This window comes from Arachis hypogaea, chromosome 5, assembly GCF_003086295.3.
Source record: "Arachis hypogaea cultivar Tifrunner chromosome 5, arahy.Tifrunner.gnm2.J5K5, whole genome shotgun sequence".
In the NCBI taxonomy this organism is placed as follows: Eukaryota; Viridiplantae; Streptophyta; class Magnoliopsida; order Fabales; family Fabaceae; genus Arachis; species Arachis hypogaea.
Genome location: NC_092040.1, coordinates 99,500,989 through 99,573,077, shown reverse-complemented (window position 1 = coordinate 99,573,077; position 72,089 = coordinate 99,500,989). Strand labels below are relative to the sequence as shown.

The 72,089-nt window shown below is 32.4% G+C and overlaps 4 protein-coding genes across 7 annotated transcripts; 1 reads left to right on the top strand and 3 right to left on the bottom strand.

The window, feature by feature from the left end:
• Positions 1-12,764: 12,764 nt before the first annotated feature.
• On the bottom strand, positions 12,765-16,330 carry LOC112802223 (NAC domain-containing protein 55). The gene is made up of 3 exons (XM_025845329.3): positions 15,989-16,330; positions 14,774-15,036; positions 12,765-13,656 (listed from the first exon to the last, which is right to left on the bottom strand). The coding sequence occupies exons 1-3, from the start codon at positions 16,140-16,142 to the stop codon at positions 12,982-12,984; spliced, it is 1,092 nt and encodes a 363-aa protein (XP_025701114.1). The 5' UTR covers positions 16,143-16,330; the 3' UTR covers positions 12,765-12,981.
• A 6,067-nt stretch (positions 16,331-22,397) lies between these two features.
• LOC112803851 (uncharacterized mitochondrial protein AtMg00820-like) lies at positions 22,398-22,793 on the bottom strand. The gene is made up of 2 exons (XM_025847308.1): positions 22,755-22,793; positions 22,398-22,685 (listed from the first exon to the last, which is right to left on the bottom strand). Exons 1-2 carry the CDS (start codon positions 22,791-22,793, stop codon positions 22,398-22,400), a joined length of 327 nt encoding a protein of 108 aa, XP_025703093.1.
• A 6,821-nt stretch (positions 22,794-29,614) lies between these two features.
• LOC112802222 (uncharacterized) lies at positions 29,615-33,612 on the top strand. 2 transcript variants are annotated; one of them, XM_025845325.2, is made up of 6 exons: positions 29,615-29,858; positions 29,931-30,364; positions 30,463-30,870; positions 31,329-31,715; positions 32,145-32,359; positions 32,823-33,612. In XM_025845325.2, the coding sequence occupies exons 1-6, from the start codon at positions 29,710-29,712 to the stop codon at positions 33,075-33,077; spliced, it is 1,848 nt and encodes a 615-aa protein (XP_025701110.1). In that variant the 5' UTR covers positions 29,615-29,709; the 3' UTR covers positions 33,078-33,612. The 2 variants fall into 2 exon arrangements, with proteins under 2 accessions (XP_025701110.1, XP_025701112.1); XM_025845327.2 differs by having other exon boundaries at positions 29,628-29,858; positions 30,466-30,870.
• Positions 33,613-36,061: 2,449 nt separating this feature from the next.
• LOC112802220 (midasin) lies at positions 36,062-71,704 on the bottom strand. Of its 3 annotated transcripts, none has more exons than XM_025845323.3 (63): positions 71,581-71,704; positions 71,368-71,493; positions 69,569-71,287; positions 68,493-68,560; positions 68,208-68,403; positions 68,005-68,109; positions 67,496-67,801; positions 66,342-66,535; positions 66,167-66,257; positions 65,879-66,029; positions 65,001-65,074; positions 63,549-63,696; positions 62,730-62,828; positions 62,188-62,288; positions 61,974-62,063; positions 61,810-61,875; positions 61,439-61,603; positions 60,954-61,161; positions 59,933-60,825; positions 58,019-59,524; positions 57,765-57,933; positions 57,448-57,513; positions 56,757-56,845; positions 56,411-56,662; positions 56,177-56,312; positions 55,992-56,077; positions 55,811-55,905; positions 54,233-54,374; positions 54,037-54,126; positions 52,956-53,079; positions 52,625-52,779; positions 52,358-52,471; positions 50,884-51,033; positions 50,041-50,220; positions 49,753-49,941; positions 49,545-49,646; positions 49,230-49,454; positions 48,937-49,059; positions 48,766-48,847; positions 48,555-48,685; positions 48,293-48,457; positions 47,606-47,681; positions 47,412-47,524; positions 45,289-45,353; positions 45,070-45,183; positions 44,750-44,818; positions 44,498-44,654; positions 43,332-43,492; positions 43,157-43,254; positions 42,674-42,900; positions 42,313-42,558; positions 41,502-41,723; positions 41,264-41,422; positions 40,492-40,716; positions 40,102-40,410; positions 39,879-40,025; positions 39,460-39,666; positions 37,643-39,358; positions 37,265-37,546; positions 36,983-37,162; positions 36,790-36,888; positions 36,580-36,705; positions 36,062-36,441 (listed from the first exon to the last, which is right to left on the bottom strand). In XM_025845323.3, the coding sequence occupies exons 2-63, from the start codon at positions 71,488-71,490 to the stop codon at positions 36,412-36,414; spliced, it is 14,196 nt and encodes a 4,731-aa protein (XP_025701108.3). In that variant the 5' UTR covers positions 71,491-71,493; positions 71,581-71,704; the 3' UTR covers positions 36,062-36,411. The 3 variants fall into 3 exon arrangements, with proteins under 3 accessions (XP_025701108.3, XP_072093689.1, XP_072093690.1); XM_072237588.1 differs by having other exon boundaries at positions 50,884-50,910; XM_072237589.1 differs by lacking the exons at positions 49,230-49,454; positions 49,545-49,646.
• Between the last annotated feature and the right edge of the window lie 385 nt (positions 71,705-72,089).

Sequence of the window (72,089 nt, the reverse complement as noted above, 5' to 3'; positions counted from 1 at the left end):
TTAATGATGTTTTCTCATGAAACTAATTTGGAGACTTGAAATTGATTCGAACAGTGTGAGGCTAAAATTTTTAGTCACAAATACATCAAAGAAAGATAAAACACTAGAAGAGTTTAAAGCAAACAAGCTGACTCTCCACTTTAGAAAGAATTGGTGAAATTATGGCCTATAGTGACACAGAATTGCAGCAAAATGATAGGAAATTGAGAGCAAACATCATTTTGGTTTGATAACTGAGTTCTGAAAGAAGGATACTGCTACGAGAAAGTAGTCAACAATATACAACAAATTCATCTGGAAGAAACTGTAGCAGATTATATTGATGATGATGGGGGATGGGATATACAAAGGATGGAGAATAAGCTACCGAGTTTGATTATAAACAAGATTAGACTATTCCTCCACCAAGATAGAACACAAAATATTCTTTTAGATGAAAACATGATGCGTGAGCATCTTTCCTATCTTTTCCTAGTGAATTTACATCTAATTTGTTGAGTTTAATAAAGAATTAATTCTTTTAGCCAATATGGATGCTACTTTGAGTCTTTTGCAATTTTGTTTATTTTAGGTAGCATTCGACTGGATTTGATGGAGTTTCTGCAGCTCAAGAATAAAAAAAGATGGCAGCGAAGAGCGACGCGTACGCGTGATTTTGGAGCTTTCCATGGCGACACGTGCGCGTGACTGACGCGTACGCGTGATTTGAAGAATTGCACAGCGACGCGTGCGCATGACCGACGCGTCCGCGTGACCGACGTGTCCGAGTGACTTGCGAAAAAGACCATCGATGCGTACGCGTGACATGCGCGACGTGCAGAGAAAGCAGAAAATGCTGGGGGATGATTTCTGGACCCCATTTTAGCATCCAAGTTAGGCGCGGATCCAGTGAAGTCAAGTGGTTCCCACGTTACAAGACGCGGAGTAGTTAGTTAATTCTGATTTAAATTCAAATTTGATTTTAAAATAGGAAAATATATTATCTTAATTTTAAAAATTAGATTTTAAATTAATTAGGATTAGTTATAAAAAGGAGAGACTTCTCTTCTATTAGGTACATTCCATTAGGGAGATTCCATAAGGGGGATTCCATTAGGAAATTCTACACAAATTTACATTTCGCATTCCATGAGCAACTAATCCTCCATTGTTAAGGTTAGGAGCTCTGTCTATTTGTATGGATTGATTTTATTGCTTTTTCTATTTTAATTCATGTGTGGATTTGTAATTTAAGAATTGTTTTCACTCTTTATCTTATGAATTTGGGTGGAACGGAAGTATGACCCTCTTTCTATTTGAGTTCTTGTAAAACTTGGAAAAGCTCTTTACTTGAACAACAGCTTGAAAATAATTTCTCCTAAATTTTAATTATTTGGATTTAACAGGATACGTGACATATAATCCTCTTATTCTTGGGTAATTAGAATTTTTGTGGCATATAAACTGGAATTTGAACTTCACCTTCTAATTGGAATTAATTGACCAAGGAATTGGCAGTTAATGAATTTTAGAGGAGGCTAGAAAGGTCTAAGGAATTAGAGTCTAGCCACATATAATTTGCCATAAATTTAATCCTAAATGATTAAAATAGTTAGTAAGAAAAGTTAATCCGGAAAAAAATAGATAACTCTGAAGTCTTAATAGTTTTCTCCATATTTTATTCCCAACATATTTATTTGTCTATCTTTTTTATATTCTGAGTTCGAATTTAAACCTTTTGAATATCTCAAAACTTTTTTCTGCTTGCCTAACTAAACTTATCACTCAATAACTGTTGCTTAATCCATCAATTCTCGTGGGATCAACCCTTACTCACGTAAGGTATTACTTGGTACGACCCGGTGCACTTGCCGGTTAGTTTGTGGGTTGTAAAATACCACACCAAAATACAATACTAGAGGAGAAATGATCGTAGCATCAGCATACCAAGTACAAACAAAAGATCGATAGAAGGAAGAAAGAGGCATATGGAAGGCCATTTGGACCTGGAAAGGGATGGAAAGAACCAAAACCTTTATGTGGAAACTATCCCATGGAAAATTCTAATAGCGAAAAAGAAAAGTAGACTGATGGGAGCACATCTAACATGCCACCATTGTCAAAGGTAAAAGAAAACCATAATACATGCGATGAAGAACTGCCCAAAGACTGCTAGAATATTGATACAAATTATACATCTAGCAGCAACGACGATGTTCTTTGGCACAGAATTGTTTAATTGGATAAAGTTGAATTTGGAAAACTCTTTGGGGATTTCTTCCACTTTTTCTTGGAGGGATGAATTCTTTATGATATGTTAGTGGATTTGGAATTAGAGGAATAAGGAAGTTTTATTTTCCCATTCCAGAGGTCCACTAACTCCGTCAAAATAATTAGAAATAATATAACAAATTATCAGGTAGCTTGTATTAGAAAGAGGAGCGGGAGAGAAAGACCACTCCCGAAAAGAGAGGAAATAGTGTAAAATTCACTTTATAGAGGCTCCTAAGCTAAATACCGACGGGATGGTTAAGTTGAAGAATAGTGAAGTTGGCTGTGGAAAATTGTTACGATATTTTCACCCAAACAAAGGTAACTAACGTGATATTCTCGCCCAACCAATTCACTTCTATTAAACCCGTCTCAGCAACGGAGACCAATACATCAATGGCAATCTAAAACAAGTCATTGTTACTCAGTTATCAAACAAAGACAAGATATTCTCGCTCTACTATTACATCCCTAACAAACATAAGGGATACCAACATACCAACGGCAACTATTGCCTAAATTAAATATCAATCTATCAATTACTCAGATATCTATTAAGTCGAATTCAAATAGTCCAAACCAAATCAATCTCACCAACACTACCCTCATCAACAAATAGTTAACCCCGAATCCTCACATTCTCACTTACCCAATTATAATAGCCGCGATCCTCAACTTTATATTTCTCCTTACCTACAATTCTTTTAGAAAAGTGAAAAGAAGAAGAAACAGTGGCAGTGACACAAACTAACCACTTTTACTCATGACTTTAAGACTCCAAAATGTTTCAATAGGAAAGCAATGCCACATTTAATGAAACTATTCAGTTCCATGAAAAATCCTAATCGTTGCATCTATTAAATCAACAGTTCAAAATTACATTGAAAAAATCAAAGATACGATCAATGACAAGACTACTACACTTTTTAATACACGTAACTTCAAATCACATCTAAAATTCAAATTATTTTATTCCTTATTTTAATAAAGTAAGTTGATTTGGGGGCTTCGTATCTATAACTTAGACCGCCGAGTTATAACTAAAAAAGCTCAACTTGTTTTTATCAAAATATAGCCAGGTTAAATTTGGGGGCTGTGATATGGTCGCTATAACTCATCCTTAATACTATAACTCGACAGTATACCTTATATGGCCGTTATAACTCGTCCTTAATACTATAACTCGGCATCATACGTTATAGATCAATAACGAGCACCAAAAGGAACATTGTAATGCCCTGATATGCTATTACTCTCCATTAATACAAATTATTGAGAGTATAACTGTCGATGCTTCATCCCAAAATATAAAAAGAAAGTAAAACATTTATTTAATTCATTGTATTTTTTGCAAAGCTTATTATTCACTTATTGATTTGAGCGTTTAAGTACCTTTTGTAGGTACCCACTTTTTTGTCGACATATAATTCATTCCGACAGAAAATTTACAGATACTCGTTAGCAGATAAATTATACAGTAGCCAACCTTTATAAAAACAGTTATCATTGTATATATAGATATATACATACATACATATGTAGTGTGCAACAGTTTTAATTATAATGTCTCCTATATATTTTGTTTGTCTAAAAGTGGCACTCATATATAAATTAGAGATATACGTAGAATACAGAGAAATATTCGTTGTAAAAGAAAAGACCCACATAATTTTTTCCCACATAATTTGATATATGTATAGGAGCAACCGAGCAAGTACCTCGACTAAAATCTCCTATACATGTATGCACCAATTTAACCCTTAAATCGTCTTCCGTATATCAATACTTTATCTATCCTCTCATTACGTTCACTAAGATTAATTTAGTATTATTAGTTCAAAATTAATTAGCGTCACTTATATAGGATTTGATGCGTTTGACATCTCATGATGCCTGCATAATAGATGCGGTAATAATAAAAAAATAATATCTAAAATTATTTTATATAATATAATCTCTATAATTTTATATATATATAATATTTATAATATAATTATATATTTATTATATTTAAAATTATATAATTATTTTAATAATAATTAATAAACATTAAATAAAATAATTTTAGATTATTTAGACTAATTTTTATTATTTTTCAAACGTTATTATAATAGACGCATCTCCTTGCACTAATTAATGTGATTTTTAAAAATCATAATTACATTTTTTAAATATATAAGTGCTATATTTTTTCCAGTTTAATAATAAAAACGTTTGGTTCAATAAATAATATATCAATTATACTAAGTATATACTAAAATTAATCATTAAAATTAATTATTAATATAAAATATATATTAAAAATAAATTAAATAAATGAGGAGTGCTAGAAGACCAGTAACTTTTATATTTTGTAATCATTAATTGACCATCAATAATTTTTTAATAGTGTGAAATTATATCCAATAATAGAAAATCACTTTTTTTTAGTTAAGTGCTAATCACAAAACACAAAAGTTATTGACTCCTAATTTTTTTTAAATAATACATATTTATATATAAATATATCATAACTGATTTTAGTAATTAATTTTTGATAATCTATTTATTATTAAAGTTCATAAAATTGAACTATATTGTTTACTCCATTGTTTAATAATAAGCGATAGACCAAATAATTAACTATTTGCTGGATTAGCTATACATTTTGTCTACGTTGGAAACATCAAAACAAAATACTATTACTTTTGTTAATTGGTCTAACCCTAAAATTTATATATGCATTATTTGGCCTTCATTATGTATGGCATAATAGTCTGAAATCTGAATCTAAATCTGGTTCTAGAGCTGTGTATTCTGAGCATGCATGCATGTCGGCATGTGCATGTATTTATCTCCAAACCAATAACTACACTTTCCTTATTATTCATTCAAAATATTGAAAGAAACATTTGTAGATGCATCCCATTTTCCCACACCATCTGAAAATGGGTTGTATGTATGGTGCTCATCAATATAAAGTCTCTGCTCATTTTCAAATCAACTTAATTAATTCAATCCTTGCAGCCTTATATTAATACCACCCCATCTACCTATAACTGAGGGAATATCTATTATTTATTCTCTACTTGTGCATCCTAATAATTAACCAACGTCCTCGTCATCTTCATCCATTTAAATCTTGAGTGTTTTAAATCAAATTGGATTGTTTAAGTGTTTAATTCATTCGTCTATTTAAATAAGTATTGGAGATTTCGAATTTTATTTTGTATATATAATAATTTTATTATTGGTCAGCGACAGTCGATAAACGATTCAGATCCACGACGGATTAATCCTTAACTTGTCAAACTGAAAAATGCGAGCAACCAAAAAAATATGAGTAAAGTGTTTTAATTAGCTGATTGGTAATTCATTACTACTTCTTTTAGAAAATTATAAGTTGCATATTTAATTTATCTTTCCATAATTAATAATCTTGTTAAATAGATCAACCATAATAATGTGCTTGAGTAGTTAATTAATTAATTATGGTTCTCTTTTGATAAATAAAATTAAAATTTAATTTTGATACATTGTAAATATAATATAAAAGATAAAATTTTATACATATATTTAATAATGTATTATTAAATTAATAAAAATAACTAAATTTTATATTTGTTGTAAAAATATTTATCCAAAAAAATAAATAATATAATTGAATAATGATATCAAAAATTTTATACTGGTCAATACATAAAATTAAACTCATAGTTATCCCCATAATTCTTCTTTAATTTACACAAATCTATAAAGTAGAATAAATAAATAAATAAATAAAATTGATTAGCACCCTTCTCTAATGATGCATGCTCACATCAATCTCCACCACTGTTATGTTTTTTTTTTTCCAATCACTGTTATGTTTATGGAGGAATGGAGTCACATTTTACAAAACAATTAGGTAATGAGCACAGCGTGAGAATTACAATAATATATAACATCCATAAGACTACTTATCACAAGAATAATAGCTAAGAGGATTAAATAAGATTTTGGGGTGCTTGACTTTAATTTGAAAAATGCATAAAATATATATAAATGTGTTAAATATATAACTATTTGTGTTTTTTTTATCAATCTAAATTTTTGGATCACAAGAATAATAGCTAAGAGGATTAAATAAGATTTTGGGTGCTTGACTTTAATTTGAAAAATGCATAAAAAATATATAAATGTATTAAATATATAATTATTTGTGTGTCTTTTTTTATCAGTCTAATTTAAAAAAAAAATAATTTTATAACATAATATTAAAGTATCTATAATTTAAAGATTTAAAATTCAATTCTTACTTATTTAAATATAGTATCATCGTATCACTAGTAACACAATAGAAGAAAAAAGAAAGATGAAAGGGAAAAATCCTAATAAAATTTGTGATGAAAAGAGAAGAAGAAGAGGGTGAGATAGAGAGGAGGAGCAGTATGACAGTGATAGTTATGAGAGAGAGAGAATGCATGTGGTGGAAGTAAAAATAGATGTTGTAAATAAAAAGAAGAGAGATAATAAAAATACCTATGATAAAAGTTAAATTAATAATTCTATAAAAAAGTTAATAGTTGATTATATAAATTAATTGTTGAGTAAATATTTAATTCAATTTGTTAAACGGACTATATCTTTAAAAAGTTATTTTGTTAATCAAATCTTTTATAATTTATTTTATTAAAATTAAAATCTTTCAGTGTTCAGAATATCTCTTTACTCCAAAGTAAATGTGCAGTTAGTCAATTATTGTATAATATATATATGTGTGTGCAAATAGCAATATTTAGCTTTTAATGTGAAAATTAAAGTTTCATATGAAATGATAGTAGTAATATATAGTAATCAGCATCAGAGCGGAAATAACTTTTCAAATTGAGGTCACATGCGCGTGAACTCCAACTAAATGGCTTCATCAATGTAATAGGCTGCAACAGAGGCTTCTTTGACCAAGGAAAAATGCAAGCAGTGAATTTGTTGCCAAGTTTGAATGGTCGAACAAACTTAAAATGCCAAAGGATTCACACATTTTAAACTATCGAAACAAATAATGAAAGTAATGAAGAATTGAAGAGAAAGAAGGGGAAGAAGGAAGGATTTATTCAGTTCTGAGATTAGCCGGGGGGCAAATATATTATCCCCTGGATAAAATACTGAATTTCATGAAAGCAGCGTTCCTAACAACTTGGTCATCGCTACTATTAAAAGTACGAATAAAAATTAAATTTTAAATTTTAGATAATATACTATTTATTTTTAAAATCGAAAACTAAAACTAAATTCAATTTTGTTGTCATTCGGTATTGTATTTAGAAATTGTAAATTTATTTTTAATTACTTATTATTTATTAGTGACCGTTAGCTTGTCGATAATCAATTTAAATTTAACAAAAATAAAAAATAAATAAATTATATTACCAATTTTACATTTTTATATAATTAAAAATAAGTTTTAACAGTAAAATATTTATCAACTGCGTGGTTATAGATAAATTTATTGCGTTGATAATATGATACGTATCAATTAACGCTAATATTTACTAACAGTTGGCCATCGATGACTCACTATTCACTGATTTTTTGCCAATATTTATCTAATAGTAACATGAAATTCCAAAACTTGCATATCCTCCAATTCTAAGATAGCATGAAAGATGGAATCCTAAACGAATATTGTGGTAGTATTGTGTTGATCGAGTTCAGTCTCACGACGGTATCTGAAAGTTATATTAAAGATTTAAAGTAGTTTCTAGAGTTAATAGTTATTCAATTTTATTTTTAAAGTTGTACTCCGGAATATAATAATTTTTCAGACAGTTTTCGTCCATTATTGGCCATAAAAAACTGAGATGGACTCATTCCTGACACGTTGATACTGTGATGGCTAACTGATGTAATGAAGGAAATTCTTTTTTTGCAATTTAATTCATTTTTTTCCTTTTAAAACTCTAATCTCCAAATTATGTTCGCTATCTGCAAATCTTCCATTCCCTTCTTTTTTGTTGAAAACTCAAAGCAGGCTCCATTATTAGCCTCGACTGATCCTACCTCATCAACTATTTCCCGCATGGTATTATCCACAATTTGAGAGTTGTTTCGACTCTTCTTTGCTGGTCCTAGCCGGAAAAGGAGGATGGAGATCGTTGCTTGCTGTAGCTTCTAAGAGAGGTTTCGTTTCTTTGATGAAGAGGGCGAAAGGGTGGTAGTGGCAGCACCCGAACTCGCACCCGCACCCGCACCCGCACCCATATGTTGGTTGTTGTTGTTCTATCATGGCAAGTATTATGGTTGAGTTATTGAAGGAGAAAATGAGTGTTCTCGGCCTTTTTTCTTTTGTGCTCTTTGTCGTGCCACTGATGATAAGATCCATAGTAGAATGATTGTCACTAAAATCAAGTGGTATCTGCAGGATTTCTCTAAGGGATGGTAGGAATACCTTACGCTTATGTTTAATCAATTTATGATGCGTACTCAAGATAGTTTTGATTGTTGTTATATTACAAGTAGTTTCACTATATATGTTGTATTACTCCATTATTAATACAGTAGCTACCATCATAATTTATGAGTTTTAGTTTCATTTTTGTGTCTTAAATCTCCTTTTCTAATTCTATTTTTTACATTGGTGCATGAGAAAACTCTCATGCTTCCAAGTTTTTACTCTATCTCAATTGCTGTTATGGTATTAGATATTTGGAGGACTGCCTCTATAATATCTAGAAATGGATATAGGTACTACATCTCATTTAGAATGCTCATACAAAATACATAACTATTTTCTTACTAACTCATAAAACTCAGTCACTACAAGCATTGAAAAATTATAAAGTGTTTATAGAAATTCAATCAAGATTAAAGATTAGGGGAATGTTAGGTAAACAATAATCATCTTGAACAACATGGATAATTACCAATCAAATAAAAACACACTACATCTCTAAATTAACCATCTAAATTTTAATATTAAAATAACCATCCGTACACCTAGTGAAATGAACATCCGATATATCTATTATTCACATTGTTTAATATTTTCATTGTCTATCTATACTTTTTCTAAAGATTAAGACTTTGCAAACTGATAGAGGTATGAAATTCATGTCACACTCTTTCACTCAATTTTTTACTGAACATGGTATTATGAATCTCTTGTCCCTACACACATCAACAATAAGGTAGTGTAGAGAGAAGATATAGGCATATAATTGAAGTAGAATTGTCACTTTTGACTACTGCTGCATTACCAATGTTATTTTGGAAAGACTCCTTTACATCAGCATTATATATCATCAATAGATTACCAAGTTCTGCATTAGAAAATAAATCACTTTTTGAAACTTTATTTGAAAAATTACTAGATTATAAGAACTTTAAAATATTTGGATATATTTATTTTTCTTATTTAAGATCTTCTAATAAAGTAAAATTTGCTTTCAAATCAGAAAAGTACTTATTTCTTGGTTATGATAGTAGCTACAAGGGTTATAAGTGCATGACTAAAGATGAAAAAATTCACTATTCGAGACATGTGATATTTGATGAAACTGAATTTTTTTACAATTCTCTACTTCATGGTAAAAATATAGTAGTGAACCAGGATACAGTTAAAGATCTGTCAATTTTTACATTCAACATTTCACCCCAAGACTCCTAATCCTCCCCAAACTCTACCTTTTCCAGATATCTCAGATTCTCTCTCATCGACTACTTGCCTTGATACTCAAATTACTGAGCATACTCTTTCTAGTACTAGCCTTAATAAGAATTCTTTCATCCCAATTTTAGGCCTTGAAATTTGTCTACCTTTTAAAAATGCTACAAACACTAGTTCTACTACATCTTCTAATACTCACAATATGTTCACAAGATCAAAAACAAAAAATAATAGACCTCAAACATTAGCTATAACTTCAGCAGAACCTTATGATTTGATTAACAATACCCTAAAAAATGTTAAACAATCCTTTTAGTGTTTACACTGAAAAAATGCAATGGATGCTGAAATTCAGGCTTTAGTAAGATGTAATACTTCGGATTTAGTTGACCACCAAAGTATAAAATTGTTATTGATTCTAAATGGGTATTTGCTATAAAAAGAGATCCGTTAGACAACATCATCAAGTACAGAGTCAGGTTGGTTGCGAAAGATTTTTTGCAAGGTGACGGCATATATTACAACCAAATATATAGTTCAGTTGTGAGACCTACTACTGTGAGAATTATAATTACTATAACTCTATCACCTGGATGGACACTTAGGCAATTTAATTTTGATAATGTCTGCCTGAATGGCATTCTTGAAGAAGAGGTATACACGTCTCCACCAGCAGGTTATCAATTTGAAAATACATCATAGGTTTGTAAGTTGAACGAAGCAATCTATGGATTGAAGCAAGCTCCAAGAGCTTGGTTCAATACACTGACTGCTATATTATTACAGTTTGGTTTCACCAGAATCAGAAGTGATATTTCATTATTTGTTAAACACATTAGTACATTTACCATCTTTCTCTTAACCTATGTAAATGACATTGTTGTCACTGGAAGTGACACTGGTGAAATAGACAAACTTATTTTTTATCTCAATAAAATTTTTCTGCTTAAAGATCTTGAAAATTTCAATTATTTTCTTGGGTTAGAATTTTCTTATTTAACAGATGAATCTATTATAGTTTCTCAACAAAAGTATGCTCGAGATCTGTTACGAAAAGACAAAATAGACACTGCAAATTCAATGCCTATCCCTATGGTCTCAGCCTTGAAGCTTACATCAAATGGTGCTGAGCATTTTCAAGATCCAAAATTGTATAGAGAGATTGTTGGATCACTTCAGTATTTAACTATTTTAAGACCAGATATTACTTTCTCTATGAACAAGGTCTCTCAATACATGCACTCTCCAACAATTGAGCACTGAAAAGCTGTCAAACGCATTTTCAGATATATTGCAGGTACAATATTATCAGACATTAAATTTAAAAAATGTGCTGACTTAAAATTACTTGCATTTGCAGATGCAGACTAGGCAAGGGATTTGGAGAACAGAAAATCGATTACTAGCTATTGTGTATACTTAAGAAACAATTTGGTATCATGGAGAAGCAATAAGCAAGCCAAAGTTAGTCGCAGTAGCACTGAGGTAGAGTATAGAATCATGACAGCATCTTAGTCAGCACTAGCTTAGTGTCTATACAACAGCTTCTAAAGGAACTTCGAATTCCATAACCAATGGCACCTACTATTTAATGTGATAATCAAAGTGCTTGCTCATTAGCAGCTAATCCAATCCTTCATACTAGGTATAAACACATGAAAATTAACCTTCAATGCCTAAAAGAGATGGTGAAACAAAAGCAATTCTATATCCTCCATATACCTTCTATAGATTAGATTGAGAATATTTTTACCAAACTCCTCCCATCACCTCTATTTACAAATTTTAAGACAAATTTAGAGTGATTTTTCAACCCACTACTAAGTTTGAGAGAGTTGTGAATGAATATAAGTAAATTAGTTAGTCTCTATTAATTTTAATTGTTATTACACTATAAATAGTTTCACTATATATATTGTATTATTCCATTACCCAGTACAATAACTACAATCACAATATATAAGTTTTAATTTCACTTCTATGTCTCAAATCTCCTTTAGTTCTATTTTCTGCATCAGTGTATGAGAATACTCTCATACTTCTAATTCTTTAATATTTTTTATAGAGTAACACCTAAGTTTTTTAATAATTTTTATTCAAAACATTATGTATTTTTCATCAAATAATAATTTTTTAATAAATTTTTTTTGCTATTTTTAAATATAGTCTTTTCGGTTACAAATTCTCTTTCAGACAAAAAAAAAAAAAAAGCTAAAACACGACCACCGAATTTGACCCCAGAAAAGGGCAAAACCCAGCCAGCAAATTCTAATAGGCCATAGGTGTGCATTTCACCAACTATACCCGTTCTTATGCATTTCACGCATATATTACTGCCATTTGCAAATTTAATTTTTCAGTAACTTCACAGACTATTTTATCTTTTTATTTTTTTAAAAAACCCTCATTGCTATCACATAAATTAAAGATATCATATAGATAATTTTCTTAAATTAGTTATGAAAATATAGTTGCAAAAGTTTAAATGGTTAAAAAAATTGTACATAAATAATTATAATTTAATATATTTTTTAATGCAAGAGTTCTTTTAATTTATTAATTTATTTTATGCTGATCTTTTTATTCTTTTAGATAAAAGAATTAAATTTAGGTTTTTTAATTATACATTTTTATACTATGTAATAAAATTGTTTATCTCAATTTTAAGGCCATAAAAGGAGACACATACATAATATGCCTAACCTTTGCTTTAAAATAGGAGAAATAAAAACGGTTATTTTATAGAAAATTCTTGAGTGATTGACAAAGATCTAAACTTCCCTAATTTTACACCTAATTACAACAACTGATTATTATCACTATTCACATCATCAACATTAAGGTTGGTTGACTTTTTATTTATTACCGAAGGGCAAAGAAAGGACACATACATAACTACTAATAATTAATTAGGAAACTATCCTTATGTTTATTACAATTTTGAAAATGTTACAATTTTTTCATGTAGGAATCAGAGCGTTACATGGACATATATATTAATATAATAATAATTCACAAGAACTTTTACAAGATGAGATGGATGTTAGCTATCTAGCAAGCTAGAGCTTCATATACATTATTATATGCTTTTCAATTCATTCATCAATTTACCAAAGGGAGTCCAAATTGAATGGTTGCTCCTGTTGTTGTTGTTGTTGTTGCTGATGTGGCATACATTCCAAAACTTTTGATGAAGAAGAAGAAGCATTGATGAGATTTGAAGAAGTTGTTATTAGGTCATCATTATTATTGGTTCCAATAACTTGTTGATGAGGAACTACTAGTCCTTGATGATGAGGCATAATATATGATGATGGTGCAAATGTGGATGCAACTTCTCTTTGTTGATAATTATTCCTAAGCTGCAATGCCTTGAGAATCAAGGAATTCATTGATGAAATACTTGGATTCAACAACCCTACTGAAGGCCATGGAACATTATTAATATTATGATCACTTGATGGTGGCCAATTCATTGCTAAGTTCATGTTTGTGTTAACATTATTATTGTTATTATTATTGGTTAGGTCATGGTGATGATGAATGTGTTGTCCTGAAATAAGAATGTTGTTAGGGAATAAAGCACTTGAGGATGATGATGAAGAATTATTATTATTATTAATGTTGGTGTTTAGATTTGGAAGCTCAATAACATCACCAAATTCATTGACCAAAGAGGTTGTGTCATCACATGGGGATTCAGGTTGGGAGGATGATGTTTGTTGCGGCGGTTTTTTCGCTGCTATGCTCTTTTGGAATACCCTGCACACTACCCATTCATCCTACAATAACCATAATTAAATTTATATTAAAAAATAGTAAATTAATTCATTTCAGAAGACATATCTATTCACATATGTATGAATAGTTGCCTATGATACTATAAACTTTCATAATTAACGATGGAAAGAAATTAAACCAGAAGTGTTTATGTGTCGGTTAAGTAGATCCAACCTTAAAAGACAGCAGGTTTATTTTGACCTAACCCAAAAGCAACCTGAATAAATTGGATTAAACCAGGTCGATTCGACGTAGAATTAATATATACAAATTTATAAATTTTATATATTAAAATAATAAAATTTTATTTTAAAAAATTAAATTTAACAAACATTATATTATATTTATATTAAAATAAATTATTTTAAAACAAAAATAATATCGTATAATATAAAAAATATTAATTAAAATATAAAAGTATAATATCACATTATTAATTTCACTCTAAAATATAAATTTTATTGTAAAAAATAACGTGGACACCTAAAATATAAGTCGAACCTAATCCAAAAATAATGTTGAGTAGAAATTACAAATCTAAACCCAATAAAATATACCTCAAATCCAGACTGGATCTTGAACACCCCTATTATTAACTATGAATATTAACTTTTTTATAAATATTTTTGTAAAATTATAACTATTTTCCTACTATGGACACTTTTATTCAATTTTTTTTTGTGATTTTTAGATTTTTTTTTTCTGTACCTAAACTCAAACTTGGCATTAATGATTAATAGAAAAAAAATCTGCTGCTCTAACCATACCATATTTTGGTAGAATATATATTAAAATTGTCACAATTCAACTTTAAAATTATCACTATCTGTCGTTATTTATATAGTGGCAGCTAATATAAATTAATTCTTTTAAAATTATTTTTTATTTTAAATTCTAAAGTTAAATCCTCAACTCTAAATCCTCAAAAATTAAATGAATGTCAAATAATAGTTTTACAAAAATAAGTTAAAATTATCTGATTAAAAATTAAATTTTTATATTAATTTAAAAAAAAGAACATAATTCTCTGTATGTAACTAAGAAAATCTAATTAATTAATATAGTGTTTGTGAATTGCTTGTGATGAGTGATAATAAATTAATAACATATAATTATTACCTTAGTTCTAAAGGGATTCTTGTTCTCAAGTCTATATTCATGCATGACCCAATTACTTTTCTCACCCCTTGGAGCCCTACCCTTATAAAAGACTAGGGTTTTCTTCATTCCAACCAAAACCCCACCACGAAATATCTCTTTGTCTTTGCCTGTGGTCTTCCAATACCCTGATTCTGTTGCCCTATTTGTTCTTAGTCCTGTTGGATACTTTCTATCTCTTAAACTGAAGAAGTACCATTCCTTCTCACCCATGCTTGCCTTACCTGTTCCAACACAATCATAATCATTTATTTATTTATTTTGGTTCACCAAATTAAGAGAGTGGTATGGTACACCAATATATATTAACTAATACTTTTACTACCATTTAAAAGGTAAATAGTTGAGTTATTTATATATATGAGTATGACTAATAAATTAGTTAGTACTATATGCGCGTATGCACATTGGGAAATGTTGTTATTTAGTTATTAATTATTATTTATTATTATTTCATGGATTATGAAGCATATATATATATATGCGCAGCAAAAGTAGAACGGGTCAAAACACAAAACTATATGCATAGTGTAAAAATTAAAGAAATAATTTTCTTAGTTGATTTATGAAACTCATCAGATCAAAGCTGTGTTTTCTTTTTAATCAATTACAATATATATTATAGAGAGACAAATTGAAAAGATCACCATGCATGGATCTTATTAACTCTTATATATGGTTGAAAATTTACTTCTGCTCATCAATGTTTTCTATTTTCCTAATTTCATAATTCAATTTGTTCCTATATATATTTTCAAAAATTTGGAGTCTTTTCGATACAATCAATGGCAAGTTAAAAGCTTTGGTTCAATGATTAAACTTAAAATCTATAAGCCTTTATTTGCAAATTAAATCAATTGTAAAAATAATCCTTAGAACAAAAAAAAAAAAAAACAAATAAAGCTAGTTTAATTTTCTCAAGAAAGAGAGTACTAGTCCATTATTATGTATACATAGAAGAAAGTGAAAATTTATGTGCACTTTGTGAAGTTGATAGTTGAGAGTTATTAGATAATAATTATTTAGTCAAACTTATTAAATCATTTAACGACTCACACTTATCAATTTCACGTAAAATTAACTGCATCTGAGTTTTCTTCGTTATAGAAGAAAAAATAAATAAAATAAAAAATAAATTGAAATTAGTTAAAGCACTATATGTGTGTGTATACATACCTGGAAGGTCCCAAGGCTCAGACTTGTTAAGATCAACAACAGCAATAGCTTTAGAAGTGAATCCATTTTCAGAGACTTTTCTTGTAAGATAATATGTTATAAGCTCTTCATCTGTTGGGTGGAATCTGAATCCAGGAGGTAGATTCTCTTCCATCAATTACTCTTCCTATGAAGAACCCTAAAACCCCTTTGATGATGAGCTTAATTAATTTCAGTTTACCAAGCTATGATGTGAAGAATCCTCATCAATTATAACATGACCAAGATGAGGTTCTTAAATGGTTCTCCACTTTATGGTTTTATAACTCCTCACAACTTCAACAAGAAGAATCCTCATATTAGATATCATAGTTAAATGCATATATCTAACCCTTTGACAAATATGGTACCCTACATCAACAAAACTATACATTTAAATTAAATAAATATATTATATTAATTATATGATGAGGTTAATTAATTAATTAATTGGAATTGACCAAATTGCCACGAGGGTTTTGGTATTTTTACTAGACAAAATGAAGTATATATAACCAGCGACCTTGACTATATCAATGTGATGTGTCATGTGTCATATTCAAAATGAATCAGGCTTATGAAAAGTGAAGAGATTAATAAAATGAAAAAATAAGTATTTAATTATTTTTGAATTAAAATAATAAAATTTATATACGATAAAAATTATAAATTTAATGATAATTAATCTTTTATTTTATTATTTTATTAATTTTTTATTTCAAAAGAGCTAAATTCTTCAATAATAAATATATATTTAAAGAGAGAATAATATGTGAAAATTAATATGATTTTTATTTAAATTTAATTTTAATATATTATTAGTTTATAATAATTTTACGTATGTATTTAATTATGTATCATCATGTCAATGAAAATAACTATTTTTATATTAATTGTGTGAATAATAATTTAAAAGAAATGATATAATTACACGGTGGTGTAAAACAACATACTAAATTTTTTATTATTTTTTTAAACTAATTAATTTGAAAAGTAATTAATATTATGTTTGCACGAGGGGGTTGAGTCTATGTTAAACCATACTAGTTTTATTTTTATTATTATTATTATTATTATTATTTTGCATGTTTTCTTCTTCTAATAAGATGTATCCTGTCCAACCACCTCACCCATTTCTACCCACCAAAACCTTTCACGTTAGTCCAATGAGAACATGACTTATTGTAACCATATTCTCTTAAATTCATTTTTAATTACTCACACTTGTATTAATCTATTAATTATATATTATCTACGCCACTGCCGTCTTTTTCTCTCCCTCAAATAATTCTGTATATTTCAAATTAATTCGTAATTAAATTATATATAATCATTTAACTGATCAGACTTCTACCATCACATACAGCTTAGTTCTTTTGCAGTACATTTTCTAGTCATGTAGCAGGTAACATTGTCTTTAAATAATATAATAAATTATATGCATGTAGCAATTTCATAGTTTGTAGTGAAAAAATATATATTTATGGTATGATTTGTTATTGATTATTAGTAGGAAAAAAGTTTAATACTACCATTATTCAATCACATACATTTATCTATAAAACTAACCATATATAGTTAATAAATAACAATACATTTTATAGTGTTGTATATATAATGAGAAATTTTTGGAAGCCAATAATTTTTAGTATTTTTAATTATTATTTGATCATTATAAATATTAAATTATTTTTAATAAATAAAATTTATTAATTTATGAGTACAAATTACAAACTCTAAAAATTAATGTAAATGTAAATTATATTAAAATTCTGATAAATATAAGTGTAAATTATATATTTTTTATATATAAAATTTTTATAAATATGGGTGTAAATTATTGTTGGTCAAGTGCTAACAAAAAATGATAATATTTACTGTCGTATAGCATTGTTTATATATAATTATATATGCTAATAATATTTTTAGTATAAAAAATGTGAATTTAATTTCAATATAACTAAGGAGTGTTGGAGAGCTAATAATGTTATTACTGGTGGTTAAAATGGTGACCAACCAAGAAGACCGTATATACATGAGGGTAAACCTTTCTGTTAGGAACCCTTTATATATAACTCTCATAATAATTATTCAAGTGTTAATTAATTCATCAATTAATCTTCAAAGTATCATTCATAAATGTCAATCCTAACAAGAACTTTGTGAATCTTGCATATATATCTTCTTGTTTCCTCACTACTATAGTGTATAGCCTAGGATTTCTAGAAGAAAGCAAAAAAGTCCCAATAATTAATTATTCTAACATTTTTAATTTGCCAATTGAAAACTGAATTATAGGTGTCACGAAATCACTTAATAGAAAAAGTCAATATAAGTAGTCATATTTTTAACATTTTTTTAAAGTAAGTCTCTTTTTTTAGTTTATTTAATTTTTGTATATTTATTTTTTTTAATTTGTCTTTTCTTTTTTTATTTTTAGGACTCACTAAAAATTAAATTTTTTATTTTTTTGATGACTTAAAATTTTTATACGATATTATAAAATTATTCATCTCAAAAATTTAAACTAATAAGAAAAAACAACTTAAACAGTTATATTTCTAACCATATGTATATACACAAAACAAAGTCAATAAATAAATACAAGATCAACGTAAGCTAATTGTGTTAAATTAAAGAGCACATGTGAGATGAATGTGTGTTGATGCAAAATAATTAAGATTTCAACATCTGTCGTTTCGTATCATTCCATTAACCTACTCATCTATCTCCTTCTTTTCTGTCCGACCTACAAATTCAACAATGCCTACACAATAAAATAGCCTTCTAAATTACTCTTTTTCTTCATTTATCCATGCATGTATTTATATTTATGTCTATATATATCTACTATATAATTGAGATATCAAAGAGAGACAGTAGATTTTTTTTTTAAAAAAAATATGCATTATCATTTATAATTCATGATTTTTCGGTTTTTAGTATAATGTATTTTTATCGTTTTAGCCAAAACAAAATTTATTATTATTCACATTTGATATACATAAAAAATTAAAGGTAGATTAATACTATCATGAATTTACTTTTTTAAAAAAAATTAAAAAATAAATACATGAATAATTATATATATTTTTATATATTAGTATATAATGAAAGTTAATAGTTAAATTTGTTTTTATTTCATTTAATTTTTTTAATTAGAGATGTTTGTATAAAACCAACTAGTAATCATTGGATTGAATAGTACTATAAAATTTTGCATTAATCTGGTATCGTTTGACAAATACTGTATATACATTTAAATTAACTTAGTATGTGGTTCTTTATTAGTGTAAGATATCAAAATTCTTTAGAGAAGAGGATGAGAATACACCAGTAGAGAAAAAAAAAAGGGAGAGAGATCTAAAATTTTTTTTTCATAGAATGTAAATTGAGAGAAATAATTTTATTAGTTGATTATTATATTGACTCTTATTCTTATATAACAATTTTTACAGTAACTACTAACAATCATTAACTATTTTCATAACTAACTAACCAATTCTACCAACCCAGCTTACTAGTTCAATTGGTATTTATTATTGACATCTTTCTTCAAATTGAAGAAGGTTGTGAAACCAATCTTAGTTTGGACCTGAGGCATATATAAATGCATCATGAGATAGAGGCTTTGTAAGGACATCGACAATTTGATCAAAAGAGGGAATATGCACAATATATGCCTGCTTTTGAACAATCCGATCCCGAACAAAATGCAGGTCAATTTCAAAGTGTTTTGACCTGCTGTGAAATATTAGATTTCTACTCATTAGTATGCTGCTCTGATTGTCACAGTACAGTGTAAGTGTTGGGCTTTGAGGAAGGTGCATTTCAGAGAGCAGTTTCTGCAACCACATGGTATCTGTCATAGCATTAGCTAGAGCCCTGAATTCCGCTTCAGCACTGGACTTGGACACTGAGACTCGTTTTCGGCTAGACCAAGAGATGATATTCAATCCTAGGAATACACAGTAACCCGTAGTAGATTTGCGATCAACGAGATCAGTGGCCCAATCTGAGTCACAAAACGCTAAAATCCTGAAGTCCCCACTCTTATGGAACTCAAACCCCATGTCTACCGTGCCTGCCAAATAGCGCAGAATGTGCTTCACAGTTTTTCAATGTTGTTCTAAGGGAGAATGCAGAAACTGTGAGACTTTGTTCATAGCGTATGCAATGTCTGGCCTTGTTATGGTGGCGTATTACAAACTACCAACCACCGATCGATATAGAGTTGGCCTATCAAATACTGCTCCAGATCACGCGTCAAGCCGAAGACCACTTATCATAGGGGTAAGCGTATCGCAAGCATCAGCCATATCAGCCCTCTTGAGCAAGTCCTTTACATACTTTGTTTGTTTCAGCACTAAAGGACCAACGACTGTTCTCTCAGCCTCAATACACAAAAAAAGCTCATTTCTCCCAAGTCCTTAAGCGTAAAGACCTCATTCAAATCAACAATATGCTTGGTTACCTCATTTGCAGCAGTGCTGGTCATTAGAATATCATCGACATACGCCAAGAGATAAATAGTAGAGAGGAAGCTGTGCTTGGCAAATAAGCAGGGGTCAAAGGTAGTATTAATGAACTCAACACTCTCAAGAGTACTTTTTAGCTTGAGGAACCATATATGTGGAGCCTGCCTGAGGCCGTATAGTGCTTTCTCTAGCTTACACACTAAATTAGTGCCAAAATTATAGCCGTCAGGCTGCACCATGTACATATTTTCAGAAAAATCGCCGTTGAGAAAATCGTTGTTAAAATCAAACTGACGAATTCACCACTATCTCGACAAAGCAACTGCCATGACAACACAGACTGTCATAGGTTTAGCCACCAGACTGAATACTTCCCCATAATTAATGCCTTTCCTTTGATGAAAGCCTTTTGCCACCAGCCGCGCCTTGTACTTCTGGATACTTCTATCCGGCTGCCTTTTGATGCGGAATACACATCGACATGTAATTGGATTTGCTGCTGTGGAGGGATCTACAAGCTTCCAAGTTTTGCACTAAATCAAGGAAGCATACTCTTCGTCTATAGCCGCCTTCCACTGTGATGAGGTAAGAGCCTGAGCAACGAAAGAGAACTCCACTTGTATGAGATCAGGTGAGGAGGAGCAAAGCTAGAAAGAGTATACCTTGGGATTGAAAATACCCGTCTGACTTCTAGTTGCCATAGGGTGAGTGCGCCCAACCTTTACTTTAAGCTAAAAAACAACACATGATGATTGTTCAGTTAATCCTGCATTATTCAAGGAAAACTCAAAAGTAAAGTTAGAGATGCAAGTGTCAGCAGTGAATGGGCAAGAATCAGTACAAATAAGATTGGCAAATGGCTCAATTATGGTTGGTGGAAAGGTTGAGGTTGACTCGGATGGAACTAGAATTGGAGGAGGAGATATAATAGTGGCTGACTCTAGAACTCTCCCTTGACGAGTGGACAAATTAAATTGAAAAGGTGTGGACTCACAGAAACTTGATGAGGGTACCGTTGTAGCTAGGGGATCTGTTGAGGGTATTAGTATTGTGGGTGCAGGCGTACTAGGGTGTGACTCATGAGAAATTTTGAGAGGTATTAGTGGATGGCGCACATGAATAGGGATAGTGATAAGCTTGGTTGTATAAGGAACTGACGCCTTTAGATTTGAGTCCTTGTTAAAAAATAGCAACTAATAAGAAAATTTATATTCGTCAAAGACTACATGCCTTGTAACATAGAATTTTTCAGATGGACAAAGACACTTGTACCCTTTGTGGTGTGGTGAGTAACCTAAAAGTAGACACTTGTGAATCTTAAAGTCAAATTTGATGGTTGGTAGGGGCGGAGCTGAGGAAAGCATGAACATCTGAAGATTTTAAGAAACATATAGTCTGGAGCTCTATTGTTCAAGAGTTCATAGGGTGATATGTACTGTGCATCAGCCATATCAGCCCTCTTGAGCAAGTCCTTTACATACTTTGTTTGTTTCAGCACTAAAGGACCAACGACTGTTCTCTCAGCCTCAATACACAAAAAAGCTCATTTCTCCCAAGTCCTTAAGCGTAAAGACCTCATTCAAATCAACAATATGCTTGGTTACCTCATTTGCAGCAGTGCTGGTCATTAGAATATCATCGACATACGCCAAGAGATAAATAGTAGAGAGGGAGCTGTGGTTGGCAAATAAGCAGGGGTCAAAGGTAGTATTGATGAACTCAACACTCTCAAGAGTACTTTTTAGCTTGAGGAACCATACATGTGGAGCCTGCTTGAGGCCGTATAGTGCTTTCTCTAGCTTACACACTAAATTAGTGCCAAAATTATAGCCGTCAGGCTGCACCATGTACATATTTTCTGACAAATCACCGTTGAGAAAATCGTTGTTAAAATCAAACTGACGAATTCACCGCTATCTCGACAAAGCAACTGCCATGACAACACAGACTGTCATAGGTTTAGCCACCAGACTGAATACTTCCCCATAATTAACGCCTTTCCTTTGATGAAAGCCTTTTGTCACCAGTCGCGCCTTGTACTTCTGGATACTTCTATCCGGCTGCCTTTTGATGCGGAATACCCATCGACATGTAATTGGATTTGCTGCTGTGGAGGGATCTACAAGCTTCCAAGTTTTGCACTTCATCAAGGAAGCATACTCTTCGTCTATAGCCGCCTTCCACTGTGATGAGGTGAGAGCCTGAGCAACGAAAGAGAACTCCACTTGTATGAGATCAGGTGAGGAGGAGCAAAGCTAGAAAGAGTATACCTTGGGATTGAAAATACCCGTCTGACTTCTAGTTGCCATAGGGTGAGTGCGCCCAACCTTTACTTTAGGCTAAAAAACAACATATGATAATTGTTCAGTTAATCCTGCATTACTCAAGGAAAACTCAAAAGTAAAGTTAGATATGCAAGTGTCAGCAGTGAATGGGCAAAAATCAATACAAATAAGATTGGCAAATGGCTCAATTATGGTTGGTGGAAAGGTTGAGGTTGACTCGGATGGAACTATAATTGGAGGAGGAGATATAATAGTGGTTGACTCTAGAACTCTCCCTTGACGAGTGGACAAATTAAATTGAAAAGGTGAGGACTCACAGAAACTTGATGAGGGTACCGTTGTGGCTGGGGGATCTGTTGAGGGTATTAGTATTGTGGGTGCAGGCGTACTAGGGTGTGACTCATGAGAAATTTTGAGAGGTATTAGTGGATGGCGCACATGAATAGGGATAGTGATAAGCTTGGTTGTATGAGAAACTGACGCCTTTAGATTTGAGTCCTTGTTAAAAAAATAGCAACTAATAAGGAAATTCATATTCGTCAAAGACTACATGCCTTGTAACATAGAATTTTTCAGATGGACAAAGATATTTGTACCCTTTGTGGTGTGGTGAGTAACCTAAAAGCAGACACTTGTGAATCTTAAAGTCAAATTTGTATGGTTGGTAGGGGCGGAGCTGAGGAAAGCATGAACATCTGAAGATTTTAAGAAACATATAGTCTGGAGCTCTATTGTTCAAGAGTTCATAGGGTGATATGTATTGTGTGGTGGTAGAGGGCAGCAAGTAAATGAGGTGGGATGTAGTGAGGCAAGCTTCATCCCAGAATTTTAGAGGCATGGATGCTTGAGAGAGAAGGGTTAGAGCAGTTTTAATGACATGCTGATGCTTTCTCTCGGCTTTTTCATTCTGTTTATTGGTGTATGAATAGCTAAGTCTATGTGTAATCCCATTCTCAATCAGAAATTTGGTAAAAACTTGTGAGGTATACTCTTTGTCATTGTCGATTTGAAGTGTTTTAATCTTATGTTTAGTTTTGTTTTCAATCAACAACTTGTATTGGACAAATGCTTGCAAAGCTTGGCTCTTGTTTTGGAGAAGACATAAACAGGTATATCTAGTTTTGACATCAATAAAGAGAATGTAGTACCGAAATTCTGAAACACTGGTAATAGGAGAAGGACCTCATATATCTAAGAAGATTAACTCTTGAGGTTGACTATAGACAGTTTGAAAGTCAGAAAAAGAAAGATTATAGAGCTTGCCTTGGCAACACGCATTACACTGATAGTCTTTAGGTAAAAATTTGCTTTTATTCATACAACCAATATTACAACTTTGTAATACTTTTTTAACAATTCGTACACTTGGATGACCTAACTTCTTGTGCCACATATTAAACTCATACACTGACTTAGCATTACAGACAATGCCTGCATTATTAGTGCTACTTGCTAGTATATAATTAGATATAAAAGAACTGAGGTTACAGACTCTATGAGTGGGTGATAGATGAAGGTTCTTAGACCCTGAATTGCCTGATTTATTGCTTGATGGTACTGCTCGTGTAAGTACTCTAACATGCTCAAAATGGTATAACCCTCTTCTAAAAGACCCTTTTAATAGAATTTTCTTGGTCTCCTGATATTTTACAAAATAATAAAAAAGATAGAATTCAAAAAATAGATAATTGTCAAGAGCAAACTTGGCCATACTTATTAGATTTTTGGTGATCGAAGGTACATAAAGCAGATTTAATAGTTTAAAGTAGTGAGGGTTGGTCTCATTGAATAGTATAGTTTTGTCAATACTATTTATACTCATATTTTAGCCATTACCTGTTAGCACTTGATTTGTCCCTGCATACTCTGAGTCTGCAATCAAGTTGTTTGCATCAAAGGTTAAATGATGCGAAACCCCGGTGTCTAGGTACCAGGCTTTGTTAGTGAGAGGTATTACTGCAGGTGTAGTGGCTAAGAAAAATTGAGTTTACTGGTCTTGTTGTGGCTGGTGGAAGGAAGATGGAGGCGTTGTTAGTGTATTACCAGTAGTCTGCTGTGGATTCTGGAAATTGTGGATTCTCGGAGTAGTCATGGATCAGAACCTGAAAGCTCTGATACCATGTAAGGTATCAGAACTCTTTAGAGAAAAGGATGAGAATACACCAGCGGAGAGAGAGATCTAAAAGACTCCATTCATAGAGTGTGAATGAGAGAAATGATTTCATTAGCTGATTATTACATCGACTCTTAGTCTTATATAGCAGCTCTTGCGGCAACTACTAACAACCACTAACTATTCTCATAACTAACTAACCAACTCTGCCAGCTTAGTTTACTGGCTCAATCGTTATTTATCCCTGACAATTAGATATGTCACAATGAATTATTTAATCATATTCTTAATATTGTCTTTTTTTTGGTTAAAAAATTTTAATTTTCACAAGTTATATTACTTATTCTTATTCATAAAAAAATTGGATTCTCTAAATTTTTAATTTTAATTTTAGAAGGTAAAGTGTAGTCTCTTACCCGTAAATAGTTTTTTTTTCATATTTTTTTTGCCCCACCTATAAAATAAATAGTAAAAAATCATACTTTATCTTCTAAAATAAAATTTAAAATTTAGAGGATTCAAATCGTATTCATATGATAGGTCATTAGAATTCCATGTCTGGATTGATAAAAACAATATAATATTTATACAAAATCATTGAAGAAACAAGTTTGCCATGCAATAAGGTTTAAATCGAATTTTCTTGCATATATGTAGATTTTTCTCTATTAATTAACTCTATATTATTAGTGGCCTATAATTAGTTCATTTTCCTTTTAACACTACTTTCAATAACAAATAAAAAGCATATATAAATAAGAATTTAATTTGTAGGCGTTATCTATATGGTCTTCATGAAGGACATCATTTGTTTCATATAATTAGTTTTCATGATTTTCTTTTTATTTTAAGATACAAAACATGCTTGTTTCTTTGAAAATGTGCTAAAATGAGTAATCATATTAGATAGACAGAAGAATTTAAAAAAGGCATGGTTTTAATTACTCTTTTGTTAATCCCAGAAAAATAGATATTGACTAAGAAGTAACTATATTCAAGCATATTATTAATGTATAGCTTTGTTTTTTTTGGTTTCGTATGGTATCTTCCAACTCGACAGGTTAAAAACTAATTCGTCGCGGATCTGAACTCCATTTAAGAGTCTGTCGTTGACCAATGGGTCACTGCATGCACAAGGCAGGATTCGAACTTCCAATACTTGCTTAAGTGGATGAGTGAGCTGACCATTCGACTAACCCAAATTGATTAATGTATAACTTTGTTTTATCTTTTGAAAAATGTGTGTAGGTCTTGAAGTTTTTTTTTTTTTTTGTCAGATGGATTAGACAACCCTTAATTCTAAGCATTATTTATGTATTACATATCCACACAACATACTCACACACTATACGAATTTATTTAAAAGTTTATTTTTTTTATAAAATTTAAACTCAGGTGCAGCTTCTTGTGAGACAGCAAATTCTGCCACTAGCTGACTGCGGTCTTGGAGTTTGATTGAAGTGAAGATTGCCACCATATCTATATATTGGGTCAGATTTAAGTTTCAGCCATGAGCCCATCACTTTCCCAATGTAATATTTAACTTTTAAATTGGGCCTTTTTTCTTTTATGCAACCACAATGGTACGGGTACCCCCTTTCGTACAATTACTATACTTCAAAATTTATTGACTTTTGAATGATTTTGGAAAAAAAATATTTGAGTGTACTAATAGTATAATAAAGAGTTTAGAGTTTAGACAGTGATTTAATCAGATTCATATATTTAGATAATTTTTTAATAATAAATTTAAAAATTAATTATTTTTTACTAATATAATATAAGAAAATTACACCATGGTACATGCATGAAAATTACATTAATAAATTGCATATTGGAGAACAAATTGGTTATTGGTTGGAATTAGTCCCTAATGATGATCACACCTGAGTTAATTTTGGTTTTTGAAAGATATAACAATTTAATTTGTTCTTTAGAAAATGCAAATATAAGTCAATTCAGTTATTCTATTATGTCATATTTAAGTGTGAAATGGTATTTTTTGAAATAAAAACTCTAAATCCTAAACCCTAATAATTGTTATTGATGAAATATAGTTAATTACTATCATGTACTATTACAACCGTTTATAAGATTCAAGAAGCTTATTAATTGACAAGGAGCATAACATTCAATTCCTTCACATGAATCCAATCTTTCTCTTATATTATTTGTGCATTATTTCCTTTCCCTTTGTCCTTTATTATAGGTTTCTTTCAAGTTTAATTTATTATTTGTTCCTCTTTGCCGACTCATAAAATAATTAGGAAATGATTGAATCCGTGTGGTGATGCCAAAGAGGTTTGTTTTAATTGCAACTTTTTCATTACAATATAATGTGATCATATAGATAACTTACATTCAACAACTAAAAAGTCGGCCAAATTTCATAAAATAAATACCAAATATAACATTGCAATAATATCATAATAATTAAAATAATCATACTACGTAAACAAAAAAATCAGTTACTAAATTAATCATACATATAAATATATGTTAAAATATAAAATATATATTTTAAATAAATTAAATATCATATATATTTAAATACATAATAGTTAATTTAGTAACTAATTTTTAATATACATATAGAATTTTTTTAATTAAAATGTGAATAATTCTACTAAATAAGTGAAAGATATATTTGTTAAGGTTTAAAAAAAAAAAATTGAAAGTCTCAAAATAATTTTAATATATATATAAAAAGGAAATAAGCAAAGAAATCATCACTTAACTAAATATGTTCTCTATCTTTTCTATTAATTATCTAAATTTTCACTGATTTAGAATACAAAAAACTCTTGTAATAATATTCATTACTAATTTTGCCAGGACAAATTAAAACATATGTATTGTAATCTCTGCAATTTTAGTGGCAAGTCAAAGTCAAAGATAGATTATAAAGATCAGAGGAATTCCTAAAAGCATTTTCAATTAAGATCTTTTTAAAAGCAATTTTATTCCTTATTATTAGGTAGGTGAAGAATACACTAAAACACTTGATTAAAGAGAGAAATTCTTCCGCGTTTTCAGTGTTTAGGGCCAGAAGCAAAAGCCATTAATCATTAATAATTTGGTAGGTTAAACCTTAATACACACTATACGTGCATGCTGATAATAAATTTATATCTTTCAATCAACTTACTTTTCCTGAAATAATAATTATATAATTCTTTTTATAAAGTGAAGTTCATATCATTGTCTAATGTCTACCTATGCGTGTGGCTTGGTTTTGGTCTCTTCTTTTTCTGCTTTTTTTTTTCTTTTTCTTTTTTTGTACACTTCACTTCACATTGTTTGATATGTTGGGAAAAATAAAAGCATCTTGTTTTACACCATCTGATTTTCCATTTTTCCACATTACATACATACACATTAGAAAACAAGATTTACAAACTTTTGATGAAAAGCATAGTAGAAATTATTCCCTTAGCTAGGGTTCTTTTTTTTATTATTATTATTATTATTATTTATTATTATTAGTATTTAAGATAAGATGAAAACTATATTGTCCTGATCAATTGCACGTGAAATTGAATGAATTAAGATCTCACCTCATCCGACCAAGATGTTATTTAATTACCAATCAAGGCATGCATGAGACACCCTTTTTCTTTTGTTTGGCATAATTTGGATTAGAAAAATGTTAGGAAATGAGTTATCAAATTAGACGGTATGTATTTATGTATATTTAATTATTTTACGCATTTCTTTAGCTAAATAATAAAAATTAAAATTATCGTAACAGAATAGTAAGAGTACAAATTTTTTCACAACAATATAGTCAAACTTTTTATGAATAATAAAATTAGATATCATTGTATTTTTGCATTTTATTTATATCTTGATTATAAATGTTGTAATTATTTGATTATATTGTTTATAAAATTGGATTATAAATATAAATTAAATTTGATTATATTATTATAAAATTTGATAATTTTGCTTATATAGTTATAAATGTAAATATGTGGTCATTCTGTATTTACATATATCCTATATTGGGAAAGTATCATGGTTCATTTGCATAATCCAAATTTATGAGGGAATAAAAATAAAAAAATGAATAATTCCACAATATGTCTTTTAATTAGTACAGAATTAATCAAATAATAAACAAATCTGTCTCCTTTATAATTTTAGATTCTAAACAAAATAAACTAAAACTACTTTAAATTTAGGTTTAAATATTCTGTCAAAAAAATTTAGGGTTAATTACTCTTTTAATCCCTATAGTTTCACCAAATTTTCAACGAAATCTTTATACTTTTTCTTTTTAATTGAGTCCCTAAATCATATTAGATTTTGTAATCAAATTCCTGCCGTGACAAAAACGTTAGAATTAACGGAATATTCTGTTAAACAAAACAAATATACCTAAGACTCGATTGAAAATCTGATATGATATAAGGATTCAATTAAAAAAAAAAAAGTATATGAACCTATTGAAAATTTGATGAAATTATAAGAAAACAGAATAATTAAACCTTAAATTTAATTAGTCAAATTCATACTAAAATATAGATAGTGATTACACATGAGAATGTTCTTCCAAACTCTACATTTTAAGTATATACTTTTAAGATGTTGAGAAAGAAGGCACAATTATTCAATCTATGAGGATATCCTGCTGAGTCCAAATGACAGATTTGCCCTTGTTCATGAAACTAAACAAAAACAATTTGCAATATATAAATAAGAGATTTTTGTCTAGAATGTTTTTTGGATATGCATGTTAGAAAAGCAAAGCAACTAAGGCCACTTTATATTTTTTTTAACTTTGCTTAGTGGTGAAGTCCCTTTGGAGCAATTGACAGAAAGAAAATGCCACCATGTTCTAAAGAAGAAGCTCTTGTTAGACTCTTCTACAATGTCTCAAGCTCTTTTCAGCTTCTCTTCATCTTTCTCTTCTCTTCTTCTATTTTGCTTCTCAACTTCATCAACTTCATTGGTAGCTACTCCATTTTCCAAAGGTAATAGAACATGTTTGGTTAACATAATTGTTTTTGGTTTTGTTTTCTTATTTTTTGTTTGTTATGTTGCAGGGATCAGCAGTATGAATATGTGTCTTCTGAGTATGATGAAGATGAAGAGATTCAAGAAAGTTATAATAATAATAATAATAATGATGATGATGAGGATTATTCTATGGAGAGAGATCATATAGTAGCAGATATCATTGGTGGAGGAGAAACCCTTTTGTTTCTTAAACATAATCAGAATATCTCTCATGAAGAATTCATCACCCCCCAAGAGAGCTTCATTGAAGAAGATGATTCAGAAGAAACCTTTTCAGTTCACAAGTCACCAGTGGTTTCAGATTTTGGAAGTGAGGAACCAGAAGTAGTAGTAGAAACTGAAGAGGAAGAAGAAGAAAAAGAATTGTTTCCAGCAAGAGATGCTGATTCTGTTCCAGATTCTGTCCCAGTTGAGATAGTGACAAAAAGTGACATATTGGATAGAGACAAAAACTGTGATGGTAACATCTCACATCATAGCTATAAGACTATATAGTTTAGTTTGTTACATTATTATTATTCACATGCACAACATAGTTCTTGATTCTACTTTATGCAGAAGATGATGAAGTTGGTGTTGGACTTGTCAAGAATAAGAAGGTGCAAGATTCAAACAAGATCACAAGGGATGATGATGAGAGATTCTTCTATGTGCATGCTGGTCCTACTATTACACAGTTGGACAGTACTAATAATAAGAAACTTATTAGTGAGGAAAAGGATCATAATAATAATAATAAATATGATGAGGAAATATTTGGAGATTCTTGCACTGTAGGCTCCACTTCTAAGAGCTCCTCTGAATGGAGGAGTTCCATGAAAGATTCTTGTTGTGGAACTGAAGACCCTTTTTCTTCATCATCAAGGAGAAGCTGCCCCAAGTGGGAATCTTACACTCTCTTTCAAAAATATGATGAGGAAATGTCATTCCTTCACAGGATTAGTGCACAGAAACTTCAAGAAACTGGTAAATTACCTCTCTCTCCTTGTTCCTTGTTTAATTCTGGCTACCCCACAGATTTAGTGTTTTTTTTTTTTTTTTTCTTACCAATGTCACCTTTTTCGAAATTTATTATCAAAATTCCATCTTTTATAACTAAGTACGCAGATGTTACTCTTTTACCATGACGACAACTAATTTGTTATTTCATTTTTAATAATATTTGTTGGTCATGTAGCATTACTCTTAGTTTAAAAAGGTGGATTTTTAGTAATAAGATACGGAAAAAGTGACACTTTGGTAAAAAAAACGCCATTGGTTTAGATTGAGATTGCAACTGTTTAAAACCTTTGGTGCAAGTTTAGATAAGGACTAATTACATTTATCTTCACTAAATCTCAGAAGAGGAGAGTGTAATTTGTCCTTTAAATTATACTAATGTATTAATCTTTTTAGTCACATAGTAACAATTCAATTTTAATCAGAGTCTTTAAGATCTATTAAGGTGGCTCCAAGGTCAATTTCAGAGAGAATTGTGTACAAGTTTTCAACTGCAAATAAGAAACTAGAAGGTGATAATAATATCCACCATAACCCATACAACGAACTAGAAGCAGCATATGTGGCACAAATCTGCATAACTTGGGAAGCACTTAATTGGAACTACAAGAAGTTTCAGTCAAAAAGAGCTTCAAGGGTTGACCTTGCTGATCCTGGTTGTCCAGCCACCATTGCACAGCAGTTCCAACAGTTTCAAGTTTTGTTACAGAGATATGTTGAGAATGAGCCTTATGAACATGGAAGGAGGCCTGAGATTTATGCTAGAGTCAGGCTCATGGCTCCTAAATTGCTTCTAGTGCCCGAATATCGAGGTATGATAGCTTCGTTAAGAAATATTTTGTATACTTATTTTGTTTCGTCCTTTAAATCGATATGTACTTAATTAATTTTGAAGAAATATACATTAACTCAGTGTACAAGGAAAAAATAGTAAAATATTTCATTAAAATTGGAAGTTGAAAGATTTATAGCAAAAATAACATTTTTCAAAATTGATATACATAGGATACCTATGGTATGTTATGAAAGTAAGTAATTTCTCTTGCTTTGATTTATGTCATATAATTATTTGTCAACTTCCACTTTTGTAAATTACCTTTATCTTTCTAACCATCATAAAAATAACTTGTCATGCAACATGGTACATGAGAAATTGAGTGTTACATAATCCAATTATATACAGTATTGTTGAATACTGATTAACAATAACTGAATTTTTGTTCTTATTATTTGTATTAAAGAATCAGATGATGATGAGAAGGAAGATGGCTTAGACACAAGAATATCTTCAGCTTCATTTCTTGTGATAATGGAAGATGGGATCAAAACATTCATGAGTTTCCTCAAAGCTGATAAAGAAAGACCATGTCAGATTCTAGCATCCTACTTTAGGAGAAACAAAAGAGCCTTGGTTGATCCAACACTACTCCGCCTTATCAAGAAAGTTAACCATAAAGCAAGTACCAAATTCTAAACTAATTTCTCATTAGCTTCAGTGCTTTCCATATCATTCCATAATATTTTAGCAATAAAACACTTTAGCTATTAAATTCTAAATTTCTTTCTCATTGGCTTCTTAAGTTTTCAATGCATAAAGTAGAATAAAAGCTTCAAAAGTCACTATTCCAAAAGAACAAAATGTTTGGGAGACAATAAAAATCAGTACAAAACAGTCTACAATTACCTTATTTTGCCTTTTTAATTATCGCTTATCTTGTTTTGTATCTTGTAATTATTGTTGGAATAATTGAGTAATACTAAAAGTACTAAGTATATATTTATCAATGTTATATATATATGAAATTATAGATGTTAGTTAAGTTAAATAGAGTAAGTTTAGATTATTGTCTTCCTAACATAGTCATTTAAAAGACTTACTTCATTAACAAAACTCATTAGGTGATTAAATGTATATGCAGAAGAAGATTAAGGTTAAGGACCTTCGGCGTTCCGGCAAGTGTTTGAGGAGGAAGAAGCTGAAAGTGGAAGAAGAGATGGAGATTGTAATGGCTCTGATAGACCTGAAAGTGGTGTCAAGGGTGTTGAGAATGAGTGAGTTGAGTGAAGAACAGTTGCATTGGTGTGAAGAAAAGATGAGCAAAGTGAAGGTCATGGATGGCAAGCTCCAAAGAGATTCCACCCCACTTTTCTTCCCTCCTTCTTCTTCACATTGATATGACCCCACTCCACAGAGGCAAAAACACAAACACCAAGAATGCATGATGCGTGATGACATGGATCATGGATCATGAATGTGCATGGGAGTTTGAGACTGCACAAAAAGGAATATTCATAGCACACACTTTGGTGTAATATATGGTTTAAAGAAAATGTGACCCTGCTAACCAAAGTGTTTGAAACATGTGGGGTGGCATGGATTTTGGAGCCTAAAATCGAAAGAAATATTTTGTGTACTTATTTTGTCTTGTATATTAATTCCATACATATTCTTTTACCATCAGATCAGTTATACGTTATAAAAGAATAAAGTGTATTGAATTGATATACGAGGCAAAAATAAATACAATTAACATGTATGATAGAAAAATGTTAGGTTGCATTTGTGTTAGTGGGTTGAATGTTGAAAGTGAAAGAGCAGAGGACAAAGAAAAAGAACATGAAGAGATAAAGACAAGTGTAGCTTTAGTTTTGCTTTATTAGCTTTTTTATTAGAGAGTATATCTGCCACAACAAGGGATTTGAGATGAATCATAAAGAAGAATATATGAGCATGACTTCAACACAAAAAAAAAAAAAGTAGAATCACATGATACACTAAAGTAATGAACTAATATGGTAGGCTTAATGGGTTTATTTTGTCTTCTTTTAGAATAATAGTGGAATGAAAGTAGGAAACCCCACCAAGTTTGGTGAAATTGCAAAATAAATAAATAAAATAAAATGGAATAGTTCAACCTTTAAAAGGGTAGTTCTTCCTTGGACTACCAACTTACCATGCATTGTACTATTTTCTTACTTTCATAAAATTGATTGAGGGACTTATGATTTCCTTGTGAGAATGTGAGCAAACCTAATTGCTTTATGAAAAGTCATACTTTTTTTACATAGAACTAGAATGAGACCTGTGTGATGCGGCGAGATGGTAAATTAATGATAGCATATAATAAATATTAAAAATTGTTATGTTTTGTAGAATTAAATTAAATGTGTAAACTAAAGTTAAATTTAAAAGGTATTTTATTTAAAATAATTTGTTGTACAAAAGATTTAGATATTAGAGTTGTATGTACAAAATGACATTTTTATTTGGTGGTTTAATTTTTGCATTTGTTTTAGTTGATGAACTTACTCTTTTTATGTGGTGCTTCTCTTCTTTTTTTTTATTGGTTGTTGTTAGAGTTGTTATTTTCTTCTTTCTGTGTATGTTCTTGTGAAGGTATATTCTTTATGAATTATTAAGTTATATGCACTTTCTATTGTGTTGTTTGTTCCATCTTTGCAAGTATGTTCTTCTTTCGAAAATGTGTCTTGAATTTATATAGTTTTCTTTCTCTTTAATTTCTTGATGGGTATGTGATATTCGTTTGATAATATTAGTATTGACGAAGTTGATTCCTATAATCAACGAATAATTTAAATTAGAAATAAAAATGATGTCTAAAATAACTAAAATAAGTGATTTTTTTTAGTATTACTTGTTTTATTTGGTGTAATGGAGGTTGAAATTTAGTGTTTTTTGATTGGAACAAATGGGTGTTAAAATTTAGTGTTTTTGGTTAAAACAAATGTCTTGGTTACAGTGTATTGTTGAGAACTTTTTTTAAAATTAAAATCATTTACATTGACTTCAAATATAAGTGAGGTTGCACAAATTTTTCAATTGGGGTGCTTCAATATCATTACTTTTCTGGAGTGCCATTAGATTTGAAGCAGTTGTATCCAACAATATTTTTGCTTCACCATCAAATAGTACAAAAGTTGTTGTACCACTTTGATCTTAAACCTTTAATTGAATTTTGAACCTAAAATAAATATTGGATTAGTAACTAATAATTTGATAGATAGGATTATGAAAAGTATATAGAGTTACCTTATTGTTGGATATTGTGATGTTTGATTACATGTGCCACAAATGTAGTTATCTTTTTTTTCATATGCTTTCTTCATACACTTTTCACATTCAACATAGTTATCTCCATTGAGTAAGTTTGAGATATTGTGTAGTTCAAAAATAAATTTTTTGTGTTAAATTTGATGTAATTTGAAGGAATAGTGATAAGAGACTTATATAAGTAGTTCAAATAGTATGGAATTTGAATATTTATAACGTAAAATGATTAATAATATTATTATGACATTTGTAATATGGATGTTTATTATATTGAATGAGTTATTTATAGAAATTAATAAATTAATTATTGAAGTTATAAATTTCTTGTATTGTTTACAACGGTAATATATAATAAATATAAGAATATGAATTTAATATTTTTATAAATTACAAATTTAGTTAAATACTATTAATTTCTAATTATTGTACTGTTTTTTGTATATTTTATTTTTTTGATGATTTAAAAATAATAAATAATTTGGTAAAAATTAAGTGGTTGATTTTAAAATTTTACCAAATAAGTCATGTTGACATGACGTTAATAAAAGAAGATAAATAACTAAAAAGTAATGTATGTAAAATTATGTATCTACTTTTATATATTAAGAATAAATGAGAAGTCATACTTTTTTGTATAATATTATAGTTGTGCACTTGTGCTATATATATTTCAATTATCTGAATTTTTGTTCCCTTTTTCATCGTACTTACTCAATCCTCATATCATAAGACAAGTGTGATATTCCAAATTGATCATTAATGATTTTTATATTGAATAAATTATATTTTGATAAAAAGAAATTTTCAAATTAATTCTTAATATTTTAGAATACTAGACATATTAATCCCTTGACATAATAATTTTTCGAAAGAAAAATATAATGATTGGATAGGATATTGTAAATTTGTACCATTCTTGTTCACGTAACTCTTCATACTTCCCGCGAGTATAATTAAATTTAATGACGTTCCCAGTTACGTAGCGGAAAAGGTTCTAAATGTCTATGCATATAATTAAATTTTATTACAAGACTACATTTTAAGTTGATTTTGGTGAACATAAATTCATGTGTTTTCAGGCTTTGATTTTGGTGAACAATTTTGATGTCAGCTTAATTTTGAGTATTCAAAGGCGTTACATTCTTCCCAATTTGATTACATGCCACTGTATTCCAACAATTCCTAATCTCTGTTTTTTATGTAGTTCTTTGTAGAAACTATTGCAGCATTTTTCTGATAAAATAAATATCCAGTGTAAAGCGATTCATTCAAGTTTCAATTGAGAAACTTGCATACTTTTTTTTTATGTTGAAAGACTAGAAACTTGCATATATAAAATTGTAGCACTATACAATTTTCTTTCGCCTACTATACAGAATTGAGAAAAAAAATCTAGAAATGTTTCTATAAGAGAACTTGCACTCTGAATAACTGCATCAATTCAAATGCTGCATAAGCTCCAGCCACTGAAATCACCCCAATAAAGAAAATTAACAGAAGAAAGCATTGCAAACTTTAAACATACAGAGCCATTTACATTTTCACAAAGAATTTTAAAAATTTTTCCTTTTTCTCCCAAAAGGAAAGAAGGCAGGGTCATTTACCTGTCTAAGTAGGTCTGCAAGAGTTCTTGGCAGTGCTTCAATGTTCCTCAGAACGACATAGTAGGGAAACGGAAAAGAATCCATGTACTTAGAAAACTTCGGCGTTCCGTCCTCAAAAGATGCTTCCTGCAAAACTCGACGAGGTCAAGATCAGGGGAAAGTGTGATGTGCTCTCGTGAAATATGTAAGTTGCCTAAAAAGAGAAGATACCATGAGATCCATAATTGACTTCTCAGATTTATCGAGAACCAAAAACATAACCAATCGATTACTAGTCAATAAATCTCTAACGCGTCGCCTCAATCTCTCCTGGAGAAATCAAATATTGTAAACCAGTAAGCAAAGAAATTAAGCGTTATGAAAAAAATACAAAAAAAAACTCCTTTGTTATGTGATCAGATACCTTTTCATGAAAAATACCATCTGAAATTATTAATACAAGTTGCTGTAGAGGGTTATGACCGGATGGAAGGCGCGCTTGTACAACCGCAGAATCTAATTTGTTGGTTAAATACTTTAACAGATCAAGAACTGGTTCATCAACTATAGTATTCTCTTGCTTGAATGTCAAATTAGAGATCATCTGCTCATCAGTAGTTCAAATCGACAGTTAGATCGGTTTTCATGAATATACAATTCGAGTACGTCAACAAAGAGAGCCAAGCTTTATGTTGATCCAACTAACCTTTATCCCAGCCTCCACAGAAAATGACCTGTCAAAGTCATGTAGTAACTTTATGTTTCCTTTGGTTCCAAAGCTTGCAACAGCAAAGCTCCCCAATTCGAGTTGAGAAATGGCACGGCATACCGTGACCAAAGCTTCAATAGCAACATCACCACTACTACTCTCCGACATACTGAGTGAATCATCAACAGCAATTACTACTTGGTAGTCACGCTTGTTGGGTCTGGTCAGCCTCATCCATATTTTATCTTTAGTATAGTAACTTGCTATGAATTGAATCACCTGATTTTTTTTTTTTTTGAAGTGATGAAAAAAGAGTCAATAGTAAGTTCACCAAAATGCAGATAAAATGTTATTCATAAGAATATTAGCACTTACCTTTTTCATATTTATCCTTTTGCCAGTTCTATAATCACCTTGCAGCTTGTTGGCTACAGTTGGTTCCATTACAAGGCGCAATTGTTCAGCTAACTCCATAGATAATTTTGTTGTGCTAGCCTCGTATCTCCTCCAAAGAGCAGTTGCGTCGTGCTCACAACTAGGATCATCAGAAGCATCTTGACCTTTGCCCAAATCATTGTCATGCACAGAAAGTTGTCCTAATTTTTCTGTGTTTTCGCTTAAGTATGATTTCTGGAAAGAAACCAAATCTTCAGAGCAATTTTCAAGATCAATACGTTGACCGGTAACAGGTTTAAATGACCCCTCATCTGGCGTCTTCTCGATGTCTGGCATATTAATTTGCTCCCTTTTTTCAGTTTTGGGGAAAGACAAGGAGTTACTCAGAGAATTTATTTCTGATTTTTTTTTCTCAATCTGCATCGCTGCATCTTTTTCTCCAGCAAGACATTCTTTATCGGTGTCACCATCAACATTTTTGTCAACCTGCTCCATTGATGCAGGCCCCAAAGCCTGATCTGTCCCCTTTTCAAATTCTGAAACATAGCCATATTCATCTGCATTATCATCGTCCATTTCACCATGCTGCTCCATGTTATTTTCCTGAAGATCACCAGACACCCTAACCCTTTCCTTCCAGTGCTCAAGTGCATCCCCTACACTTCGATAAGGATTAGGTTGGTTTTCCTGAATAAATGAATGCTCATTCTGCGGAAGATGGGATTCAGATCGATTTTCATTGATTCCTCCAGTATTTGATGAATCTGACATCTTAATATCCATCTCAGACATACTATTAGAAGGAAAGCCTCCCAAGAGAGCAGGATTATCAATATTATGTTGGCTATTTGAAAATTCAGGTTCTGCTGTTATATTTTCAGAACTGGAAGTCTGCCGATCAACATTAGACTGTGATGACGATTTAGCAGTGAAAATTTGATCGTTTACCATACCAGAAGATTCAGATGTATCTTTCTTAGGATCCATGAGATCCATCTCGGTATTCTTTTGGCCCTGTCCAACATCTTCCTTTTCTGTGGTTGCATCAACTTCAGTATGAGCTTCTTCCATAATTTCATCAGGGAGGCCTTTCTCATCCCCCTGGTTCCCTTCTTGCATTTCATTCTCAGCTAACTCACCTTGTCCTTCAGGATCTCCCTCTTCCATGGGTTCTGCATCTTCCCCCATATCCAAATCCTCATCCATGTCAGAAGTTTGATTTAACTCATCAGACATCAACCCAGTAGATTCAGAATATGCTGTTTTCTTGTCCATATTCAACTCTTCTACATTGTCTCCATCCCCAGTTTCATCTTGGCTCGCAGTTTCATCATTCTGAGCATTGCCTTCGTCATAATTACCATTGCCAGTTTCATCTGTGGCATCATCCTTAGCTCTCATCTCTTTAGTGCTTCCATCTTGATCCCTAACTGAAGGTCCAGATTCATATTTTTCATTTGAATCATTCGGAGTTTCATCTTCATTCTTATCCCAGAATTTCTCATCAACTGCTTCACTATCTGGCCCAGTTGGCCCCATTTCAGATTCAAGTTCATCATTCTCACCATCAATATCTTCGTCATCCCCTGAGTCCTCACTTAGGCTTACTGCATCAGCTGTAAAATCCTGTTCCATCTCAATACCAGAATTATTGCTACTAGGGACATCCTTGGAGTCATTTAATTTTTCATTTTGCTGCGCCATCCAATACAAACAAGAAATATAGTTTAAAATTCCAAGTCCAACCAGAAAACCTCATCAAAACTTACGAAATAAGCAGGTTTGAGGTTGCTAACCTGGTCACGGGATCCCAGCAGCTGGTCTTCGTCATTAATCTGATCACTGACATCATTCAGTCCTACACCCTCCCCCATGCCAGTTCCATTAGCATCTTCAGATGATTTGAGGTTACCATCTTCATCCCGGTTTTCACTAGATACTCCAAAACCTTCCGAAAACAAAGACGCTAAAATAGTTGCAATCACATGGGTTGTAACTGAAACCTACAAGTTGGCATTCCAATCAAATTATCAAATTTGGCGCTGGGAAAATGACAGTGAATTGATGACAAAGAAGATGAGATTTTCTATAATCAATCATTATAACAGAATACCGCAACTTTAAAAACACAGTATTAAAAATAAGCTCTGGAATGAAAAAAAAAAAAAAACTGTATGCTTATACATAAGATGAGATAAGAGATAATTAAGCTTACAGATCTGTGCATGTCTAAGAAATTTTCCATGAGCTCTTTACTGAAATTCAGCAATAGGTCCATGAGCATATGTAGATCTCTAAAGCTGGCTCCTACTTTGCAAGAATAGCTGTTGACTTTATTGTCAGCATGATTGACCAACTTCTCCTACAGAGACACACAAAAACCCATCATTGATTGATTTATCTAGCAAGAAACAGTACCGAGACAAAACCAAACTTACCCCAAAAGCAACTGTTTTGAAAATCTTATCACACAGCATGTCCAAGCTGAGATTTGCAACAAATGACTGAAATAGCAATTCCCCCGTGCCAAGATTTACCATGGACTCTTCAACAGTAGGGATGTTGCTAGACAAACATATATTCTGGAAAACAGTTGCAATATGTTGATATGTAGACGCAAGGGCCTGATCGAAGTCAGCATTGAGCTCTTCACAGCTTTTTCCATCAGAGCTATGTTTAGCAGATGACTCTACAGGAATGGAACTTTCCATTTTCGCAATGGTTAACTCGTCCTCAATTAATTTTGCCTGAGAATTAAATGATTTTTCAACTGAGTTTCCCAATCAAATAATCAGGTTTTGAAAAGGTTGTACGAACAGATCATGTACCTTCTCAATTATTTCTTGAAATTGATGAATCAAAATTTCTTTGACTTTGCACCTATCAGGATCATGCTCCCACAGTTCTAGAAGACGTGAGTTGAACACATTTAAAGCCTTGAAATTTTCGGTTAACAGCTGCTCCATATCTTGTGTAACAATGCAAATGTGTGTGGTTGAAGTCAATGCAGTGACAGCTTTCGTCCCCCCAATCAGGTAACGATCCAATGATTCCTGTATTATGTTTTGATATATACCACAGAAATAGGAATGATTAATAAAAAACTTTGCATGATTCACAACCTCAAGACTGATATCAATAGTCAATATAATATTCTTAGGAAGAAAAAAAATTTACAGTGAATCAAGGAAATCAACTTCTGGGAAAGGGGGGGGGGGGGGTACTAAGCAGCTCCTACTCTCCAATGCCTAGGCAAATGATTCCCTACCACATTAAACACCCTCCGCCCCCTTCAAATAATAACCCTCCCACGCACTTACACAGCATCACACACAAACACGGCCTCTCACACACAAATCCTAGTAGCCGAGTCAGCAAGTTAGTTAAAATAACAGGACCTACTAGAGTAACCCAATCCCCATGCCCAATCTTCCTGGTGTATCCTCAGCTGTCCCCCTATTCTTCCTCACTCTAACTTGGTATGTGTATATATGCAGTTTATTAACATAAGGGTAGGTCTCTAACACGTTTACATAAATGCAATGAAATAGAAACTAGCGCAAATTCAATGCAATTTAGAAACAAAATCATCAGCAGAACCTTTGATTTGCAGAACAACGGTAAAAATTCGTCAATATAAGCAATCATCTGACTGGCTGAAGAACATGCTCTTTCACAAGTGCGTAAATGGCTATGCTCTAATGTCCTTAACAAAAGCATTTGCTCATGTGACACAGCACATAGACTATCAAATAATTGCTGCAGGAAGAGAAAAGAACATCAGAAGCACTGCAGTCAATAAGAAATATCAAAATAAAGAAGAAATGAGGACACTTACTTTTTGTTGCCACAGGCATTTATAAGTGGCAAACTGATTTGGAATAATAGAACACATATCAACAGTACTGTTATCAGCATCCAAGGAGACTTTAAACAAATTTGCCAGGGTATAAACACATTCTCTTAAACATTTCAATTGCTTGCCAAAATCACTGGCAGCAGCCAGTTGATTCTTTTGTATTCCAATGAGCTGATTGAGGAAAGAATTGGACCTATCAACCTGCAGAAATCATTCACACCTTAGACATATAAAATGGCAATGGTAAATGTATTCATAAGCTTGACAGCGATGACAGAGTGGGTCACTAATATTAAATAGTTCAGTTGTCATTACACAGTATGGTTCAGTTGAGGTTGAGGTTGAGGGTAAGGAAATGGAGGTGGTGTTGACAGCGGGTGTGGGTGTGGGTGAGTGTGGGGTGGACGAAGATGAAGAGATAATGATGTTGATGGAGGTGGGGTTGGCTGCTGGCCGGAGATAAGGAAGATGAGAGTGAAGTTGAGGATGACGACTATGGTGTATTGAAACTGACTTTGCCCATCAAAAAATTCAACAAAAAGGTAATATTGAAACTTATTTCAAGTGTTAGAAATAAAATTAAATATTAGGGGTATTTTTGAAACTTTTGAAAAACTTCAGAAATATAAAGTATACTTGATATAAATATGTGAAAAACATTTCCAGAAAGTATATGTTGAAAATCTTTAAAAATAAAAGTGAAAAAGAAAAGAAAAACTAATCACCAATAAATAAATTATCATAAATTTAGTGAGCCATAGGAGTGCCAATATGAAGAGAGAGATTCCACCTGTTCAAGAGTTATATCTTTATGAGGATTAAGGCATATCTGCTGCAAAAAAAGCACAGAGATAACACTTCTGAAATAATGTTCACTAGCTGTCTTCCATTCTATAAGCATGCTTTCTTCCGGGACATTCTTATCTTCAATTTTAGCAGCATCTTCTGATGTTATAAGAGGTAGCTTACTATTTGTTAATAGTAAATGATCCACGCTCCCAAAAATTTCAAGAAACCACCAAGATTTATGCTGATCCTATATGTATAAAAATAATAAGGGAATCAAAGGGGGGAAGTTAGAATTTTTTCTAAAAAGAAAAATTAAAGACATAATATAAATTTTCATGGGAACTAAATAGTAAGTTTCCCACCTCCTCAAATGCAGACTTGTGTCGTGACAACCCACTGCTCTCTAAAAGCTTAAGTAGATCGGACAAAGCTCTTCTCTTTCCACGACTCTTTTTTTCTTTGTTCCAAACATCACCACAGTGAACAGCTGTGTCATATATGTTTTCGATCATATTCCACATGTCTTTCCATCCCTGCAAGTGAAGTTTATGCTGGGAGACACCACAAGCTCTGAATACGCTTCCAATATCTGCACAAATTGCAAGGTCATAAAAAAATATGGACAAGAAACAAACCAAAATTTTTATTTTTATTTTTTTTAAAAAAAAAAAGAATGAAGTCAATGAACCACAAGTTTGAGTTCTAATTATCTCTTAATAAGAAATAAGGAAAAAGATTTCCATTGAATTAGTATGGTTCTATGTTGCATGAGTACCAGAACACTAGATTACCGGAATATGTATCTAGCACACTGTAGTACAGGATATGAAATGAGCAAAATGTACCATCATATGTTGTTGACGAAAATTGCACATTTCTCTTAAGCTGTAAATTCTGCAAAGCTTTATCCAATTTTTCGCCACATTTCTCAAACCACAGTGATCTACATCAGAGAAGACATGTTAACAACTTAAAGATTAGAAATATAAAGTGTACAACTTATATTGGATGTCAACTAACCTGTTCTCACCACTGAACAATGTCAAATCAACTGCACCACTGAGCAAGCCCTTATTTATAACATCATAAATAAGCTTGTGCCCACGAAAAGATTGAGCTTTGGCTCCTCTTTGTGCAGCTTCTTGGTTGAGGAATAACAACACTGGCTCTTGCAGAACATCCTTCATGAGAAAGGAAAGAAGACAAAATATATAAGGCAGGAAGAATAAAATGCAGCGCTGGAAAATAGACAGCTGGATGAGGAGAGAAGTTTGCACAAAAGAATGAGCCGAGAAGGAAAAATACATGGATACTTGTGTTCATTGCCTAACTTCATAATGGATTTATGGATTTAACACGATTCAATGTTTGGTATCCTTCAAGGGCCCTAACTTGTTTTATATACTTTATGATGGTTTCTTATAACAGAAAAAATCGTAATTTAAGGGAAGTTGATTATACCAGGGGAAAAAAGTGAAAGGAAAAGATGTTGGTTGCACAGAAAAATTAGCTCTAATACCAAAAAGAGATGAGCGAATCTGGAGAACTAGAAAATATGAGTGAATATGATATATTGTTATTTTGACTGAGAAACACTGATACAGCAGAATATATAGTAGAATAAATGGGGGCAGATTGGTCCTGTCACTCACTACTGCAGTTACAGGTCTATTATTGACAGTTGTTGCTAACAACCAACTGCTGATTGTAGTTAGTAACTGCTATAATAGACTACACATCTTCTACACCTCATTATGGAGAAGAAATGCCTCTGATTTAGACTCCTTTCATAAGTGTTGCCAATCAAGAAAAACAGTGTTCATTACTACTATTACTTGTGTATATTATTTCCCAGGTTATTGTTAGTGGGAGTGGGAGAGAGGCCAAGCATTATCCAAGTTCAGTGTTTCAACAAAAAGGTTCACCAGGTAGACTAAAAAGTATTAATACGAATCATATGATGTATTACAAGCAACACCTAACTTTTTTTCTTTAAGAATTTTCACAAAGTAGAATATTTCAAGGAATAGAGAGGTAAAGTTAGTTGATTATTTGCTTACATCAAAAGTCTCCACATATAATGCTGAACCAGAGAAAGATAAGGTAAGAAATTAAAAGAATAAAAAATAACAAAGACTGATGCATTAATTATCAAAATGTTATTTAGAGATTCAAGGATCACATACAGTATACTTCTGCATAAGCTTCTTCAGCTTTTGCCGGCTCTTCTTCAACTTCTCAATTGATGCATAACTCTTACTATCATCCCATCGGCATAGTTTTACCAATTCTTTTAGTTCAGTCTCAATTTCTTTCTTACTTGCATCAATGTACTTCAATACACTGCAATAAGTGTCATAATTCAATGTTCATAGATTCCCAAGGTTGAAAAAGTAAAAGACACAAAATTGAATGCAGAGCAAGAATAAGGAACTCACATTGGTAAGAACTGCACATAAAAACCAAATATATTGTATAAGTATCCCAACTGCTTAATCCGAAAAGACCTGTCGTTATCATTAACAATTAACAAAGAGAATATTAGAAAAATGGGTTATAACTTATAATTTCAAATAAAACTTGCTTGACAAATATTACACATTTATGCTAACTATTAACATCTAATGGCATAAGAACCGTTGAATTTTGTTGAGGGAGAGAAAGTGACACAATAATATCTATTGTCCTCCATAATGGTTTTCCTTATTCTTGGGCATTAGGAGACAAAGCAACAGCTAGAACTACAAACAAATCATACCTGGAATCATATTCTAGGCACACACTTGTATGGTTTTGTTTAAGGAAAGCAAAAAGAAGCTGGAGACGTTTCCCAAATTCACCAATGCTGGATGTTTGAATGAAGTCTTCCAGGCTGCAATACAGTAAATCAATTGAACAGGTTCAAAGATAAAACAAAAAAATAAAGGATGACAAACTTTAAATGGAACAACAGAATAAGCTTTTGTTTCGAACATGCCTCTGGACAATGGATTGTGCAGATGGAGAACTGGTCTGAAGAATCGAATACAGAGGAAACCATAACTGCAACAAAAGCAAGTTAAAAAGAAAATAAGATATAGGATAAAAGAAAAAATCAGGATATTCATAAGAACAACAAAAGTAACAACGATAAAAGAAAAAGGTTTTGCTGGCTCATCATTATAAAGAACTGTAACTGCAATATAATTTAAAGATCATTCTTATCCAAACAACCAAAAGTTGCCAAAACCCTTCTCTAGATCAATTGGCGCAGGTCTCACTAGTTGCCTCTCACAATTCTGTTTTTCTCCTTACTTTATGGAAGTTACAAACTATTTAAGAAGTTACCATCTTTCGTAGTACAAAATTTAATTACAACCAGCAATATAAGGGACTGGATATATGCCAGGATATTGACAGAATATCTGCCAGTATATCAGCAGAATATTTACTCATTCAAATATACAAATTCTGTTAAATTGTGCACTGTAATTCTGGGTTTGAAGAAAATAAGAAGCTAAAGTAATATTGGTTTTAGAAGAGAGTCTGTGACAGCAGAAGAATTTGAGAGCTCATTGAGGATACCATCGCTCTGCTACCATATCAAGATTCATGGTTACTCAGCAGAAATATTAGAGCGACTAGACTTGAGAGAGAGAGCGAGATAATATATTACTTGCATTAATGCACCATCTAAACTACTAACCATTATCTAACAATAATTCAACAAAGCCCAAAAGAGGAACTTGCATGAAGAAACATGTTAGATAATAAAACAATTAGGATGTGTTTGGATTAGCGTTTTGACTATGAAAAGTACGTTCAAGTTTCTTGAACGCTTGAATATTTCATTTGGCTATTTTTTTATTCCAGAACGCAGATATGATTCTCACTCTCAACCCACGTTTATGAGAAGTTATAAAAGTTGTAGCTTATGCGTTGCGTTCATTCTTACGTTTACCTATTTTATCAATTCTACCCTTTATTCTTTTCTTCAAAGAGGCACAAATAACAATTCATCTTAGGAATTATTAATCCCACTAAGAAGGATAAATTAAATAAAAAACTAACCATAAAAAAATAACAAAATTATAAGTAATGAAAAATTATAGTCCAAAATAGTATCAAATAAAAGAGTACTACTATAAAAAAATATGGATTTTATTTTTTTCAGTTTTGTAAAATTTGTCAGCGTAATTCTTGCATACTGTTTATTATTGTAATTCTTTTAAAATATAAATGATTGATCTTATTAGAAAGGACAAATTAAATAAAAATTTAACTATAAGTAATAATAAAATCATAATTAGTAGAAAATTACAATTCAAAATAGTACTAAAAACAAGAATACTGAAAGTACTAAAAGAATACGATGCCAAAAAGAGTATTGAAAAAAAAAAACTAAAACTAAAATTCTTATGTATATACCTTAAAAAATGATAGAATAAACCAAACAAGTTATTCTTTTAACCATAATATCAATTAATGATCTTATTAGGTAAGCAAATTAAACAAAAATAACCATAGATAATAACAGTGAAAAATTATAGTGTATAACAAGAGTACTAAAAAAATACTATATAAAAAATATACTAAAAAAACTAAAAAATTATAAAAAAATTAAACATGTTTGAAAGGATAATATTCTAATGTAATATCATGTCTATTTTAGTAATCATCTATTTAAATGTGATTTTAACTATCATTATCCAAACAATATTCATTCTATCAAAATTAACTTTGTAGAGTTGCCAAACATAAATCATGTTGCTACAAACTCACTCCTATCCAAAATCAATTCTATAAAATCAAGTTCATTCAAATTTCAGTTTGATAAACGTCAATTCAAACACACACTTCATGTACCTTTATCTGAAATGTTAACATTTTCAAAGAGATGTTTCATGATACAAGATAATCAAGGAGAGAGTATATTTAGCCAAAAAAAAATTCTCTTACTTAAGTGTACAATTAATTAACATTAACAAACCTGAAAGCTATCGTGAAACAAAAACAATATCAAAATAAATAGGAAATGGTAAATACTTTGCCAGCATGTCAGGGATCATACCTAGCCCATTTATGCTGAAGGTAAAAAAAAAAAAGTGAATTTCCACTTACTTTGCCAGCATTATGCTCATATCCATGCATCACCTCATCAAGCAAACCAGGCCAAGAGCCCAGTTCTATCTTTTGCCATGATGACAATAGATCATAAATATTATTCAATTTGTCTACAAGCAAGTTAAACCAGAAAAATTAGTAATATTAGGGAGTACACAATGGATAAACAAAACTTGAAAGAAGATTCATACCTGGGAAGGGGAACTTTGAACCACGTTCTTGCATAAGTTGAGCCTTGTGCAGTAGAAACTGCAATCCTGAGAAGGCCTGAAGTAGGGAAAAAGGATATAGCTTAGACAACACAATATATTATAAAAAAAAATTAAGAAAGTGTACCCATGGCATACAACTCAACTAAGCTTCATGAGGCTTGTTAGAATATCTGTGAATAAATGAGTTAGCATATTATAGTATTATAGGAACCCTTAGGATATGGTAGTTAATTGTGTGTATCCTGCAATTATGTATAGATTCCCTTTTCAAGCTACATAAATTAGTCTCTGTTGTTCAACTAAAACAAATGGAATTCTTATGTCTCGCTCCTTCTCTCACATTCAACAAGGCTAAAAACAACATTCTAATTCAAAAGAGAACATTGAATTAAAACTTTCCAGAGAATAAACTTCTGAACAAAAAAGGATAGCAGATACACAAGAACGCTTGAATTGGGTTAAAAAGTTACAGTTAGATTGGATTTGAAAAACTTGAAATCATATTCAATACAAGAAAGGTACCTACAAACAATTACTATTAGAGAGCAGTAATAAATAATAACCATATTTCATTATACATAGGAATTTTTCCAAGTCAACTGTTACGTTTTCTGCATAAAAACAATCTGTAAGGAACGTTGCAGTCTAACCAGTCATGATTACTACCTTTGCTAACGGGATATTCGAAGGAAGAGACAAGAGCATGTCAATTACATCTGAAATTTTCTGGAGATCATTATGATTTTCCCACTCATTTAGCACGGATAGGATCTCCCGATGGAGAGGTGCAAGTACTTTCAACATATTTGCCATCTCTGGAGCATTTGGATCCTAGTACCGAGAATAACAAAAAGGATATACATGTCATCATGCAACTACAGAAACATCAAGGGGAAAGAAACACATCTTAAAGTAACATCAGCCACACCTTGTAAAAATTGTATCTGGTGTCAGATTTGTGAGATGAAATAAACTTCCTCTGATAGTCTAAACAGAGATAAAGTAAGTGCTCTGGCATCAGTTTAACATCTAATCTGGGCAAAATTGAAGAATGGATTCCTGAAAGCAGTTGGAAACAGATACATGAGCTAGGCTCAGAAACAAAAGTTGCAAACATTAACAAAAACAGTGATTACTACCTTTCATTAAATCAATTCCCAAAGAATATGAGTCACTGAAGGAATGCAACCAATCTTCATTAGAAACCTTGAAAGATCCCGACTGAACCAAACGCAAACATTGTTAAACACAACATATAAATCAAGTTTGCCAATCCAAGCAAAGGAGACAGAAAGTAGAGACAAACTCACAGTCTGGACAAGATCACTAGATCCAAATAACTGGTTGTGAATGAGAACCACATTGCTAACAATAGACTCTTCCAGTTCCTTCCATTCTTCATCCAATATTTCACATTCCATTGACTGTTCCGTCTGATTGAAAGAATAAATTTCATTTCAAATATACATGTAGAATCAACTAATCAACTAGAAAAGGATATTTAGAGTTCGAAAACACTTGCATTTGAGTCAAAGGGTTTTTCCTCAGAAGAAACTAACCAACTAAACAAATAATAAAGGATATCAAGAGTTGAAAGCGTTACTGTATCATTGGGTTTTTCCTCGGAAGAAAATTGTTCCCATTCTGAAAAGGTTTCAGTTGCACTTAATTTTGCAAGAATTGGCATGTCAACTTCAATAACACTCTCGATTTGGAAAGCTCGAGGTTTAAACTTGTATTGCTGAGATTCATAATCACTTTTGGACTTAGCATGAACTTTCATACCCATCCAAAGGGTTGCAAACTCATCAAATATCTTGTGCAAGAGCTGATGCAAAAGATATTTGTTAAAGAAAGGACTTGTAGAATTCCATACAAATGAATCAGCAGAAGTTTAAACTACAGTGAAGATACTGACCATATAAGTTTTAACATCCATTACTTTTGCATGTGCTATGGAATGTGCAAGCTGAACAAGAATGTTCTGATAGACAGAAGCTCGATATTGCAATGAAGATACCTATTTTACTTAATCCAGTTACAAACGGATGAACAAAAATAAATTGATTCTATTGATTAAACAATCGAGAAAGTTATTTTACATAACTCAATCCATTGGTATGTACCTTCATATTAGCAGCAATGCCACTGGAGAGAGACATAAGCCTTTCCATTAAAGCAATATCAAGCGAGTAAAATCCTTTACCAAAATCAAGTGTGTATGATAGATGCATGTCATGTCTAATGTCATTCCTAAGAGAGATAAACTTGCGTGAAGTTGCACGCGGGAAGCGCATAATTGTGTATAGCATTTCCTGCAATATTCAAAGCTCACCATGTCAGTTGTCAAAAACCAAAACCCCTCAAAACAAATTGCTAAAAAAAGGTAGAAACAAACAACAAAAACAAAATACCATATCCAGGATGATGTTTTCAAGCCCAAGTCTAGCAAGATATTCTTTTTCCAAGCTACTTGACAGAATCAGTGACAATCCGAATTTCATCTCATACACAGCAACTTGAATTGGTTGAATAATATCATTAAAACAAACGTATTCATCCGTCAACCGATCAATGAAACGTGTTGCTGTTTCCTGGAATTCAAAATTGGCAGCTAATGTAAAACTAAAATAAATGAAATGAAAGTTGTTACATGTAAGAATTGGAAAAACAGGAAGCATGTGTCTTTTACAGGCAATACATCTTGGTCTAGGCCTCCTACATCTGTCTCACGACGGCATGTCATCATTTCTTTGTTTTATTCCAAATTCATGCATGCTTCTCATATCAAATTTGAATAATACGTGCATCCGAGACCAACTGTCTCCACTTCTTAGTTCTTACAATACCTACCTTGCTTGTCAAGCTGTCATTGAGGAAAATCCATGACAAACAATTTTCATGAATCCTTCAATTTCTTGGAAATTTTATTGTTCACAAGCATACTGAGAACCATTTCATCTGTCCACCTTTTATAGCATGTTATTCTTGTCCTATTTATCACATCGCAATGGGTTCTAACATATTGTCCCATTTTGATAGAATTTTCTCACCTCAAAATAAATAGGACTTGAGAACCATTATTTTCCAATGTTCTTACTCAGAATTTTTTAATTTCAGATGATAAGAAGAAAATATGCATTCGTTGTTCTAATCACAAATAAAAATTTTCTGTGATTTGAGTTACATATAGAATAACAATAAATAGTAGTAATTCAAATTTGTTCAACCAACAAGACATGCCTAAGTAGTTATACCTGCCAGTTCCGAGCCCGATCAGCAACCTGTTGAAATTCCTTTACTTTAGTACTGCTTTTCAAATCTTCCAACAAAGCAAGTTGTTTTAGAAACTCATTACATTCATTCATTAACCTCTTGTATTTCCATGGTTCAGGGCGGAAGACAATCTAAGTATAAAACAACAATGATCAATGTTGGTTGCTTCACAGAAAATGTCGACAAAAAGATACAAGCAGAAATAAAGATGCAAAATAATTTCATCATCGAACCTCATTAAACACAGGAGGTTTTGAAGAGAGAGAGAGAGAACAGCTTGGAAAAAAATATTGAAACAAGAAAAATACAATGCCAGGTAAATTGCAGTAGTACTCATAAAAACGGAACAAACGCACGAAACAAATGAAATTGTTTAAATAAGTTCTCAACTTGGTAGACCAAATCAGCCCCTTGAAGATTTTTATAATAAATTTGTTTCGTTTTAGTGTATATAATATATCAATTAAAGAACAAAATTGAAGTGCAAGACTATATTTCATGTCAAATAATGAAAAACCAAATTGATGTTCAAAGACACAAATGTTCAAAGAATAACTTGATATCATGTATATTCCCAACTAAATTATTAAGGCTATTGGTACACCCTGAAATTTTAAAGGGGCACAAGTTAAGGGAGAAACTAACTAGTTATTAATGACCAAAAAAGAAAAAATCCCTTTCAACTTGTTCGATAAAAAGCCGAAACAAAATAAAAGTAAAACCACCATGAACAAGTCACCACTGCACATAGCTAGTAATGCTACCACCATCAATCTGATTCAACTACTCCACCTTGAACAACGCCATCCCACTACCATTAATCAAGCCCCAATACCACCACCCCTGTCAATCAGTGTCATTGGCACCACCATCAAGTGCCAGAAACACTACCACAAGCACCATGAAGGTCGGCATTACTGCCACTTGAAGATCAGCACCATAGCCACCACCATGACTGTCGTCGAGTTGCCACCATAAACAACACTACATCCTCCTGTAGTGCAATGCTAGATGACCGTCGGGCAAATAAGCATACAAGTTTGATGGCATTGGCTACACAAAGATGGGCGAACTACAACCCAATGGTTATCAAATACAAGTGATGGGTGAAGGAGAGAATCAGTTAGCAGAGCAATGTCAAGAATAGTATGCATAGGAAGTAAAGGACTTCTATGATTTCAACATAATTGGAAGGAAAAATACCATAATGTGGATTATGGGGAAATTTGACCTGAAAGGAGATGAAAATTTTATGCCAATAAAATTGACCCTGGTTTATTATTGATAACCCAAGCATGGATATCAGAATTAGATATGTACCAATCTCTTAATCAAAACAAAAATCTTGATACCACAATGCTGAAAGACAGTAATTATATTCACATCATTCAAAGCTTAAAATTTTGGATGGAATAAATTTGGAAAGTTGAAACAAAATTGAAATAATTTAGAAACCTTTCTTTGAAGCTTCATATGTTCTGCTTGAAGCTTTTCTAGCCTTTCTGCCTTCCTTTTATCAGCTTCTCTTGTGAAAAACTTTCCTGATAAATACCCACATTCTTTCCGCACCTGAAAGAAAACAATAATTATAACCCAATTCACCCAGAAGACAAATAGATTAAGTACATAGGAGTATAAATCATAAAATAACAAACAAACAAGAACGATTAGCTTCTACAAAGTGAAGAAGACAATCTTGATCAAATTAGTTGACTCTAGTACCTGAATTTCAAGTTCAAGTGACGATACCATTTCTTCAATATGAGAATACTTGCAAGAGTACTTAACGGCAGGATCAACATTATAGCTGCTAAGCAGCAGATGAATGCATAATCCTCCAATATGTACCCATGCACAACCAATGCTATAACTGAAATCTGAGACACAAAAATAGCTCAAGTTAAATATACATGAGATTCAAAGAAAAAAAAAAGATAGTTAACAGAGACTAGACTATGTCAAAGTAATAGATTCAAAATACAACATAATATCGAATTATATGCTTAAGAATTATATTTTCTTCCTGCATATATATATAAGCACAAATAATTACCATCAGAATTAGACTGAAGATACAGCTCACTAAGCAGCGGAACAATGATTTTGGGCACTGAGTTTTTCAATCTATGGTGGCTTGAAGAAGCAATGAGAGTGCTCACCAAATTGATTCCTTCTTCCTACATTCATTCAAGGGAATGAGGTATAGAACATAAGCTTGGACTCCGAGCATCAACAATTCAAAAAACCATACAGAACCACCACACAACATTATACAAATAAAGAGCAACATGAAGCAGAAAATGCATCAATAACACATTTCAAGTTGAGTTCCTCATTCTGTCCTAAATTTATTTCATCATCACAACAAGGTCATCCTTATTCATAGTCCCAGATGTAATGAAAACATAGTTGCTATCTGCTAGAGATACACCATCTAATTACAAAAGCTAAAGTACAGGATTATTTCAGTTAACATCAAATGAAACTTTTTACCTCATTTTAAAAGGCTAGTTTTATAAGTAGTAGAGCAAAATATTGAGGAGCTAGAACATTAAATAATAAGCCTACTAGAGCTAACAGCATTTTAGAGTCAATTTTCGCAATCTTCTGGTAAATACTGGGAACTTGTGCATACATATTTATAATAAAGGAAAAAGACGCTATAAATTACCCAAAAATGAATAAATAGAAAAGACTACATATCCCAGTCCGACAGCATTCGATCATTTTAGAAAACCAGTATTCTATAACCTGTTGTCCTTATACGTGAAAGAAGAAATTGAATTATACAATGCTCAACTTAATATCAATCATTATACTAGCTAATGTTGCATTCAAATATATCTCCAAATATTCACTCTGAAAAGTATAATCCATGCTGCCAATTGACAGAATCAGTTTGAAGATAAATTTATCTGTACATTGGTGTTCCTAGATTTTCCAACTTCAATTTGCTACATATATCAGTACATCCAATGAGCACTATATAATAAAGGTAATAAAGCATCAGCCAATCAATTCCAACCAAATTCAAAAAAAACATCAGCTATCATACTCATTCAACTGTAATGCCATTATTAAAAAATAAAAAGATAAAATACTGACAAAAAGCATAATAAATAAAATAAACATACCGTGACTGCATTATTCTCTAAAGAACAGAAACTAGACTTGATTCCTTCGAACTGATCCACATCAAAAGATTTCTTGTGCGCATAGACAATCTACGTTTAAGCAAACCCATAAATTCATGAACTTTTCAAGCTATTCATGAATTTAAGAAATAATAACGTAAGGCATAAATCACTGCAGAATTGAGGAAAGCAAAACCTGTTGAAAAAGAGCACGGGCCGCTAATAAAAGAAAGCTGGATAGATCAGGTCCATGACAAGAGCAACGCCACAAATTAGACATTGTAACTCTAAACTTATGACATTGCACTGGAAGTTCCTTGATAGCATGAGTGTTTTTCCTGAATCATGATCCCCAAGAAAATATTTTAAAAAAAAACGAATTCAGTAGAAAAAATAAACAGCTTTATGTGCTTATTTGGCATTATAAGGAGTTCAGAAACTTTTAATATCCATGCTAGGTATTGAACAACTCATGAGTCTGAACCTAAAAGCTTAGATATCCAGGAAATGAAATAATATAGTGTTTCAGCATCAGTAGAGATATCCAGAGTTGAATTACTCATGAGTCCAAACCTCTCACATTAGGTGGTATGGGCATGCTTTGAGAAGATTAAAAAAAGCATCAAGTCAAGAGGGGGGATAAGATGGCAGCAAGCTGAATGAGTTTTGGGTAGAGGGAGACACAAGGAGACTCTATAGAACTTATCAAAAGAGATATAAAAATAATAGGCTACGTATAGACATGATCAAAGATAGCCACATAATGGCATTATTTGATCTATATAGCTAACTCCATCAAGCAGTGTAAGGCTCTACTGTTGTTAATCCTTGTCATGAAACTATTTGTCCCAAAAGATTAAAGCTTATCAGAATAGGCACATGAACTATTGTATCTCTAATGCGCCCCCTTATTGTAAGAGCCTTTTTTACTCTTTATTTTCCTTATACTGGAATTCATTCTATCCTTGGCTGAAAACCAACTTGTCTGAAGACAAAACAGCTATGATCAACAACTTCAACCACTATATACTCTTAGTGCTCTAATTGGATGTCAAACTGAGGAGTGCCCATAGTATACTCTTGCAACTCTAGTTGATTGTGAAATTGTTCCTTTGAGCGGGAAACCAAGGCATCTTTCCCTTTGGGAACACGGTACTGGAGATTCTTCTTATCTTCTAATTTTGATAACCTAAAGGGGATGTTTCTCATCCTTATCTTTATGATATAAAATTCTATTGAAAAAAAAAAAATATGATTGCTTCAACTATTTGGGTGCTTTGGAAAAAAGTTTTCATTTGATGATTGACTTGTGCTCTAGGAAGGAAGACAGTCTGAATCTATATGATTTTGGTGTTTTAAAGACTTAACAGTTTTTCCTGAAAACTAATATATAACCTCTCATTTTAGCCCATAAAATTAATTTCTCAAGGATTTACTACATTAGAATATCTGCTTTCCTCAAATTTAAAGTAATGATCTCCTGTGAGCTTCTGAGAGGAGTATATAACAATGAACAATGCACCTTTAAGTCACCTTTCTCTCATTTTCATCATTTATTCTCATTACATAATAATCCTATCTGAAATTTCGACAATGTGCAAAACTTTAATTATTCTAAGAATGCAAACTTTTCTTCTGCAACCAAAAAGATAGGTCTGCTCAAGATTTGAGACAACAAAACAAAGCCAAAATTTGAAATATAAAAATATATTATAAAAAGGTCAAGAATCATCCTCCTATCTTTCAAACTCTATGGTGCATAAACTGTACTCACGTGATATGGAAAACAGTTGATGCATTGACGGGCTGCACGAGTATGGGGGGTATAGCAACACTGCTTACATCAAAACCTTCAACCTTTGAGAAATTCTGTGTAAAACCGTATATCATGAGTGGTAAAAAAAATTGCATATCAAGCAGGACAACTTACAGAAACAATGTACGCTTGCACATACCTTAATGAAGTCAGGAAAGCATATCCACAATGATTCATGCCACGTAAACCACATCTCTAGAATAAAGCTTGCAATCTTCTTAATCCCTGCAACATTCCCCCCATACCCCAAGGGATGTAGAAGAGGGTTAAATGCCATATTTGAGAAAGTGGATAATATGAAACAAGCAGCAGTTTTGCACGAACCTGCATCCACCGAGGTCCATTCACTCAGGATCCACAATATCTTTCTTTGGGGAGAAAACATTTGTGGAGGGATTGATGATAAACGCAATGAAAACTTTAATGCATTGTCCATATTGATTGTAAGATAGTCCATAATCTAACAGGTAGCCAAATTTGCCAAGTCAATAAAACAGACAACAAATGAAGCCCCAACAGAAAGAGAGGAAATAAAAATAAAAATAGTGATCATATTACTCGGTCTGCCCCTTTGAAATCATCCCAGTGAATTGAGGTGAGCTCCTGTAGCAACTCCATATCCCAGAATAAACTGGTATAATCCAGTGGTGGAAATGTATCCTGCAAACTCTCAAATCCTGACATTTGACACAACATTTCGGGAGTAAATGAACAACAAGAAGCAGAACTTTCTACAACAGATGAAGAGTCTCTGTGTCCTGTATTCATCTGCAACTTCTTTTTTTCATGTTCAAACCTTCTTAACAGCATCTGTAGAGCAAAAATGAGTGAGAACTACAAGAGAAAAACAAAGGTGCATCATCGTTATCATCATGACCTCATTGAGAACATGAAAAGCACAAACCTGATACATCTCCTCCAACTGCTTAACAATTTGCAGATCATCACCATCATGACCCCATTTCTCCATTATAAATGGTGACATTGAAACAGCTGTAATTAATAAAGAAGAGAACACTTGAAGATATCCATTTACAAATAAACAAGTGTGCAATAAATCAGGCATGAACATAACTAACACTTCTACACCAGCAAAGAGGTAGTACCAAAAACATCCATCATGTTATTTCAATATGTACGCTCCTGAGTATACCTTGCAAACCCAATAGACCAATTACTCAAAACAAAGCCAACACTTTCTACATGGAGAGAAACCACAACAGAGATGTGAAATAATTTTAAACCAAAGAATTAAAGCTACATCATGATTGAGAGGGAAAAATATGTTACAGTACGAAGCCAAAAACAATTTTACACTTCCAAATTCATCATAGAACAAGAACAAACCATTCAGTATATTTTGAGTCATATGTATCACTGTATTTGTCAATATAAGTTCAGATGATAAACAAAAGAGACAGTAACCCAATTGGACTAAATGGCCCATAAATATCATTGTCTCTATTATAATTCATATAGCATTCTCAGTTTCTCACACAAAAGAAGAACAAAATGTACAAAATCAGTCATACAATGAAATAAATATACAAAACTCAATAAAGCAGGGAAAGGAAACCAGGTAGCCAACCATATACCTTCCATCACACCAAAGCGAAGATCTTGATCAAATGATGCAACAACATCAAGGAGATGTCCTGATTCTACAAAAATTAAATAACAAAACATCAATTACAAAGGTTAGAACTTTTCGCTAGAACTACTCCAGTTAAAGAACAATGAACCACTAAACCAGTTTTGATGTTTTCAAGATCAAGAGGGCTTGAATAACAAATAAAGAAACCAATAACCTACTGCAGTCATCAAATTATTCAAATACCAAAGATATCGCAATCAAGAGTATTTTTACAGCAATACTCCTACAGATATAGACAAAAAGTGAAATATTGCAAACCTTGATTAGCAGACGCTGTCTTTCGTGGCCAAAACCTTTCAACAAAGTTTAAAAGTTGTTGTTGTTTATCATGTAAAGCAGAGGAAGAGGGCAAAAACGGGTGACCACCATAAATCCACAGCAAGGATTTTTCCGGAAAAGAATACCCCTCCAAATTTTTGCTCTCCATCTATTGAATGTTATTAAAAAAATTAATTGTCTAAAAAAATACAGAAAATAATACATATATTTATCATGTTCTCTGCTTATCTTACCAGAAAATTCTCTACCACTTCTGGGCAGATCTTCATTAGTTTTCCAGCATCTTTCACCAAAGAATGCCAAGAAATTAGCAATAGATCAAACTTTGAAGAAATCAGGTGTTGCCAAAATAGCACATGATCCTCAATAAGGTTAGTGTAGGACTGTATTAAATAATCAAATGTTGAACACTCAATTAGCTTAGGACTTGAAGTAACAAGTTTATTAAGGAACTCATCTTCCAATACATGAAGAGATTTCAAAAGTGGAACAAAGCACCTAGCTCCATCAGTAAAACTATGCTCGCTCTCAGAATATTGCTGCTGCAAAGTTAACCTTAATGGATCAATGCAGCGAATGGCATTACAGATATAGTTAATTTGGCTATTCGATGCAACCAAATCAACTAAATCAAATGACAACATAGGAATTGACTGCAAACCAAAATCAAGTGCGTCACAGCATGCAATGTATTTCCAAATTGGATGCTCCATCATTTTCTTCATCAACTTAATAAAGTCATGAAAGAACTGACAGAAGGGCTGCAACTGAGAACCAAACCAATTAAACCAGAGCAGATAATACTTAAAGTCATTTTCAGTTGCCTGCTCAAATGTCCAGCTGGCAGCAAAGGATAGCATTTTATTTGTCATCTCCAAGTCAATTTCAGTTTCCTTTTCATATTCTGCAAAAACAACTTTGGAAGACTTTGGAAACATAATTTCTTGCAATGTCTTTATATCTACAAAATAGTGGTTCCAACAAGCAAGAGAAGTTTGCAGAGAAGTTGTTGAGTACTTTTTCCGAGCAATTTGATATTGTTGTGCAGCAAACTGCCTACCAAGAAACTCCAGATACATGCAATCTTGTTTAGTGCACGCTTCTCTTGAGTAGCATGTATAATCCACTAACCTCAATGGCACTTGCCATCCACCGGGTAAACCTAAAGGAATGTCTGGATAACAGCCATATCCACACAAATTACTTTCGGATAAAAACGCTGTTTTTGCGAAATTTATTATTTTCTCTCCTTTAACATCACCAAATGAGGAGATATATGTGTGTTCCCAACTTATTTGCAGACTCCAAATGAGATGACAGCCATTCATAAGAAGTTGCTGAAAAAGATGAATCCAATGCGACAGCTCAAGATAGGTTATGCGAACATTAATCTCTGAACCTTCTTTCTTAGCATAAATGTGGGCTCTTGCCATGTAGTCAACGATTGGAGCAACAGGGATACCAGACAAAACAAGAAATCTCTTCACATCTTTGAGTTCTTCATTCTCACAGTTGTATCCAACTGTATCATTCAATGCCCAATAAGGCTGCATCATAAATATTTCAACACCCCTATTTCGCATTGCCCGAGAAACTTCACCGTAGTGGGGATTCACCGTGAGAAACAGGCGGAAATTTGGGTGTGGATGGACAACATAGGGGTTCCCATCAACAATTCCACGCTCATTGACCACAATTGAGCCACTAGGTTCCACCAAAGAGTTAATTCTATCAAGAACCTGGAAACCAAATAAAAAATGCAAAATACCGAATTAGATACATACATACTCAAAATTTACTGGAATATGATTTCAGTTACATTAGCTAAAAATAATAACAAAACAGTCATCAAAACAAGGAAATATTACAATCAATACACTATAAATTTAAGCTTCTAGGGGATAAAACAAAATGTAGGAAGACTAAAGATGTGACATTTCATGAGGAACCAGTTGTATCTGACACACTTTCAGTATCTGTAGAAAAACAATCAGATCAAGGGAGAGAGAAAATCATAGATTGACAAGCATTATATACCACACAAGTAAACAACGAAATCTATGCAGACATAATATCTTTAAAAAGCATGCATGATGCATTCAATAATGTCATTAATAATATCACTATTAAATATTGACATCACATACCGTAGGGTTGCATAGATTTGCATTGTCCAAGACAATCCATTCACCTCTCTCTATAGCCTTTATCAATAATCCAGTAACCCATTCAAACTTGGTAGAAATCAATCTTTTCTGATCATCTGCTTTCAGCTTCAAAATTGTCTTCAAGACCAAATCTAGATCCTTGGTAGAATAGGATACAGGAAGAGGATTATTTTCTAAATTCAACTTAAGCTGTTCAATTATCTCAGCAAGCAAACTAAGAGAACAAACAACTTGCTTCCAGTTTTCGAAATAATTTGAAGCAGAAGCAGCCAAGCTGTCAAAGTTCAAGCTGGACAAGAAAGTAGTCCATCTCCTACATAAATCTCTGTGCCTAAAAATTAATTCCTTTGAAGCCTCCAATTGCAAATTGCTGTACTCATTAAAAAACTGCCCAACTTGAACAACAATACAGTGAAAATTACGTAGGGCATCATATTGTTCAAAAGATCCAAGCAATTCAGAGATATCAGTTGCAGATGAAAGATTTATTTCATTCAGTACATTGCTTGTGAGATTAGCAAGTAATCTTATCAATGAAGTTTTCCCCGAGCTTGAGGGGCCAATCAAGATGCATAACCATTGGCGCTCTACACACTGAGCAATAGCTTCCAAACTTTGACAAATTTCCGGAAGTATAAGAAGCTTACTTTTGTTGGGCACAGATAACTGGACTTGACTCCTCTTAACAGTAGCATTCCCCACAATTAAATGACTTGAATCAAGCTTAACATGAGGATATGGATTTATAAACGGCGTCACCCCAAATACCTCAGTGAAAAGCCTTAAAACTTCCTTGCGGTCAGCTGCAGAACGCATTCTCTGAATATAGACAATGTTCAAGAAAGAATATTCTCCCATCTTCTTGGGTGACCCTAAATTAAGTACAAGGAAATATTAAGATAAAAGATGAGAATGACCATCAGTGGGATAAAGAAACAAATCTATCACACAGGGAAACATAAGTATCAAAATGGTATTAAAGGAAAAAGAAATGTTGGACCTTCAATTATTTCACAAGATCGAAAAACATCACGCAGATTAAACTCCCATGGAAGACCATCCTTAGCAAACTTATGATGCAACATGGTCTCTTCATGCATCCTTTGATTGAATAATATTAACTTTGAGAGTAAAGGTGTGGGGATAGTTGGATATTTTGATTCACAAATTGACAGATAGTCATCCTCAACTAACTGGTCTACATATACCTGTCATCAAATACAAAATTCAACTGATAAACTTGCAAATCAAGAAGAAAAGAAAAAACTTATCTGACAACTACAGTTTGGACAAGATGCGAGAAAATAGGACATACACAAGAAATAGAACATTAATACGAACCAGAGGTTAAATAGTATCCCTCTTTGTTTCACATGCTTCGAATTATATAGCTCGAGTAATCCAGCAGGAATTTTGAAATTTTAAGTCAGTTATGCTCATTTGAGCCTTACCCTTCAAGCTCTAATTAAGATACTGCCAGCATACCTTGGTGAAACGATTTAGAAATGATCTTGGAAGGCTTTTCCGGCCACCACCTTGATGTGATGGATTTTGACAGGCAAAAACTCTAAACGATGGTGGACATTTATAAGTATTTCCTAGCTCTGGTATAAATACCTCAGCTCGGTGATCCAAAATAGCATTTAAACCCTGATTAAAAAAACTGTTAAAACCCATAAGAGAGAGAGAGAGAGAGAGAGAGAGAGAGAGACCATTAATTCCCAAAGAAGCATAGAAAAAGAAAAACAAAGAATGAACAGTTATGGTGGAAACAATGCACTACTATGGTTATAAATTGTGTTAAGAATGAAGAACAACGAGGTCCAAATAGATATTAAAACTGATCAAGAATTTACCTCTAAAACAGGTTGTGGAGCAAGATTAAGCTCGTCTAGCAAAACCCAACAGCCTTCCCTGAGGGCCTGCATCAACAAGAAAGACAAGAAGATAAATACACGTAACACGTCAAAGCTGGTGATGAATGTTAGATCATGTTAATTTTTATGGCAAAAAGTTTAACCTGCAATAGTATCCCATCGGACCAGGAAAACATCCTGCCTTCATCACTTTCCACTGGTAAATCAGATCCTAATAGATCCATCATATCAGTCTGCAGCAGAAAAGCACATCACCATCATCATAACACATAAGTGAAAATTATCCCATCACAGAAAACAGGAAGAACCATAGATCACAGTAAAGTAGGAACGCACAAAAAAAGACTAATTACTCACCTGTTCAGATAGGTTTATCCGTACCACTCTGTTCCCAGAACATTTCCCCAAAGCCATGATTAAACTTGTCTTACCAACACCAGGACTACCTTCCAGTAGAACTGCAAACCAGAAGTCAATTAAAACAGAAACATGCAATTGTTTGGATGACAAGATTCAGAAAATGAAAACTGATGCATTAGATACATAATTATTGTTCAGTTTTATGAATATTTTCAACTATTTTGTACTTTAGTTATGAGTCCTACAATAGAATGATTTAGGAAATGATTTTGTAACTTAAAGGGTATTTAACCCTAGAAGTCCCACATCCGGAAGTCCTCAATAAGAACTTGTGTTTTGAAGGCTATCTATAGGGCCTTGGCTGTGATGTTGAAGTATTATCTTCAAAATATCAAAAGTCACTTTTTATCTTTAAGACCGACTCTCTTATTGAATCCCAGTGAAAGTGCCTAAGTTTAATAGTTTTTTTCCATGTTCTGTTTTGCTGTACTATTTCCACATCAGTAACATACCATACTATTTCTACATCAGTAACATACCAGGCTTTGAAAGCTGCATCGCACGCAAAACTCTAAAGGCATTTTTGCGGGTAGTTGGTGCCTTGAAATCAAAATAGCCATCCTCACAATGGCCAGAACCTAGAAGCATAACCAGATAAGTCACAGAATAATCCAAAAAAAGCAATCTGATCGGTACTTGGTAGTACTGGGGGAGGGGGGATTGGTAATGGTAAAAGACTACAAAAGGATAAAAAAGAATTCTTCAACATACTTCAAAAAAAAAAAAAGAAAACACATCTAATATATATATATAGTTTAACTCGATTTTGAAATAGCTCCTCAATAGTTTTAAACTTTTCTAATTCGACCAAGTCCCTTTTAAAAACTCCGTGAATAATTCTTGATGCTTGATATTAAGTTGTTCTTTCTGAAAATTCTAAATAACAAAACTTTCAAACTAAAGGAACCAGGTTAGATAACATTTGTACAATATAGGGGGCTGGCCATACAGGCCTAATTGAAATTTTTTATACACTACAGAGACTCGATTACAAACTTTCAAACAACAGCAACCTTAATGAAAATTGAATGTAACTATAACAACATTTGAAGTAATTAAAGCTAGAAAACGTAAGTGTCAGGCATTACTATACAAACCATCTCAAATATGAGTTGAAGATAACTGAGCATTCGCAAACAGACACCAAATAAGACACAAGTAGAATGTTATTTACCGTGTTTGGGCTAGACTGTATACACCTATTACTTAATATATAACATAAATTTATAAGATTAATATAAGGGATATGTAACATTATCTCTCTAAATGAAAATTTGTAGGTATTTGAACATGATTACCTTTCTTGATATAGAATGGATCGATGCCAAATAAAGCATCAATTTGAGAATTGTCAATATGCAAGATATTTGAAGTTGTGGCAAATTCACCCCATCCATAACTTTCCATTCTTGAAAGCTTCGAATGTAACAAATTGCCTTCATCAACCTGCAACAAAAATCCAATCATCATTTACAACTACTGAATCAGAATAATAATGATCCGAGACAATAATAATATTGAGCAAAGCCTTGTCCCAAATATATCATAGTGCTGTAACATGTAGAATAATAACCCACGACATGAAAATAAAGGTTTTTATCTATCATGCCCCGCAACATGGAATCATTACGATCCATCAAAAGAAATCCAATATTTTTATTTTAGCAGATATTGAAATAAATCCTACTACATCACATGCAGAGGAAGAAGGAAAATTTCAGCATTTTTATTTTGGAATTTAAAAAGCTATTTTTTGAAAGAATCAATCAGCAGCATCTACAAACCGCACAGCAAACAGAAACAGATAAGCCACTAAGCAAGCAATCAATTGTGTAGAAGAATACATACATGACAGACAAGAAAGAACACCAATGACAATGGGTGAGCATCCTATCATTTAGGTGAAGACCAGTCTAACCAATCAAGAACTGGACATCAAAATGATTATGATTCATAAAATAATGCACAGCCAAACCAGTTCCAAGTGTCAAACCAAGCAAAATAAACCAAAGCACAGTTTGGACCAACCCAGTTCAAACACTTAAAATCTATAGATTAAAGCTCCTTATTTCGCACATTTCACCAACTCTTAGATGTATTTCATATCACTTCACATAGATTATCCTTATAACATCGCTGGATTTGACGAGTTTTGATATATGAACATGAAGAACGAGTTCTGCGAGTTCAATGTTTGGTTAGGTGTTTGACAACATAGGTTTAAAGTGTAAACCTTCAGTAATGAGAATATGCCGAAAATTAAACAGATGTTAACACCAGCTAGCATAAGGAAAAGTAGTATGTACCAACGTACATCTGACTCTACAATAAATTTAAAACTTCCACTGGGTATATTCTTCTAACTTGATCAGCCAAGTTACTAACAGCACTATTGCTTACTACAGACTTGCATCCTATATGTGCCTCACTGAGCGGAACGTAATTACATAAATATATCTTTAATATATCAAAACAAACAACCAATAACAAGATATTCCAAATGTTCTTTGATACTTTCACATTGAAGTTGCTCAAACAATGATAATTTAATGGGAACATCCTCCATGTTATATCACTTGATTATAGGAATTTAAGTTTTGACTTTCAATAAAGATTGATAAAATCACGTGACCAATTCCAATACTGATGTGCAAGGAAATGGACAAGAGGTAATCAGGTAGTGTATAGCAGATGAGCACGGAAACAGGGTAGATATAGTTTCAATAGAAAACGTAGAGGGAGGAACATACTCTCAGCTTTTGCAGAAGAAAAGATAGACATCTCTCCCTTAGCTCTTTAGAATACCTTTCTGAAATTCCAGTGCCTGGCAAAAAATGAGCAACTGTTAATAGAGAGAAAGAAAGAGTACAATAAAGCGTCTCAATTCATAAAGGCATGAATGCATGTAATTTGTCATGTTACTGTATACATGACTTGTGGAACAAGTATGTTATATAGTCCACCCAATCTTGTTGATGCTTATTCTTGTAACGTTCGAAGCATTTCAGGCATATGCAAGCTAGTGAAAACTAGATATTTTATACAATCTTTAGTACCCGAGCTAGTTACAGTTAGATGCAGCTATTTGGATTTGTTGGTTAATAATAAAACCTTAACAGTCAACAACTTCCATCACCACCACCCTAACCATAACTGTTGAAGAATTCTTTTGGGGGAAAAGAGATCATTTTAAAAAAATAAAGAAATAGAATGAGAGTAGAACTGACATCAAAATTGAAATTTAACTGATTCTAATATGGCAAATAAATAAACAGAAATTCAACATTCAGATGAATAGAATCAAAAGCAAAGAAGAAAAACCAACTTCTCAACAGTAAACGACTCAAATATATAACAGCATCCATGGATCAGCATTGCATTAAAACCAAAAGGAACTTCATTTATACAGATAAGAACATATTAGAAGATTAAAATGAGACCAAAATAAAAAAGAATAACCCCTCAAGCCTTGTCATACTAGATGGAATTTCTAAAAGGATGAAAGTCAAACGACACCAGAGACATATTAAAAGAAAAGCAGCACCACAAAAATATTCAATATGGCAATAATATATTTGAATGAGAAATCAGAGAAAGATGAAGGCATAAAATAAGTGGCAAGCTATACCTAGACTTAATCCATCAAGCAAAACAAGAAAGATTCCATGAAGAAGTGCATATTCAGGACCTAAGGTTTCTTCCATTACATCCAAAAAGTCAACCCAAGAAATGAGATCTCTCACAGTAAGCCTTCTGCTAGGATGTATTTGGTTGAACCACTGAAAAGAAAAGTTATGTAATGAATACAAGCTAAATAACACTATGTATAGGTCTGATCTGATGGAATTGATAGGAGAAAAAAAAAAAGGCATAAACACCATTAACAAAATTAACTGCATATATCAAGATAATATACCTCAAAAAAACTTATCATAGCATTAACAACTTCCAGGAGCCTTTCACGATAATCTTCCTTTATGTTTCCCGCATTTTTAAGCTTGGAAATTCTGTAAATAAATCAAATAAACCAAATATTAAATATCTGCATATCTAAATTTGTATCCTGTAACAGTAAAGGCTTAGAGAGGTACCTTCTCAGCGCAATGCCTTCAAGCTCATTTAGATCGCTAACAGGAGGAACCCATATCTCTGTGAAGCGATTGCGCAGAGCCGGAGATAGTTCCTTCTTTCCAACATCACCACCGGGGTTCATTGTAGCAAGAACAAAGAAATTTGAATGTGCAGTTACTTTCTCCATATTAGACCCTCCTTTTTCAGCTAAAGACTGCAGCAAAGAAACAAACACCCAGAAACCAAAGATAGTGAAAATCAAATCAAACAAATTATTGATGACAAGAACATATGCATATAAAAACATCTTCCACCAGCAACCAATGACATCGAAAATATGTAATTGTGTTTCTTGCTTGTATTGGGAATTTTTCTCTTCATGCTCAACAGCATTGTCTTTTAAAAGATCATTCCTAGAAGATATCCGGACTTAATGAGACCCCACTCATTATCATTATCACACATTTAAATACCTTTTCCATTTTTTTTCAGTCATTAGGGCATAATTAAGGAGGTAATTTACCCCCCTTCAAAAAATTTCTGTTCGTTATTTCTTCAAAAACTGTTCTTTTGGCAGCCAAAAAGAGTTATCAACCCCTCAATTAGTCCTAAGAAGATGTAAGGCTTAGCCTCTTCATTTCACAAAATACTTCCTGAGTGGGCAGCAAGCAGCAAGCAACATTTCTTTACATACAAGAAGAAACTCTATGAAGAGAAAAGAATATGCAAAAGAGGAAGAGACATCCTTAGCAAAAGAAAAAAAAAACATTCCATTACTTGACCACCATAGGAAACCATGAAAATAATCATAACTTGAATAGAATAGGACAACCCACATGTCATATAATTTCAGAAAACATTAAAGGTGTGTTTGATTTGCGTTTTAATTTTCAGTTCTGCTATCAGGTCTTTGCAAAGAAAAAAGAGATAACAGTGAAAACAATAAAATCCTGTTTTCTGTTTTTCCCTCCTATTTTATCTTTTATCTTCACAAAATTCTAAAAATAAAAGATACTGAAAATGAAAAAAAAAAAACGAAACACACCTAATTTTCTTTGCAGGGAACAGAAAAACAGTGATCAGCGATCCTATATAAAGAAAAAGGTGGTGCTACTTGATACATCATGAGTCTAAAAGGAAGTTAAAAACAGAATATCAGTATGAGTTAACTTACCAGCGTCCTTTCTGGCTCCAACACACTATTCAATCTCTCAAGTACACTATCATCAGCCAAAGATATCTCATCAACAAGAAAGAGATCACCCCCTCTCATTGCTTTTACAAGGGGACCATCCTGCCATTCAAATATGCTCTGCCACTTCTTGTGCAAGACATCGAGCTCAAACTTTAACTGCTCAAAAGCACAAAGATCTTCCCTGCTGACATCAGGAATCTGAATTTGACCTTCTTTATATTTCCTTATCATGCCATTAAGCAGATCAAGGGTTGAGGCAGCTTGCTCTATGTCAGAAGAAACTAACTATAGAAGAGAACAAGGAATCAGGATTTATGCTACAAATGACTTGGATTAAGAAAAATGGGTACAGAAAATAAAACTATTGCAGAAAACAATGTGAATACAGCAAAACTAGGTCTCAGGTCTCTTACTACATGATTAAAACAAAACTTTGAAATTTATCATCTGAGCCAAGTGGTTAACAATAACAGAAAAATAGCACTCACTGGCTCTTCAGGAAAGTATCTAAATCCCTCTAGCTTCTTCAGTTGTTCAACGATCTCTTTATAGTTAGAAATCAGTCTAGATCTCTCTCTTAGAGGACGGAACCCCTGGAAGACATCATTCTAGTTAGCACCGCAGCTAATAATAGTATTTGAGCTCAAGTGTCCTAAAAAACTAAATAAATTGAAGGGGGGAAAAAATGTACCCCAATGAAGTCAGATGTTTCTGTATGCTTATGACAGTTCAAAATATGTAACTTCAACTGCAAATAGGCACTTAGTAACTGACATACAGTAGTCTTCCCTCCACCCGTTTCACCAACAAGCAATACAGGTTCACGTAATTGAAAGCAGCGCTCCACAAGGAAGAACAACTTCTGCATGCTTTTGGTCAAGAATACACTGCACATGGAAAAAACCTCAGCAAGTAATAGTGAAGCTATGATTTAGGATCAGTGGGTAAAAGGAGCAATAAGCCCATAGAGCCATACCTATGAAGAATCTCCGAACATCCTTTCACAACATCCAAATTGGAATAATTGTTGCCTCCAGGAGGTATCTGATATAGAGTAACATTAGCAACACATTAATTATTAGCATTTTTGCGGGAGGGGGAAGGGGGGAGGGAGGGAGGGTGGGGGAGAGACATATTTCCAAAACTGTAATACTGTTATTATGGTTCAGATACTGATGCTGTGCTTTAATACACACAGCGAGCTAACCCTAAGGTGTAGAACAGACTTTCTACCATAACTTAATTAGGACAGCTGTCAGGTGGCACCGCAGTTTATATACTAATCTCTATTCTCCTTAGATATCTTACTAGCTTACTCTATTATTAATGCTATGCCATTTCAAGTCTATTAAGCAAGTTTGGCACACACAAGATGTTGACGGCAATCCTGAAAGAATAATTTTATTAAAGACCATATCTCTACACAGAAAAGCAGAAGTTAAAAATCATGCATAATTAATCCAATATAGCCAAACCTATGATACATTATCAAACAAACAAGAATAAGCATGATAACAGAAAGTGAAGCTAAACAATATAGCCAAACGGATGATTCTCCCACTTAAGAGATTCTCCAGAGGGTAGATATGGGAAATCTTATCACTACAAGATGCTACCAGGAATCCATGACCTCAAGGTAACAATACAGCAACCTTATCCTTGCACTAAGGCTCACCATCCTATCCCTTTGGTTTGTAACAACACAAATTACTTACCAAACAACAACAACAAAACCTTGTCCCACTCAACCAAGACAAAAATCGAATGGCTAAGTTCACAGTGCTGAATCCAGGAAACTATATAGGGTGACCTTTTATTCAGTATTTTTTATTTAAAGTACATGATGACTACATAAAGATACTGCAATTAGAAAGTATACATAGAAAAGGTAAATCAAATATAAACTTTTTATGTTTTCTATGTATTAAATGCATTGGAAAAATTGAAACTTCCCAGTTTTATCCTCTCAACCTATAACTTAGGGCACCTTTAGTTAAGTTTTATATTATGCGAAATCAGATGCAACACAAGTTAACAGCACAGGAAAAATACCTGATCGTACAAATTATTTATGTTCAGTTTAACCCCTAGATGCTTTTCTAGAACTTCTCGAACAACAGACTTCTCATCCTCATCCCGTAGCCTTTCAGCCAAAAGATAATAACCATCTTTGGCCAAATCGTCAGTAGACACACAAAATTTCCTGTAACGATCAGCCCAACGGAACAAGTCCCGAGGAGTAACGAATCCATGACGAACAGCAAACTGTTTGTAGTCTTTTTTACTAGAACCCTGTGTCTGAAGCCCATGCATGACACCAACCATTTTTTTTGCACGACTATCAGGAATTTTGCACTTGTTTGCCACAATTGTACTCAGCTCATCATCAGGAATTTCACCAACATGAATCTCTACAAAACGATTACGAAATGCACGGGACAAAATTTTACGCCCATTATAAGATGGTGGATTTTGAGTGGCAAAAAGCATAAAGTCTGGATGTGCTTTAATTGTTACTTGCAGTTCAGGAACAAAAAGCTCTCTGTTATCATCAAGCAATCGGTTCAATGCCTCCAGCACATCAGATGGAGCCAGGTTAAGCTCATCCAATACAATCCAGTAACCATTTCTTACAGCTTTAACCAAAACACCTTCATTAAAAACAAGCTTTCCACTAGTGTCAGTTATATAAGAACCTAGATAATCTTGCAAATCAGTGTGTTCATGATTATTTATTCTTACAAACTCATGACCAGTTAATGCAGCAAGATACCGAACAAGGCTAGTTTTTCCACTAGATGTGGGACCCTGTAAGAGGACGGGATATCTCTTTATGAGAACAGCACGATCCAAATTCCGAAGATGCTCCTTGACACTCTTGGTTAAAATATAGTCACTTTCAGATTTGAAGGTTAAATAGGTGTCATCTGGAGGTATATGCCCTCCTAAAAGTAGAGAAGATATCTTTTGCCTCATTATTTCAGTACTGCGTACATCCAACAATGTGAGGAAAAACATACTAAAGCCATCGTATAATGCCTTTTGAAATCCAAATCTTCTCTCTGCTATCCTTGTATATTCTAGAGCACGATAAAGAGACCTTAAACTGAATTGAGGGCTCTGATCAGCACCATCCAGCAACCTCTCTTCAGAATCTTTCTTTGCTGATTTATAGAAACTTACAATTTTATTTACCAGCTTTTGACCCTTATTGCCAATAGAGATGTACTGACTAACAAATAGACTCAAATCATCATCATCCAAAACATCATCTACAAAATATTCTGTAAATCTACTTCTCAAAGACCTTGGCAAATCCCGCTTCCCAATATCTGTTGCTGGATTCATGCAAGCAAATATACGGAACTTTGGATGACGATTTACATAATCAACATCACCTCGTTCAGCTAAACACAAAGCCCCATTTTCCCCTTCTAGAACACCAATAATTCTCTGCAAGGTCTCCGGAGGTGCCAAATTCAACTCATCAAGTAGAATCCATTCACCATTTCTAAGAGCAGTTACAAAACTTCCTTCCACAAAAGAAAACATCATCCCTGAAGACGAATTACTTTCGCAGACTCTGTCAAGTTTTGTAGAAAATCTCTCCCAAGCTTGAATTTGTTCTTCATTTAGTTTTTTACGCTTTTCTGAAGGTGCAGTTATTCGAAGCTGAACTGACTTCGAAACGCTCCGAATTCCTTTGAGCAGCATTTCCCAATTCTTATCAATTAAAAAAACCTCTAGACGACTAAGCAAGTCCTTATTGCTCTGCATAAAAGCAACCAATTAAAACCATTGACAAAAGGAATAGATAAAACATATTAAGGGGAGAAAAAAGTATTACATACCTTTTTAGAGAATGTCCTGGAAAATAAATCCACAAACTCATTATACAGAGGGAAATATACAAACTGTGCGTCAACAGGCTTAAAACCCCCAAGCAAGTCCGCAACATCACTTTGCTGACTCATGTTCTGGAGAGAACCCCATCATGAGTAACTAAAAAGCACTTGAAATAAAATTTGAAACAATAGAAAGCAATATAGAAATAACTAACACACCAGAACAGTAAGCTTCTGACCAAGCCTTACAGCCAAATTCTGAACAAGTGTAGTCTTCCCTGTACAGTTTCTCCAACTAGGAGTACAGGCTCATTATGCTTGACAGAGCACGCTATGCGCTCTAATACATGCAGCGAACTCCGGATCTCTACCAAAGGTCTTATATTCTACGTAACTGCATAAGAACATTAAAACCATGTTAATGGAGTCATGAGATCTATGAATTAAACTGTATCACCCATAAATTCAAATTGAAAATTGACTATACTGACAGGTTTTTTAGTGTATTGGAGAGAAACTCGGCCTATGCTTAAATCTGTGACAGAATCCTGCATTTCAGAATCAGAAATAGAAGATGAGCGGAACAACACAACCTTATGCATAGATAATGCACTAATAACACCTGAATTATAGGTTTGTCCATGGGGATACAAGGTTCAGCGCAGAAACTGGTACCCTCCACAACTTTGCTATTTCTTTCATATAGACAACCCGTTTTAACTGAGGTT

Coding starts and splice junctions, on each gene's coding strand:
- LOC112802223 (XM_025845329.3), bottom strand. CDS start 16,142: ATGGAAGAGAATCTACCTCCTGGATTCAGATTCCACCCAACAGATGAA. Junction 15,037..15,988: donor TGAGCCTTGGGACCTTCCAG/GTATGTATACAC, acceptor GTGTTGGAACAG/GTAAGGCAAGCATGGGTGAG. Junction 13,657..14,773: donor AGAATCCCTTTAGAACTAAG/GTAATAATTATA, acceptor TGGTTATTGTAG/GATGAATGGGTAGTGTGCAG.
- LOC112803851 (XM_025847308.1), bottom strand. CDS start 22,793: ATGGCAACTAGAAGTCAGACGGGTATTTTCAATCCCAAG. Junction 22,686..22,754: donor CGGGTATTTTCAATCCCAAG/GTATACTCTTTC, acceptor TTCGTTGCTCAG/GCTCTCACCTCATCACAGTG.
- LOC112802222 (XM_025845325.2), top strand. CDS start 29,710: ATGCCACCATGTTCTAAAGAAGAAGCTCTTGTTAGACTCTTCTACAAT. Junction 29,859..29,930: donor AGCTACTCCATTTTCCAAAG/GTAATAGAACAT, acceptor GTTATGTTGCAG/GGATCAGCAGTATGAATATG. Junction 31,716..32,144: donor TCTAGTGCCCGAATATCGAG/GTATGATAGCTT, acceptor TTTGTATTAAAG/AATCAGATGATGATGAGAAG.
- LOC112802220 (XM_025845323.3), bottom strand. CDS start 71,490: ATGAGTCAGCAAAGTGATGTTGCGGACTTGCTTGGGGGTTTTAAGCCT. Junction 48,686..48,765: donor GGGAATTGATTTAATGAAAG/GTAGTAATCACT, acceptor AACTGCTTTCAG/GAATCCATTCTTCAATTTTG. Junction 39,667..39,878: donor TCTTAGACATGCACAGATCT/GTAAGCTTAATT, acceptor GCCAACTTGTAG/GTTTCAGTTACAACCCATGT.